General features: G+C 33.3%; 4 protein-coding genes and 1 non-coding gene across 5 annotated transcripts; 2 read left to right on the forward strand and 3 right to left on the reverse strand.

Annotated features, from left to right (window-relative positions):
* The first annotated feature begins 4,525 nt into the window (after nt 1-4,525).
* On the forward strand, nt 4,526-4,600 carry TRNAT-UGU (transfer RNA threonine (anticodon UGU)). Its single transcript has one exon. It is a non-coding gene; the product is annotated as a tRNA-Thr (tRNA).
* Nucleotides 4,601-13,990: 9,390 nt separating this feature from the next.
* Nucleotides 13,991-16,534, forward strand: LOC25480396 (uncharacterized). The gene is made up of 2 exons (XM_013587159.2): nt 13,991-14,142; nt 15,675-16,534. The coding sequence occupies exon 2, from the start codon at nt 15,711-15,713 to the stop codon at nt 16,338-16,340; it is 630 nt and encodes a 209-aa protein (XP_013442613.2). The 5' UTR covers nt 13,991-14,142; nt 15,675-15,710; the 3' UTR covers nt 16,341-16,534.
* Nucleotides 16,535-24,215: 7,681 nt separating this feature from the next.
* LOC25480392 (F-box/kelch-repeat protein At3g23880) lies at nt 24,216-26,134 on the reverse strand. Its single transcript, XM_013587155.2, has 2 exons — nt 25,939-26,134; nt 24,216-25,435 (listed from the first exon to the last, which is right to left on the reverse strand). Exons 1-2 carry the CDS (start codon nt 26,132-26,134, stop codon nt 24,216-24,218), a joined length of 1,416 nt encoding a protein of 471 aa, XP_013442609.2.
* A 15,128-nt stretch (nt 26,135-41,262) lies between these two features.
* On the reverse strand, nt 41,263-42,423 carry LOC25480388 (F-box/kelch-repeat protein At3g23880). The gene has a single exon (XM_013587151.2). The coding sequence runs from the start codon at nt 42,421-42,423 to the stop codon at nt 41,263-41,265; it is 1,161 nt and encodes a 386-aa protein (XP_013442605.2).
* A 2,008-nt stretch (nt 42,424-44,431) lies between these two features.
* Nucleotides 44,432-46,926, reverse strand: LOC25480387 (F-box/kelch-repeat protein At3g23880). The gene is made up of 2 exons (XM_013587150.2): nt 45,693-46,926; nt 44,432-44,604 (listed from the first exon to the last, which is right to left on the reverse strand). The coding sequence occupies exon 1, from the start codon at nt 46,892-46,894 to the stop codon at nt 45,695-45,697; it is 1,200 nt and encodes a 399-aa protein (XP_013442604.1). The 5' UTR covers nt 46,895-46,926; the 3' UTR covers nt 44,432-44,604; nt 45,693-45,694.
* Between the last annotated feature and the right edge of the window lie 25,163 nt (nt 46,927-72,089).

Raw genomic sequence — 72,089 nt, forward strand, 5'->3', positions numbered from 1 at the left:
GTAAGCCTCGAGGGTAGGAACCAACTGAAAATCCGGGAAAGTGAAGCAACGGAAGCTCGGATCATAAAATTGCACTAGAGTGTGCACTAGCTTCTCGTCCACATCGGTTCGGAGCAAAGTAAGCAATCCCCCATACCGGAGTCGGAACCCTGTTTGACTCTTGACCTTGAGTGCCAACTCTCTCAAACTAACCAAATCCACTTCCTTGAACTTGTAGCACTTAGTCTTCTTCATACCTGTGGTTATTTACAAAAATTTCCATTTGTTTAAGCCCTTCGATGAATGCATGAAAAAATGTTTATGCATGAATGCATGTATGCATGATTGTGTTGTTTAAAGAACAAAGTGGGTTGAGTTTCAAAGTAACGGGGCCACGGATGGACACGGCGTCCGGTGAACTAAGGCTTTGGATAGTAGTAACCAAGGTTCTAACACAGTTCCCAAACTGCAACCTCTCTCACATATATCATGGTAGTACAGGACGACACCCGTTCCATGATTATTTGTGAGAAGGTCTAGTTTGAGTGTAGTATCGCGTGACGACTAAAGTTTGAGACAACACTCAATTTAGCCACCGCACTACGTCCTAAAAAGGCTAGGATGGGTTTGGTAACTACGGTTCATAGCTTCGTCGAACAATTGAAAGTGAAGTGCCTAAGCATGACAACACACGCCGACAATATCACCTTCAAAATGCCTCAGCTATGTGAGATTGATCGCATAATCCAATACACGAGGCAACCCCCGGATCGAATTGTCGATTACATCTCTACCTAAACATAAGTTCACTCAGCCCGGGTTAGGACTTTTGATATTCTCACCCCACACGTCAAATGAAAGTAAACAAGTATTCACATATGTAAGCAATAAAACAAAGCGTAAATATAAACTAAGGAAAACTAGGCGCGACCCGCTAAAAAGAATCCCCAGTGAAGTCGCCATTTCTGTTATCATGGTTTTGGGGTGCCAAGCCATTAATTGGACTTGAACCTTTCGACCGTTGATATCTCTCTTTTTTCTTGGGAAGGGTAAAAGGAGAAAAACCCTTAAAAAGTTCTAGATTCGGGGGTCGTTTTCGCTACGGGAAGGTGTTAGGCACCCGGAGCGATTATGGTATTCCATAAGAACCGCTTTCCTAAGTTTATTTCTACGCTTTAATTTTATTGCTTATTTGTAAAAAAGGTGTGATTAGTTAAGAATGGGGGTGAGAAGAAGTAGAATTTGATTTTTTATTTCGGCTTGGATGAGTTTTGACTCATTGCCTACGTACCCTTTTAAGGGATCAAAACCGTTCGTAGTTCATTCTCAAAAAGGTTTTGTTTTTTTTTTGTTGGTTGATTTTAAGTTTTGAAAAGAGATTTTGAAGAAAGGAGATGAGAGGCCTCAAGAGCATAAGATTTGGAAAGTGTGAGGTGGGATTAGTCATTTTGCAAAAATAAAGTCCAAGGAGGATTAAGATTTATTGAAAATTTTACTTAAGAAAATAAAGGGGGAAATAAGGAGTTTTGACTCCATTTTATTTTCAAAAAAAAGTTTTCAAGTGTTGTTTGCATGTTTTTGGAAAAAAGTTGATTTTTATCTAAGTGTTTAAACCTAAGCGCTTATCTAACCATACAATCCTATGCATACATCTAAGGTGAGTGTGTGCGTGCCGGTGCGTCATAGTGTCCATAGTCCATATTACAAACATCCCTAAATACATTCTATGGCCCCTTTGCCAAGCTACAAACCAATGGTAAAATATTACATCACCGAATGAATTACAATTTTAAAAAAGAAAACCAAACTAATGGAGACAATAGTGAAGATGGTGAAGTGCTATGAAGTGATCAATATGAAAGGAAATGTTAGTAGAAAATGGTAAAAAAGGAAAGAATATGGCATGAAGCGATGGAAGAAAGTATGGCATAAAACAGTAAAGTGACGATGAAAATAAGCCGGAAACATGTAATGAATAATGCACATGATGTAAGAACAAAATTCAACACATCAAAATAGTGACATATGCATAGCAAGCAGTAGCAAAATTCATATGGAATAGTATGCAAATCAAACATAACGAACACGAACATTATGCACATGAAGTAACGGGTAAAAATGCGAGAAAAGTGACTTAAAATAGTAAAAAAACCCTTGACAAAACCACACTAAAATTTTTACCAACTTTTCCAAGCAAAATACCACTGAAAATTATCAAGAAAAATAGTAAAATGACATGGCAAATTTCTTGGAATTTATTGATGAAAATTAGCATGAACAAAGGGTGCAAACAGCAGGCAAGTATGGTGCAAGTAGCGAAAAGAAAGAGCAAAAAACGTAAAAACTTCCAGCCCAAACCAAAATCCAATACAGACTGGGCCTGGATCATCCAAAGGCTTCAGAGGCGTTGGATTGATCCAGATTCAGATCTGACGGTTTAAAACATACAGCGCATGGCAACGTAGATCAAGCATATGGTAACAACGCATCACAACCGTTTAAAGGAGAAAACCCTAGATCCTACGGTTCAAAATGAAAACGAAATAAACCGGACCGGTTCACGCGTCTATATAAGGACATGGATACCGGTCCAGTCCATTTCTCTCATTTCCTTCTCTCTCTAAGTTTCCCTCTCCTCTCACTTCTCTCTAACCTCGCCGCCGGCGAGGATGAAGCCACGGCGGAGACCTTGAAGGTCCGCCGGAAACTTCATCTTCTCCGGCGAGTTCATGAACTCCGGTGACCTAAAATTTCCAGAATTTGAAGATTTTTACATCTTTTGATTCGTCCTTTAACCCTAAACACGAATCCAGTAATCGTTTTTTCAAATTCGGTTTGAAACGACGTAGATCTTGGAAAACTTTATACGGTTTTGAAATGATTTTTGATTTTTGAACAAAAAACGTTTAGATCTTTAAAGATCTACATCGTTTCGTTGTTTGATTACTTTTCTGGTACTCGTTCTTGCTTTCAAACTTAGATCCTTGCGGATCTAGGTTTTGTGTTTACGGTTACGGCTTTATCTAGATTCTGGAAATTTTTGATATGCTTGCTTGCGTGATTTTTTTCAGGTTTAAACTATGATATTATTTTCTGAGAAAAGATTATGAGTTTTACCTAAGGTTTTGGTTGAAACCTTTAATGGAGGAAATCTTTGGAAATCTTGATTCTGTTCTTGATGATTTTGATTCTGTTTGCTTCACCGGTCCAGATTCTTCATCTTCTCTGACTCTTTCTCTGCTTCTCTGTGATTACGTGCTTGAGCTTGCTTCAATGTTTCTTAGATCCACGCGAGGAAACCCTGTGATCAGTGCTTGAGCTTGCTTCAATGTGAGCTCGCACTTGGAATTGCAGGAAAATCTTCAATCCGGTGATGAAGATTCACACGAATCTCTGAGGATTGATGTGAAAATCAATGAATTTGTGTATGAATTTGGTTCTGGAATTTTTAGGGTTCTTGTGTTCTTGATGGATTTGATGGTTTTGATCTGTAACTGAAAGGAGAGAGATTGTAATTTCTGTTTGTGATGTGGCGTGTGATTATTGCTTCTGAATCTGACTCACTGTTTATATAGTTGACATGTGTACTTGAGATCCAATAAAAAGGTGACACCTGGAATTGTATGAGAGTGGCACGGCCTTGGACAACAACATGAAATCTGGACTTTTCTGCAAAAAATAAGAACTCGAGGACTAAACTGCAATTAACAAAAAGGACTGAAATGTAAATTGGAAAAGAAACTGGACTGAAATGCAATTTTGGGACCTCAATTGAGGGACCAAAATGCAATTAAAAATAAAATTGAATAAAAAACGTAATTTGACCAAACGTAAAGCGAAACAAAAATAAAATTGACAAAACGGACTAAAACGAACCAATGACCTAAATGAGGTACTTCAAAGTAACCTCTCTATGCCAAAATTTTGTGTGAAATGGCCAAAATGCCCCTAGGGCTAAAATGACCTAAACAGAATCAAATTAACTCGACACTGACTCAGATGCAAGTTTGAAATGAAATTAGCAAGGTTTACTGATGGAATGTAAAAAAAACAATCTGAAAAGACTCAGAGACAGTCACAAGGATGAAAATGGGTCCCACTGCAGGAAATGACCAAAATACCCTTCTGTATGACTTTTTGCAAATTTTGAAATAAACTGTAGAAAAAGTAACGCAATGATTTAGAGACACTTTTGAATGACTTGTAAGACAAGTAAAGACATTTCAAAAGGTTTTATGCAAGAAAAACATAGGTAAAATTGTGATTGAAAATACTGCGAGGCAGAGACAATTTGAACTGTGCAGTTGAAATTTGATAATTGACAAAGTTTGAAATGAAATTGGGCCCAGTATTTTTAGGTCCAAAAACAGGGTATAACACCTTTGATGGCACCAATTTTCCAACAAAACAAATATATTTCTACAACTCTTCTTATGATCCCCAAAAAAACCTTCAAAATAAACACTTAATGACTAATCTAATTTGTTAAAGCTTAACCCATTTCCCATTTACTAAAAAAACGTTGTACAAAATAAGTTTCGAACTTGCTCATCTTATAGCTCAGTGGTAGAGCGCCAGTCCTGTAAACTGAAGGTCCGTAGTTCAATCCTTCGTGAGGGCATTTCTTTTTACAAATATTTGTTTGGTGGATTGGATCTGATTCTTGAAAATTAAAAAATAGGTGGGGATATTGCCTTTCATTATTACACACCTTATTGATTTCTTCCAAAACTTGTAAACTGAAAGTGTGTAGTTCGATCCTGTGTGAGGGCATTTCTTTTTGCAATTATTTATTTATTATTTTGATAAGTGTTTGATTAATTCCAATACAAATGTTTAAGGAATAAAAATAACTAACTTTCACATAGAAATATTGTATTTATTATTTTGATAATTGTTAGACTAATATTTCTAATACAAAATTTTCGGCTAAATTGCATTTTTAGTCCCTTAACTATTTAGGTATTATCGCTTTGCTCCCTTAATTAAAAATTGATTTATTGTGGTCCCTTAACTTCTCTTTGTTACACATTTTGGTCATTTTCGTTAGTTTTAATTCAAAAACGTTAGGTTTTCTTCATCTTCTTCTCCTCTTTTTAATTTTCATATCATCTCCATCAACCTTCAACAACAAGAATCCCAGAAAATTTTCAGAAGAAAATAAAGAAAACCTAATATTTTTTTAATTAAAACTAACAGAAAAGATCAAAATGTGTAACATAGAGAAATTAAGGGAAGAAAATAAATCAGATTTTTTCATCGTTCTTTTTAGATAATGCCCTTAGAAAATTTGTTTGAAAACCCTAATCTAACAAGAGATGTTTAGATAAGAAAAGAGCATACATAGGTATAGTTATAGATGGAAGGAATCTCATGTTAGAATCTCAAACTTCTAATAATCATTTATTCCCTCTGGTCTCAAATATAAGACTCTATTCACCTTTTAGATTCATTCAATAAATGATATATGTCGTCTATAATATGGACTACATACACCATTTATTAAATAAACCTGAAAAGTGAAAAAATACTTACATTTGAGACTAGAGGGAGTTCAAAACACTTCCAAAATCCAATGAAAAACTAAGTAAACGATAGTTTGGTAAACCAAATCTATTGATAAAGAAATCTATCCTAATGAAATGAAGCAAACACAAGTATAAAATTGTATCGGTTATAATTTGTACCCAAATTATGTGTCTAACATGTATAAAATTTCACATGTTAAAACAATTAAAAGTAGTAAATTTTTATTGAAAAAATAATTATTTATTAAATAAAAAATATACAAGTTTCAATGCAAAGTTGTTATTTTAAACTTTTTAATATGTGCAAATTTGCACATGATAGAAAAACCATATATAATATTCAACTTCACATGACCCTTGCTTTCAAAAAAGACAAATTTCACATGACTCTAAAAGTCATATTTAATATAAGAAGGATGATAGATAATGTACTCCATCATTATTATAAGCAAAAATTTCTTTTTTAGCTTCATTGAATAACTGATTTGTTTGGTCTATACTATCAATCAGATACATCAATTATTCATTAAACATTGAAACAAAAATTTTGCTTATATTTATGGTTGTGCATGTTTTTCTTAAACTATGGTAGTTGATGGTGTTTTTTGTTATTGTAATGCATGACTTTAATAATCATATTTAATACATGTGATGATGAACAATAAACATTGTGTATGTTTTTTAACGGAACAAATAGTGTATGCTTTATTTAATATTCATATTTTTAAAACTTAAAGTCATATTTAATACTCAAAAAATGCGATAATGTATTATTATACTAGACATATTGGTGGTTAGTGCATATGTTTTTTAACAGTGATGGTTGGTTTATTTAGTTCAGAGAGTTCTTGTTGAATGATTGATGATATTATTGTATTTTAAATGAGAGAGAATGATTGAAATAAATTATTTAAATGAGAGAAAATTTTTTATTAAGAAAGAGATAAGAACAATTTCATCAAAACCAATATCACCTACGTGATCCGTTCTTATTGATTGACATGTATGATTCCAATAACCATATTTAATAAAAGGGGTTGAGGAAAAACCAATAGTATATGTACCTAAAATTGATATTTTATTTTAATTTGAATTAAATGATATTTTAATTGTGTTTTATTGATTTATTTCTTTAATTATTATTCATAAGACTTAAATTTTAAATTAAATCTATATCTATACTATATATAAAGAAAATAGAATGTTTTGTCTCTTTTGCACTGACTTTTTCCCTTTCCAAAATTACCATAAACTTTCAATGCAAATAACGCATATAACAAATAAATAAGAGTAAATTCAAATATTAAAATAAAAGTGTAAAAACACGATATGAGTACATCTATACTTACTTTTTTCTTTCATCCTTTAAAAAGTGTAACAAACTAGATGAGTACATATATACTTACTTTTTCGTTATCCTAATTATACTCTTAAACAACTTTTTCTATGATTGTTATTGGCGTCATTAAAAAATAAGAATTTGAATTATATTTTTTTGTCATATTGTTGGTGTCAATGAAATAGATAATCATGATTAGTTTGCTTTGTTATAATTTGAAAGAAACAATCATTTATATTTTTACTTTTAATCAAAATCAAAATTTCATAAAAAATACCGTCCACAATTTTTAAACGTTAGCTAAATAAAAAGAGCTGAAAGATGTGTCCGTCTTTTCGTTAGTTATAAATAAAGAGTATCAAAGTTTTATCACTGATTATAATAATATTTGGTAGATTTTACTTACCTTTCGACTAAATTTCACCTTATCAAAGTCGCTTTCCCCTAAAAATTGAAAGGATAAGAAAGAGCTTTAACTTTTTATTTAATTATCAATATTTGAATTATTAACATCATAAGTAAAAGAATACATCATACCATTAAATAATTGGAAGTAAATATAAAAAGCATATGTAAATTCAAAAACAAGTATAATAAGAAAAAGTAATTAAAATTTTCAAACAAAATAACAAAAGTAGAATACCAATCATTTAAAAGAATAGTTGGAAAGTATTCAAACTAAATTTCAATTCTCAGTCAATTCAACATTAAAGCTTTCTTATTGTACAAGCCTCTATCAATAATTTTTCCTTTGTACAATTCTCTTGACATTATAGTTAACATATCTTTCTTTATTTTTATATTAATCGATTTTTTTTTTTTATAAAATATTGAGTTTGCTGAAGAGTCTTCTAGTAAAAAAATATATTATTTTTAGGAATTTTTTTTTTTTTTAAGAAATCAAAATGAAATATATTATTACCAGCTGGCTATCTTACCAGCATAAGATGTACCAGAGAAAAGAGCGAAAAAAAAAAATAACAAAGTGTCAACAGAACGAACCAATAGTAAGCTAATCCCCGCACATAAAAAAGGATTTTGGCACCGATTATAAAAAGTATAATGAAAAACAACAAATTTAGCTTTAAACTACCAAAAGGAAAGAAGTCAATATTCTCCAAAAGCATAATAGGAATTTTTTTTTTCCTTTGAATAGCCTATCATTTCTTTCCTTCCAAATCACTCAAGAACTTGCTAACCAGATCAAAATCATGAAGGAAAGCCTTGATGTTGCATAAATTGAAGAGGTACCAAATTGAAGAAAATGATCCACAACATTAGAAGGATCCGTTGAATGTATTCCAAGCCAGTTGCAAACAAGTTGTCAAATCTGACCAAATAGACCACATGTCAAGAATAAATTGTTCTCTAATTCCTACAAGCCACACCCACTAACACAAAACTAAGACTCGTGAGTAATAATAATCCCTCTTCGGAATACATTTGCCTTAGTTGGCAATCTATTCCGAAAAAAGTGTCAAGCAAACACCAAAACATTAAGAGGATCTCCCTCCTCCATAAGAGATCAGCAGGGACATAATCACGGGGAGGCATCCTATCTGTGAGGATGCGATAAGCCCCTTTGACTGAATAACAACGACTGGATCAGGGATCCACGCCCACACAACACCAATATCAACCTGCAGCACAACAGTCAGCAATAAAGTCCTACATTCATCTACCATTTCTTCCTCCCATGCCCATAATCTCCTTCTCCACTTCCAAGCCTCCCCCCACCCCAAATTAAACATTTGTGCCATAGTTAGAAATTTACTCTCTGATAAATCAAACAAACGCCGATACCTATCTCGAAGAGGAAGATCACCAACCCACCTATCAAACCAAAATAAAGTAGTTTATTCGTTACCTACTATAAGACGTAAATTGTCAGAAAACCAGGTACCCACTGCTGAAACAATACCGTCACATATTCTAGCTATCTCCCTCCACCACGTTGATCCCTTCCACCCCATGCCTATAACCGCCCCCAACTAGGCCATATATAGAAGCCAAGAGTCAAAACAAAGACCCTCTCTATCCACCTGCAACCTCCAACACCATTTATCCAACAACACCAAATTAAACTCCTTAAAATGATGAAAGTAGAATCATTGCAACCAAATTAAACTCCTTAAAATGACAAAGACCCTCTCTATCCACCTGCGACCAGACAGACAAGAATTTGTATGCTTTCCATGTTTCGTCTTAGGATCATTGCAACCACCCTTCTCGGGATGCTCAGTTGCTCTTCCGTACTAGATAAAGAACCATGAGAAGAGGTTTATTGATGTAACTATAAGTTGAAAGTAGAATAAAATGATGACATTTGTATTTATGGAACTATTGTTAGTGTTAAAAAAAGTATCCAGTTAAACGGAGATTGAATATATGTATTTAAAAAATAAATCAAATTCATAGAAGATAAAAGTTCATATAATTACACACGACAAACATTGAGTATGATGAGAAATCTTTTATAATTCATCAGTTTTTAAGTATCGTAGGTCAAACAACGGAATTACTTAATAGAAAAATTTGGATAGTATAACTAAAGCGTGTGAAAGGTTCATCTATTTATATGTTCCTTGCGGCTGTTTGGTGGCTTTGGCGCGCTAGAAATAAGCTGTGTGTGGAGAATGAATTGGTTTCACTTGTCTCTCTAAAGATCTGTACGGAGAATTATGCCCATTCGTTGATATATTGTTTATGGCAGTAGCAATCGGTTTCCCCAATAAGAGTGATTTGATGGAATGATCAGGGTGGCACCGATATGATATTGAATGTGGATGGTAGTAGTCTTGGTAATCACGGCGTTTCAGGCTTTGGAGGGTTGATCCGAAATTCTAATGGTGCTTGGATTCAGGGGTTTGCTGAAAATATTGGTTTCTCCAACATCCTTCATGCAGAATTGTTGGGTGTGTATTATGGTTTGGTCATGGCTTGGGAGGTCGGTTGTTCGGAATTGTGGTGCTATTTCGACTCAAAAACTAGCAATAAAATTAATTTCTTATCCAGTTAACACTTGGCATCATTATGCAGCTATCCTCCATAATATTCAAGAGCTTTTAGCTAGGGACTGACAAGTTCATTTATTGCATACTTTTCGGGAGGGCAACGCGTGTGCTGACTACCTTGCTAAGATGGAAGCTCGCAATCACGAAGCTTATAATCCAATCATTGTTCCACCAGTTGGGATTAGTCTCCTCATATTAGCTCACGCTTGTGGGGTTTCTTTTACTAGATAATTATTTTTTCTTTTCTCCTCATATTAGCTCACGCTTGTGGGGTTTCGACTGCCCTAAAAATTATGTTTTATTTGTACGAGTAAGTATATTAAATGTTTATAGCTACCCTAAAAATACATGGGTTAGATATTTTTTTTTTATTTTTTTTATAACAGATATATCAACTTTTTCTTTTAATTTCTTTGACAAGTTTCTTCGATTTTTAGTTTTCAAAAGTTTTTTAAGTTCACTTTTGATCCATGATTTTAAGTAAACTCATACGTATACTTCATACTTTTAAATAAAATATTGCAGAAAAATTTGTAACATTATTAGAATATCTCCCAAAAAAGTTAGAATTTTATAACAAAACATGAATTAAATATGAAAATTTATATTTTTGACCATTAAAAATTTATATTTAATTCATGTTTTGTTAAAAAAATTCTAATTTTTTGGAAAGATATTTTAATAATATTTTACACATTTTTGCACAATTTTATTAAAAAAATAAAACGATCAAACATGAGTTGACTTAAAACTATGAACCAAAAGTGGTGATTGAAAATTTAATAGATATCAAAAGTCGAAGCACAGTTTTAAAGAGACTTATACAAAAAGTTGATATATTTATATGGACCAAAGACATGTTTAACCTAAGATATATTTAACTACTTCAAATAAATTTATATTTCCAAAGTTAGGAGAAATAAGATAAAAAAAATTAGCACTTGGAAATATAGTTTACTATTATAAGGAAAAAAAAAGGTTGTTGTGGATAATACACTACTACAGTCCAAGACATGCAATAAAACATAAAAGGATATAACTAGGATTTTTGTTTGGATCGGGAAATAGGACCTGATTTTGGAACCGTAGTTAACTCTTGAACTATTTTAGAATTTGAATATGATATGTTACTGATGTGACACAGATAATAACCTCTAAATTTAAATGATCCAAAGTTAGCATCCAACAAAGGTATTTTAGAATTTTTAAGATGTCTGTAAACAATCTAAGATGTCTAAAAAACACAATTTCGAAACATTAGGTGTTGCAATAGACCCATTAATATTGTACCCATCTTACTCATTTACTCTTTTCTGATCCACAAGCTAAAAATAAAACATACAAAATGAAAAACTTAAAAAAATGAAATATTTTTATAAAAAAATGTTGAGTAAAAATATAGCTAAAAATAAAGAATCATCTTATAGAGCCTATATCTTACAATTGTATGTTTCTCTCATCCAACATGGGACTCTTAAAACCTCTTTGAGATTGGATATTTGGAGCGTGGTTTGAGCGATGACGAAAATATGATAGCACATGATCCACATATCATCGATAAATTCTGATACCCTCTTTAAACTTGGGTTGAACCTAACTCATCCTAAGAAAAATAAATTTTTAAGATAAGGATTGTTCTGTTCCTACTCATAAACACATGTTCGGATCAACCTTCATTCAATGTAAAACTCTTAACACCACTAGAAAATGAAAGATAAAAATATGAATTTTTAATAATGTTTTTGTTGAAGTTAGGCTAATGTAACATTTATACACTCGAAAGCAATTTTGATAATACAAACTATTCAAATAACATTAATTGATAAAATTAACTTTTTTTTATAAGTGTATCCAATCATAAATCAATTTACATTTAACTTAATTTTAACCAAAATTAATTTTCATCGATGTATAACCAAACATACACTTTTGAGGCTCGTTATGATCAACACAAACCTTAAAGGTCAAAAAAGGTTCTTACAAGTTACATATCACCCATACAAAAGTTCCCACATCGACAATAGAAGCTAAACTCACAAATTTATGGATAAGCCAACTTTTTATCACGAGAATCAAAGTTTCAGCCTTTCATATTAGGCTTAAATATGTTAGTAGTTGCTGCAAATAGGAGCCAATTGAGTTTTTGTCTCTGTGCTCACTTATCATTTCAAAAAATCATTGTAAAATTTAATCATTTAACCTTTGATTATAAACTCATTTGAGTACTGATGTGACATGTGATTAGACGTGTGGCATTGACATGACACCATCTAAGAGTAAATAATTAGGAGTGTATAGGCAATTACCCCATGAAATTGTAACATTCGTCAAAAACCCCCTGACTTTAACAAAACTTCAATTACCCTCCGAAATTACATAATGTTAATCAATTTACCCTTTCCATCAAATTCGTCTGTTAGTCAATATGACGTAACATTTGTCTGTCTACGTGGCACTGCCATGTGTTTGACCTGTCATGCCTTATCACAAGTGGTAAATTTTTTTTTTTCAAATATTTTTTTTGAAAAGAAATACTGAATTTCTTTTTACGGTTTTGAGCAAATGCCACATATATTTTTTTGAAAAATGAATTTCATACATCATACATAATACTTTTATTCTTTGCATTTATTTTTAGGAAAAACATACCTTTTCAAAAAGGTTGCTCAAATTGTTATCTCATCCCATTTATAAAATTACCTCCAAGCAGGACAAACTCAGGGAAAATAACTCATATACTCAATCATACTCTTTTCTAGGATACACATATTTATCTCCTAAAATCAGTAGGGTTGGTGATGGTCGGATTAGACAAATGTACTAAATTGTTTACCAAGTAATAAAGTGATATGTAGATAATATTAATCAAATGTCACGTTATGTTGACTAACAAAGAAATTTGATGGAGGGATAAATTGATTAACGTTATACAATTTCTTGAGGGTAATTGAAGTTTTGTTAAAATCATGAACTTTTTTTACGAAAGTTACAATTTTAGGAGGTAATTGCCTACTCTCTCAAATAACTACGGTGTATGAAGTTAGACCTTGCATTTATTTTACATTATCTTTTACTAAGTGAGCTAAGCTCCCATCGATTTTTGAAAGAATTAAATAGTCACTCATACATTTTTTTTTTTGACAAAAACAAAATAATATTCATTAAATCAAATTGATAGGGTACATCACATCAGATACACACATCGCTATAAACTTAAATGATCAATCTACGAACAAACTCACAACACCCCAAGTTAATAGCATAAAACATCAAAATACCTACAAATAATATGATAAAATCTAAATCACTGAAATACCCATGCTTCCAGATTAGCAACATTGACGCCCAAATCATTGATTGAATTTGTAATTAACTAATGTCAATATTTCGAACTAAAAAAACACCGAAATAAAACGCGAAATCAAACGCCGCACAAGACGACTACCAACACAACGCCACAATTAGACGACGGAATCACAAAAATACAAAAGGAAAGAACTTGATACTTGTGAAAACCACTTGTTTAGATGAAGAAAAAAAGAAAAAAAAAAAAAAAAAGGAAAAAAGATGTAGAGGAGCATCGGTGTTTCTCTCACTAAAAGAACTAGGGCTTCTGTGTTGTCTATCAATTAAATGAAAAGATAGTCACTGATACATCGTAATACTCCTCTTGTGTTTCCTGGATGAGTATACAACGCTCCTTATACACCGCCTAAGAAAGAGGGTTTGATCGACGATGATAGAAAAGAGAAAGAAAGGTGAATCTGTTTGTGAATCGTCAATGGAGGCAACGTCGTCTCCTCCGAATCTCCCTTCAGACCTCATCATGCAAATCCTGTCATGGCTTCCAGTAAAGTTTCTCATCAGATTCACTTCCGTTTCCAAACACTGGAAATCACTCATCCTCGACCCTAATTTCGCAAAACTTCACCTTCAAAAATCTCCCAAAAACACACACCATACTCACCGCACTCGATGACGAAGATGATACTATGGCCGTAACTTCATACCCAGTGCGTACTTTATTACTCGAACAATCGTCTTCTGAGGTAGAAGAGTGTTGCAGTTTTGACTATCACTCTTATTTTATAGTTGTTTCTACTAATGGCTTGGTTTGTTTGGTTGTTGAGAAATCACTAGAAATAAAATATATGAACTTCTTATCAAGTTTTGGAACCCTAGTTTAAGGTTAAGATCCAAAAAGGCACCCAGTTTGAATATTGGATTGTATGGTACGGCGCGGATTGGATTCGGCTACGATGATTTGAATGACACATATAAGGTCAGTGAAATTTCAATTACTAATCATTTCACGCAATTATTCTTGGTGAATTTTAATTTTGGTAAAATGTTCTGTTATTTTAAAAGGAAAAATCGTTATCATTATGATCTAACGATTATGATACATTAACAGTGTTCAAATATTTACAAGTCATGAATGAAATCATTTATTGGTTGTAATTGCGTAAAAAAAGATGCGTAAGTGTATATAATATTAACAAATAATAGAATGAATTATGATAGATTCTATGATAATGGAAGTACCAACCTTCAGTTTTTTCATGTTAAATATTAAACTGTAGAGATTAAAATCACAATGAATCAGGTATAAGAGATTAGCTTAGTAACAACTTGGCAGGGCAATATTATGCGACAACATTGGGCTCCATGTGTTGGCAAAACTGATTTATTTTCGAAGAGGGGAGGAGCGGGGGAAGGTAGTTTGATATGTAAGAAAGCAAAATTAATGTTAACTTGCTTAGCGTAATTTGAGCAAATTGCTATCGCTGAATTGCTATTGTTCAGCGATACCTTAGTTTAGTATAAAGTGTTGTCAAATTTCTATTGCTATAGTGTTGTCAAATTGCTATCGCTGAATTGCTATTGTTCAGCGATACCTTCAGTTTAGTAGCAACTTGGCAGGGCAATATTATGCCACAACAGTGGGCTCGATGTGTTGGCAAAACTGATTTATTTTCAAAGAGGGGAGGAGCGGAGAAAGGTAGTCTGCTATGTAAGAAAGCATTGTTAATGTTAACTTGCTTAGCATAATTTGAACAAACTGCTATTGTTCAGCGATAACACTATTGAGTAGCAGAATTTGTTCGAATCCCTATTGCATGGTATGATAGCCCCTTTGGCTTTGAAGTTCAAATTTACTAGTCATGTTGCACGACATAGGAAAACACTGTGGTCGATGATTCCTCATCAATATGTTAACCCAACATAACATTCCTCAGAAATTGCAATTGATTTTATGGATTTCTCTTCGAAACACCAGAATGATCATTATGGAGTACTTAATTGCACAAGTGAAGTATGATCTAATATAAAGTTGCAAATTTCATCCCAAATAATTCAAGGCTGGGTTAAATAATCAGTCATGGAAAGGTCATCTTTCTTAATATGTGTTGTCAATAAACAGAGTTAGTAACTTCATAATTAAATTCCTCTAACTAATCAATAATTAACTATGGAGACTAAACACTAATACAAATATAAAACTATGTAGTCAGTCATGTGTATAAGCTAAATACTTGTTGATTCTGGAGTATTGACTTGTCTGTTTTTATTGTTGTCTTGGTGATGATTTTGTGTATTGGTTAATGATGGATCTAGTTGTTTATTGCTTGGTTGCTATACTTGTACATTTGCTTGAGATTTTCCATGAATTATTGGACTTATAAAAAAATGGGACGCATAATAGAAAATACAAATAAAAAATTATTGCACATTGGTATTATGAAAAAGTGATACAAAGTTTAAGTGCTCACATTTAATCTCGGTTTAATTTTTCTATTTACGTCATGCAAGGTGGTAGCTGTCTTTTGGGATCATAAAACACATAAAATGGAGGGGAGAGTTCACTGTATGGGTGATAGTTGTTGGAGAAAGACTCTCGATTGCCCTACTTTTCCAATTCTACTACGAATTTCCAATGGACCATTCGTGAATGGCAGTGTTAACTGGTTAGCACTTCACAACTTAAACAGTGATGATTATAAATGGGAAAATGTTACCATCCAACAATTAGTGGTTTTTTCACTTGATCTGCGGAAGGAGACATGTAAGTATATTTTGTTGCCCATTGGTTTTGGTGAGCTGCCCGAAGATGAACCAGCTCTTGCTGTTTTGAGGGGTCGCCTCTGCCTTTATTATGATCAAATGAGAACACATTTTGTTTTGTGGGAAATGAGAGAGTATGGAGTTCAAGAATCTTGGACTCGGTTGGTGAATGTCAGTTATGTGCATCTAAAATTTTATGATATTGCGCCTAATTTTCTGTTGTTGCCTGTGTGTTTGTCCGAAAATGGAGATGTCCTGTTGCTGGCTACCAAAGAAAAAGATCTTTTAAATTTTGTTATTATGTATAATCGGAGAGATGATATAGTTCAATTTCTTCGACTTCCTAACAACCAAATTTGGGCGGCCGATGAACATATGCGTAGCTTGGTTTTGCCTCGTCCTCATCCACATTAAGCTCCTATACTTCAATTGTTTGTTTTCAAAACTTTTGCTAAACTATGAAAGTGGCGTGATGGCTATCGATGGGTTCTTAAATGTGTTTTCATTAGCTAGCTAGTTTGACTATTTTGTTGTATGATTTTGTCAGTACTTATAACTAGTTGTTGGATCGAAGTCTTTGGATTGGATGATGATGTTTTGATTTTATATTAATTATTATGAGTTAGTTATCAACATAATGCATAGATAATAGCATAGTTAATTTGTATTTCTTCACTTATAATTTAGTTCATTTGCTCCATACTTTCTTCTGCATCATATATATACTATGATGGTTGCATTAGATCTGTTTTATATACCACCGTTGGTTGTTGGCCATTTTTATACTGTAAGGTTCAAGGGTGACCTTTATACTAAGATTTGCATCTACAATCCAATACAGACCTTCAAGTGTATTTTAAAAACAAACTCATTAAATTTTAAAGATACTGTGGAAACTGATTTCTTTTTAACTTGACAGTCTAGACCTTCAAGTTGTAATTTACAATCAGTGCATTAAGCGGAAGTTGGTTGCAGTCACTGCTTTAGAAATGTCACTTGAAAGTTGTATATGAAAGTTTTCAGATATGTTAGAATGTCTCGATTTAGAATGTGGCATACTATTTACTTGTCTCGGTTATCTGTTAAGTATGGTTGCTTCCACATTTCAAGTGAGTGTTTTGGGTTTGCCATTTCTGATAATCTGAATTTGACCTAAATCGTAGTTTGTGGATCACAAGAAAATCGTGTTCTCTTGTTGACGCTTTTTTTTTGTGTTTTGCTTCAGCCTTCCCTATGCCAACTTTATTTTTACTGGGCTGTTATGCACTTTTGACCTGCTCTCAAGCTTTCACTTTTTCTTACCTTTGATGTTCTTATCTTTAATTGAAGTGGATTTGAATTGGGCTGCGATACTGAATGAAAAGTTATTTTATTGGGACTTATGAAGCACCGACACTCCTCGGATTATGTGTGTCCCGGTGTCGGACACATATAATTAGACTATGTGTCTGACACTGACACATATAGTTACACAAAATCATGATCTTCTCCAATAATTAATGGTGTTGCCTTGTCCGTGTCTGTGTCCGTATCCGTGCTTCATAGGGACTCACTTATAACTGAACCAGTTTTCTTTCCGTTTTTAATCTGTTTTGATAAGTGTTATGCAGTACAATTGGGTGATTGGATGATATGTTACAATGTAAAATCTGAATGCTTTTTTTCCACCTATTGAAAGAAGGTTCTGTATTATTTTTGCTTGGATAAGCTGGATTTAATGGTCTATTTAATTTCAATGCCTTTTTCAGTGTTTGTAATCTGTTTGGTTATATGCTCACTAGTGTGGTGATTTCTGAGTTTACATATGAAATAGAAAACCATATTTAGATTTATACAATATCATAATTTTTGGGAATAAAGAGCATAGAGAACAGATCAATGAAACACGGACACAGACACAGTTCATGACAGTCCACATCAACAATGGTAGTAATTTGAAAAAGTGACATAATTGAATGCATTGGTGTTGGTTCAGACACAAATGTCGGACACCAGACATACCTTCGATTAGAAGTGCTGGTGCTATAGAGATAATGATTTGCACTTGTTCTTACAAAAGAGCAGCTGATGACATTTTGATTGCGGAACAAAGTTTCCAAACTCAAGAAGCCCCCAAATTAATTTTTCATGTAAGTGTGTAAGCTATCAGTTAGAAAATTAGTTGTTGGACTAGATCTGAAATTGATTGCACTTTGCCATTATTGTGAATATATTTCCTATAATGTTTATCTGGTTTTAATATGTCATCAATCGAAGAAAATTTGACAAAAATAGACTGTTAATTTTTTTCTCTCAAAATGCATGAACAACCTGTAATTGCTTTGAGAGTGCTTGAATAGGATTCCTCTTCAAATACATCATAAGAGACTGCGAGTTTCATGTGATGTGTTTACACGCCATAAACAATCATTATCAATCTACACCCTAACTGCACTGAATATAGCCCTTTTCGATCATCAATCCAAATCAAATGATCCTCTTGGACTAATGCAAACAGCGGTGTATCTATGATAGTTTGCGCCACTTCAACTGAAAACAAAGAGGAAACTTTGTCAATATCACATCTTTATTCCCCAACAATCATTAAATCAGTGACAGTCAATTCATACACACTTTGATTTTTGAGGAGAAGATGTCTCACCCCGGATCCAAGGTTCATTCATAACATCTATGTTTGTTCTGTTACCAATCGCCATCTTTAACCACATAAGATAACCTGACCAATCACCATCTTTAACCACATAAGAAAACCTGACGAGAATACCAAATACTCCTCCAAGCAAAGTTAGGATCATAACCACGTTTAGCATCCGAAAAGGAAGTGCAGGGGAGAAATACTTTGCTTTAAAGATCTGGCCACTAGAGAATTTGGCTTAACAAGAAATAGGATTTAATCGGCGATGACAGAAAAGAGAAAGAAACTTGAATCAGTTTGTGAATCGTCTCCTCCGATTCTCCCTTCAGACCTCATCATCCAAATCTTTTTATGGCTTCCAGTAACGATTCTCATCAGATTCACTTCCGTTTCCAAACACTGGAAATCATCATTCTCGACCCTAATTTCGCAAAACTCCACATTCAAAAATCTCCCAAAAACACACACACCATACTCACCGCACTCAATGACGAGGATGATACTATGGTTGTAACTCCATACCCAGTGCGAAGTTTATTACTCGAACAATCGTGTTCTGAGGTAGAGTGTTGCTATCTTGACTATCACTCTTATTTTATAGTAGGTTCTACTAATGGCTTGGTTTGCTTGGCTGTTGGGAAATCACTAGAAGATCGAAAATATGAACTTTTTATCAAGTTTTGGAACCCTAGTTTAAGGTTAAGATCCAGAAAGGCACCCAGTATGAATATTGAATTGTATGGCACATCACGGCTTGGATTCGGCTATGATGATTTGAATGACACATATAAGGTCAGTGAAATTTCAATTACTAATCATTTTGCGCAATTTCTTGGTGATTTTTAATTTTGGTAATATGTTGTGTTATTTTAAAATGAAAAGTGTTATGATTATGATCTAACAATTTGAATGTAATCATTTATTGGTCGTGATTTGAATAGTAACAAATAATATAATCAATTATGCTGTGTTATTTTAAAAGGAAAAATGGTATGATTATGATCTAAGCATTATGATTAATTGAAAGTGTTCAAATATTTTACACGGTGATGGTGTATATGGATGAAATCATTTATTGGTTGTTATTGCCTAAAATTTGATGCGCAAGTGTTTAGTAACAACTTGAGGCAATATTATGCCACAACATTGGCAAAACTGATTTATTTTCAAAGAGGGGAGGAGCGCAGGAAGGTAATTTGTTTAGCATAATTTGAACAAATTGCTATTGTTCAGCGATACCTTAGTTAGTAAAATGTGTTGTCAACAATCATGATTGCGACACTATTGCTTTTATCTCATCTTGGATAACTTTAACCCTACAATCATGTTCAATAGCTTCAGTATAACATGTTGTTTCTGTATTAGAAAAAAATTGATATCAATGGGGTATGAGACTCAATGTTAAAAGTGCAGGCAACATGAAGGAAATTACCTTCAACTCGCGTGTTTTGGTCTTTGAATATACTGGTACTGATCATGTTACATGCCTGAGATATGTAGATGGGGTTGAAGCTCTACTATCTAGTTGTTGGACTAAAATTAGGGCTATGATAGTGCTATTCACTGTTGTTGCAGTCCCTTGATTATTATTGGAAAATTTATACCCAGAAGAAAAACCATTTCTGTGATAGCTCAATAAATTTAGGCCTTGGTGCCGCCCTTTGTGAGGCTTCCACCGTTGTACTCTTATTCATGATAGCCCTTTTGGCTTTGAAGTTCAAATTTCCTAGCCATGTTGCACAATATTTGATTCATCATTAAAGTGGTTATGTACATGTGTGTGTTTATAGCTGGTGCTAACTTGTCTGTTTTTATTGTTTAAAATATTTGTTGTCTTAGTGATGATTTTGTGTATTGGTTAATGATGGATCTGGTTGTTTATGGCTTGGTTGCACCGTTTTGGGGTTGGGTGTATAAGATATTTGTATTATGTACTATCTTAGTGATATACTTGTACACTTGCTTGAGCTTTTCAATGAATTATTGGACATAAAAAAATGGGACACATAATAGAAAATACAAATAAATAATTATTGCACATTGGTGTTATGAAAAAGTGATACGATTTTTAAGTTTAAGCGTGCACATTTAATCTCGGTTTAATTTTTCTATTTACGTCAGGCAAGGTGGTTGCTGTCTTTTAGGATCGACAACACATAAAATGGAGGGGAGAGTTCATTGTATGAGTGATAGTTGTTGGAGAAAGACTCCCGATTGCCCTACTTTTCCAATTCTACTACGAACTTGCAATGGACCATTCGTGAATGGTAGTGTTAACTGGTTAGCACTTCAAAACGTAAACTGTGATAATTATAAATGGGAAAATGTTACCCTAAACATATTATAATCCGTAGCTTATATAGTTATTACGTTAGCTTGTACAAACAAGTTCTCTAAGTTCGTTTTACGGAATGCACCGGGTGGAGTAACCCCAACAACATCCCACTACTAATCAGAAAAAATACCTATCTTCTCATGCTAACGTCAGACTCCTCTAACTACATGTGGTCTACCAACTAGGGTAAAACTCGTCCAGCCTAATATGGAGCCTGTGAGGGACACATATTATCTGATTGTTTTGTTCTATAACATATAGCTAATATGTTTCGATTATTTTGTGGTAACTAGATTCGATTATCTAAATCAAAGTCTCATAATTAAAACTCCTATTTATTAGGGTTAATAAACTATCCAAACGATAACAATTTAAAGTATGATTTACACGCTCTCATGATATGTCAAGTGTTAATCATATCCTTAACTTGGTTTACCTTTAATGGACTCATTTGGTGTTGATGACAAGTTTAGGGAAGGTTTGGGACAAGTTAGAAAGCAAATTCTGTACTCGGACATCAAATTACCATAAAGGGGTAATCGATTATCAAATGACTTGATATTGCATAATTCACACTGGTAATCGATTACCAGTAGTAGGTAATCGATTACCTCAACCCATATTTCAGTTTTTCAGCATTCTAAAAGCACTTTTCTTCCCCAAACATATCAAAATGACCAACCAACACTAGTAAGTCAAAAATCAACATTTTAAGCATGTAACTCAAGCCAATAACACCTTCAACACAACATATCATATGGTGAAAATCTAACTAACATGCACTAATCAAAATTCAGTTTTCTCACAATTCTATCAAGAATCTACCCATGGAGGGAACTAACTACTAGGTACTCACATGAAATTCATGCACATCTAGTGTATGCTTCATTATTTTACTAAAGTTTTGCATTTTCTTTTATTGAGTTGACATTGGGTGACTTGAAATATTCTTAAAAGATAAAAACATGTGCTTGTATCTTCTTATATATGTGAAATGTGTTTTTAGTTTTCCTGGTATTAATATGATTTTAAGATTAGTCATTGGGTTAGAACAAGTTTACATTGGACCAATTTTTTTTCTTCCAGGATCTATGACAGAAACTTATGTCACCCTCAGAGGCATATATGTTTCCAACATATGAAGCATACGAAACCGCATATATAGTAGGACGATGTAGACTATATACAGCAAAAAATATGATAAGATTGATTTCGTTCTACAAAAACCGACATTGATTTCTTTCAACCTATATTGGTAACTCTATGAGAGAAAGGTTTCACTTCAAAGATATACAAAATATAGAATATAAATTTATAAAAACGTTCATAATCAATTTGAGATAAGAAAAGATCTTTTGTAGCGTCAGTGTAGTTAATTAGCTTAGTATTAACTACAACAATTTTTTTTAGCTAGAATTAATAACAAAATGTAACATTTAATTTTAAAATGTTAACAAGGAACAATTTTTTTTCGCATAAAAAAACATTTCATTAATAGAGGTTGAAAACCAACATCACAGTAGAAAAGATCCATTCAGCTTCTATGAAGAGTTATGGGGAACTCACACAATCATTTGATTAAATACACACCAGGAAACAATATGACTCCAAGGACCATTTGTAGCAAGAATAATACTATCGCACCAATACAGCTTCGATTTAAATCAAATGAGACAGATCGAATAATCAAAACCAAAAGACTGGTCAGCTTGCAATGAAAACAGAAACTTGACGAAGAGTCGGACCACACCTGCAAACCAAAGCAAAATTGCACTACAATTAATTAAGTGCGGCACCAAAACGTAAAAAACAGTGTAAAATATACCAGGGAAACATATATTACTGTAAAAAAATTCAGATCCTTTTGTACAACTACAACAATATTTATATCATACTTAAATGTTCCTACGAAAAAAAGGACTCAAATTACTCAGATTTGGAGATTTTCACTTTCCTTTACACAAAAAGGAGTAGAAATGAAAAAACAGCATAATTATTAAGCAATAAGTTTCTACGAATGTTTCCAAACAAAACCCTAAATAGACACCAAGAAGGTCATTAATGTCTTCTATAAAACAAACACAATAACTTAAGTGAATTTAGATACAATCTTGACACGTATCATAAATTACAGTGAATTTGCTCAAAGTTAGGCAAGGAAGTGAAACAACAAACCACATGAAAAGAACAAAGACACATGAAAAGTGAAGGCCTTATTCGCAAAGTGCACTAGTCACATCCCTTTGTGAAAAAAGTCGAAGAAATTAGCTTCTACTGAGATAGAATAATGCAATTATGTAGCAAAAGTGACTCAAGCTTTTCATGTTACTAACAACTAGATTCAACATCGATATATCATTATCATCTATAGAACTAAACAATTCTCCCTTCTAAAATAGTGTAACTGAATTGGTGTAAATTTACCAAGAATATAAATATATATATATATATAGGGGCTGCTGATTTACACACACCTAAAAATACTACAGTGGTCCGCACAAATGTAGAAAAAAAACAAGTTCAAGATAATAGAGTATGAGTTTTTGGTAAAAAAACAAGTTGGTCTAGGTTGCTAATTTACTCCTTAAAGGCTTTGTTTGGGAGTTTGGAGGGGAAGGAAAGGAAAGGCTTTGAGGGGTGCAAAATATGAGAAAAAATAGAGAAATCTTCCAAAAAATTTAAAAGAGTAGTTTTTTTAGAGAATGATAAATTAATACATATGATTACTTTATTTTTAATTTTAAAAATATTATAACAACATAAATTAAATTTGAAGAATTCTTATTAACCCTCCAAAACCCCCCAAAACCCTCCTCCAAATACAATTTTTTAGTTCCTCCAAATGAGGAGGGTTTTGTATTATGAAGAAAAGTTATCCCCCCAAAGCCCTCCTCTCCCATTTTCCTCTATTTCTTCCACTTACTTATTCCTTTTTTCCCAAGCCTTCCCCTCCCTTCCCCTTCAAACTCGTAAACAAAGCCTAAAGTGTTTTTAGGAGGGTGTAAATTAGCAGCCATATGTATATATTTATTGATTTGAAAAAAAATTTATATGCTTAAAATATACATAGATAATTACACAATTGAAATTAGTATAGGACCAATCAATAGATTCTTCATTTATGTGAGATTTTTTTGATTTAAAAGACATAATCACACAATTGACACAAATTTATGAATTAACACAAATTTAAACCTGAAATAACATCAATATTGAATTGCAAATGAGTTTTAACATGGTAATAGGATATGTTAGTTCATTAAACATATTTATACATAACTTCACACAAGTATAGCTATGAGTGAAGAAAAACTTACTTTCAACAGATTAAAACCAAGCTTTCGACATAATCATGGATGGATAACCAAGATATGTTATTGTACATTCTAGTTTTCCTTGCTTTATTCGTTCTCCGGTTGTAGAGAATTGCTCGGTCATTTTGGTTGTTTGCCAAAACCAAAGTATCACCATTCTCAGATAGATGCAATGGTCTTATTCTAAAAAGTGCGCTACGATCAATTTCATGATAGAATTGAACATCTTGATAGGTAAATTTAAGGAATTGGGTCCAAGAATTTACATTTCCAAATTCCATCAATTTCCATATAACAAAATCAGTTTCCTTTAAATCGTGATAAACACATAGGGAGTTCATCAACACACAAACATTTCCCCATACATGTAACCCCTCATCAAAAGGAAGAAGCATCTCTGTGTATGTCTCCGTAGCTAGATCTAGTGAAATAACCACAAATTTCTTAACACCATTACGATCGCTACGATAGGCCAACCAATTAACATTGTTATCCAAATATACACCTTCACATAAACTGGAATTACGGAAGATTGGTCTAGCACCGAATGGAAATCTTCGAATATGTCTCCAAACATTATCACCCAAACTAAAGACTTTCACTTCGTTACCAGTTGAACTTAATGACACAACCTTATAAGTGTCAGTTAAACTCTCATAACCAAACACAAACACATAAAATCTCGAAATATGCATGTCATTAAAATAGACATCAGATCCTAATACATCAGATATTTTTCTGGTAGCAGGGTTCCAGAAACGGAACCACACTTTTTTATACTTAGTACTCTCGTTACAATAACCGGCCAAACAAATCATTCCATTGTAGGAACCAAGAACCACGCGACAGTTCTTGTCACTCAATCTGTAGTAGGGATCCTTGGGATGTCTGATCCAACGGTTTTCTAGTAAACAACTAACAGGGAAGTGTATGAAACTAGAACGATTTTCCAAGAAATAATAACCCCGTGTAGGGACTACTGATGAGAAGTACGGGTTTCGTGCAGATCTACTAAGGTGCATTTTAATGAATGAAGGATTAGAGATGAGAGTTTTCCATGACTTACTGACGCACTTCATCTGCATAAGAGATTTTACCGGAAGCCACAATAGTATTTCAGTGATAACCTCGTCAGGGAGATTTACGTCTGGCAACAGTGACTGATTGGATTGACGACGGAGACGCGTCATTGGTGGTGGCATGAAATTCATCAGAGCAACATAAACTACACATACAAATAAAAAACAAATCATTATGCAAGACAAATAATTATAATATCGTACGAAAATGATGTATAGAACACCAGAGAGGAATTGCAGTTAAGTGTTTTGTTGTAAATCTTTTTTTGACAAGAGGTGATATTTATAGATGTTATTGAAAACAAATAGTTTTTCCTTACCCTTCAAAAAGATAAATATCTTTTGATAAAAAATTATTATATTTTTTCATTTCACATTAAATTTTAAAATAAGTTTGACCAAGCATTTACTTCATTTCTTATCTTCCTTCTTCTATAAGTTTGACCAAGCATTTATTTCATTTCTTATTTAAATAAATAATATAATATTTTTACTATTTCCTAATTTTTATTTTTGACCAACGATTCTTTTAATAAATATCTAAATTATATATAAATAAATAAATTATATATAATTTATTAAAAATAAATAAATTGTATAAATGTTTTTATAGTTTTGATAAAACACATGTCATTTTTTTTATGATTACCGATCTGTTCGGTGAAGATCGAAGATGTGGAGTGATGGTTTACGGTGCTTCGGTGTGGATGAGGTTGAGCTTCCACTGTAGAGGAGAAGTGTTCTTGCAAATCTTGGCTTTCACAGGTCTTGGCGTGCACCCTCGACGTATTCTGCCTTGCACAAGATTTTGGAACGATTGATTTACTTCCAATTGTCTCCTTCATTTAAATTGTTATATTTTAAAATTTACCGCTTTTAAGTTATTATTAAAGTATTAATTAAAAAAAAATGATAACTACCATGAATAGCTCTTGTAATTTGGACGAGGTCTGAAAATGGTTCCCGTAAAGAAACACCACAATTCATCATTGTAATTTTGAATTCTTCATTTTTTTGTCCTTAAGTAACCTTGATTCCAGTAAGACAAGAGGCGGTGAAGCAACAAAGAATTTTACCAGGTGGCTATTTCCATGTGATTTTTCTATGAGATGTAAATTTCAATTTTTTTGCTAATGTTTAGCTAGAATCAGATTCACAGCTTGTCATTACGGCTTTCAAGTCAAAATTAGTGGTGCCTTGGGAACTTAGGAATAGATGGGAAAATTTCTTACAACTTACTTACAACATGAGATTCTGTGCTTCACATATTTACAGAGAAGGAAATACATGTGCAGACAGTCTTGCTAATTTTGGTTTAACTCTTTCCTCTTTTGTTATTTTTTGGTTTGACGTTATCCATGAGTTTGTCAGGGGAGAGTACATTAGGAATAGGTTGGGAATACCCAACTTTAGATTTACCACCTTTTGAAAAGGTTTTGGTCTAATCCCCTTTTTCTTTTTTGTACTTTCTTTTCTTTTTATATGATATGAGCTGATGCTCTTTATTTAAAAAAAAATTTTTTGCTAAAATTTATTGAATGGCTGAATTAAAGAAGAAAAAAATCTTATGGGTGGAAATCAAACTTTTCTCAAATGTTAGACATTAAAATCAAACTTTTCATTGTTTTAATGTGTTTTGAGGACTTACCAGATGTTTTCATTGTTTTAAGTTAAACCATTTAATAAATCCACAACAGTTAAGTTGAGCCCCAAATGTGTACAGTGTACCAACAACATCTAATTTTTTTCTTTCTTTCTTCATCTTCAACCTTATTAATCTTCATCATCTTCAAGTGAAGGTGAATGTAGGATACATTAAACTATAAAAGATTGGAAAGTTTTGTTAGTTCATTTGGTAAACTTCCAGAGTTCATTCCATAAATTAGATATTGCAGATTGGTTAAGTTTGCAATCTCCACATGGATTGTGCCAGTAAGCTTGTTGTGAGAAAGAACCTAGCAAACAAAAATTATTACAGAAGTTGATGTATTTGTTTGAAGAAATACTCTAATCTGTTGAAAAACACAATCCACACCAAAATCAAACAAATTCATCAATTACTGAATTTCACAAATTGGGGGAAAATGCAAACCCTAGAAATCAAAATAAAGAGAAATGAACTCAGAAAAATCCTCTCAACAAACCCAATCATCTCATCCACTCAACAACCTCACACTCCAAATCCTCCACACACGCCTTAGAATCTTCCACCACCGCTCTCAACCTCACGATCTCCTCCGACACAACGTCGATTCACCGTAAGAGACGCTTCTTCTCATCGCGCCATGAGCTTCGGTGTGAGGAGAATATCTCGACGACTCTGGCGTTTGCTTTGTAGAACACAGAGAAGCTTAAACATATATATGAAGAAAACAATTTCTTCATTTCTTCGTTTTCGTGATTTTCTTTTTGTTCTACCATTGATGGTGATAGTGTGAAAGAGAGAGAAGAGAGTGCGGGGGGGTCGGTTTTGTAATTTGTAATGTGTAACATTGAGGTGAATTTTCTCGGGTTTTTTTTTGGATTTTGTTATGAAGATTGTTGATGAAGGAAGAAAATGATGAAATGGGGGGAAAATATTGGCTATTGATGGTTTATTATAACATACAATGGACCTTCATGATCCAACGATCCACTTTTAAAAAAAATAAATCAAATGGTTTAAATTAAAGAAATTAATAGGGTCTATGGTGGACCACCTACAATGTTGGTCCACCATAGGCATTTTGGGTTAAACTTAAGATTTATTTGACTGAAGGAGGCAAACCTAAGGGACCAAAACATGAGTTTTATTAACTATGTGATCAATATAAAAACTGTAAATTAATTAGGGAATCAAAACACCTATTAAGCCTTGTTTTTAACGCATATAGTTGCAATAGATGTGCTTTAGTGTTTATATAAATACTCATGTTGTTTGCGTTGTAATCCATTCCTTGCATCCTATAAAAAGTTGTTAAAAGAATGAATGAATCTGCCAGTTCTTGTAAAACTGATAACAGTAAACATGCTATCATTTGTCAAGCCTTGGAATAGATACTAAAATATCATGAGTATATACAACTTCTCATTGTTTACCCAACTATGCACTTTTGAAATATTATGCACACTATTTTACCAACAATTTGACATCAAGTAAATAACTATTTAAAAAACAAAAGAAATTCAAGTGCAGAATTCCTAAAGGCCAAAAAAGATGAAAAATAACCTAAAGAGTTTCTCAACTTTCATAATATCTAAATGCTTTCACAGTTTCTTAATCGATATGAATCTCACGCATGGTTTTTTATTTTAACTTAATAGTACAAAGCAGCAATATTGAAAAAATAAGAGTAATTATATGCTTATCTATAGATCAAAAACTAACACAACAGCATAGTTAATTGAGTAAAACACACTAATACTGAATCAAGAAAATAAGGACCTGAATAGAAGTAAAACAAATAAGATACTGGTAAACGATTAAATCTTTGATTCTTTCAATAATTTCAACTAGATAGAGAAATAAATCCATAGGAAAGATAAGCAATATAATTGCAATGTGCAATCCTATGAAAAAAAAAGCTTGTTTTATTGCAAAGATATACCAATAGTTGAATATAAAAAACAAAAAAAAAGCTTGTTTTATTGCAACGATACAGGTCTGTACAACAGGTTATCTTCCTTGAAGTTTCTCATCAGTGTTTTTGCAATGTTTTTGACAATTGGCATGTAACTATGTCCCTGTTTTTGTCTCCGTCTCTTCAAATACATCTAATAGACTCTTCCAATTACTATCATATACATAATGTGTTCCTCAATTACTTCTCATATAAACTCTTCCAAATAAAAAAAAAATCAATAATACTAGATTAATTGATCCTAACATTCACAAAATACTTGTATTTCTGCACCATAACATAAGAAATTGAATTGTGAAATTAAAAAAAGAAAAGGCTTAAATGTGTATTTCGTCCTAAACCCTCCTCTTCTCTTCTCTTCCCTTCTCTGCAACTGATTCCCTTCTTCTTCATACTCTTCCCTTCTTCTTCTTCACGCTCTTCCATTCTTCTTCATGTTTCTTAATCGAAGCAAACTCATTCGGTATCACTTCTCCACCCGAAGAATCCGTCGCTAATTCAAATCCTTCTTTCACCGACAGCATCGCCACCAAAGATATTCACATCGATCCTTTCGCTTGGATTTAGCTTCTTGTTAATTATGTCATGTGTTCTTCTTTGCTATGAATTCAATTTCTTGTTGGGGTTCTGAAATTGAGAATGGGTATATTGCTGAATGGGTTTAGCTTGTCGGGATATTGCTGAATCAGAGTTTGTGTGTTTTCATTGGTGACAACAATCTCCACCACTGTTTTGCTGCTGTTTGTAGAGATAAAAGCAAGATGAATATGGCTTCTTCATTGTAGAGATGAAAGCAACAAAGTAATTAGTGTTGTATCATATCACGCTGTTGTTTTGTTTTTACTAGGTTTCTTCAAAAACTAGCTTCTAGGTAGCATTCAATTGTGAATTGTTTATTCTCTGTACAGAAAAAGTTTTTTATGTTTACTTGATTTGAATTGTTACGGGTATTGAAAAAAAAATTGGCTACTGAATCTATGCTAATCATGTTTTAATGCAATTTTGTGAATTTTAATGTAATGAGCATGTTCAATCGAAGGTTTTACTAGTTTGAGGGTCACCTTGGTTTTCTTGAGTAAGAGTAACAACACCTTCAACAGTGGTTGATGTTTTTGCTGCTGTTAAGGTGGTTGTTGATGATAAGAGGAAGGAGAGAAAGAGATGAAGCTGAAGGAAGAAGAGAGTATTTTTGTCCATTCCCATGCCATTTTGCTAATTTGATGACGTGACAGTCATTAATTAGGTTAATGAACGAAATTTTAAATGATTAAAGAATGCAAAGGTAATTTGCAAGGATTAGCGATCACAGGGACCAATTTTTAAACGACCCATAATTGCAAGGACGAAATACATATTTAAACCAAAAAATAATAATTATTGCAGTACATAACAAAGTCAATAAACTTGCATCACTACTTCTCCAAGTTGGTGCTAATACACTAAGTCATGAATTTAAGAACATGGAAAATTGTAATGTAGGGGAAATATAGCACTACACTAAAAACATAAACAAACAATCTTGTAATTATAGATTTAAGTGTGAAGTAACACAACTAGCATGACCAAAACAACCAAAAAAAGAAAGAAGAGGAAAGCCAACAGACAAATATTTGTTTACACAATTTGGACAAATTTATCCTGCATCGGGAAAGAGAGAGAGAGCATCTCACCAATCAATCTATTATGAAATTAGTCATATTTTTCATGTCCTTCAAACCCAAAAGGAATCCTAAAGAAAAACAATAAAGAAAGTTTCTTGATCCTTTCTATAAGGAGATCTCACAACCCAAAATGTTTCTGAAGTGTTTCCCAACCCAAGAAATTATATCTAATTCAAACGCATCACATTAGTATCGACATGTACTTTAATAACCCATTAGAAGAATAAGGATCTAAATATAGGAAAGAAACCAGCATGTTTGTGCAGCTACAGAAATATCATTCAGAGAATTTTGTGCAGCTACAGAAGATTTTCTATCATACTCGAATGGTCATGCAAAAAATGTACTCAAACTACAAAAAGATGTGGGGATTTTCACTTGCGTTTACACAAACAAGTTTATAATAGAAAATCAATACAGTTATTATGCAATAAGTTATTACAAAATACAAATGTTTTCAAAGAAAATATAAATAATAAACATCAAGAGAGCCATTAATGTCTTAACTAGAACAGATACGATGGCAACTATAACTATAACAATAATTCAGTGTCAGATTTGCTTCAAACCAGATTACAATGCAATCATTTGTTATGGTGCTTAATCTCTGTCAGGACCGTTTTTGATACTCAGTTCAATTCCCTCCTTCTTTGATCATCAATTCTTGGCTTTGCAGGTTTGGTTACCCTTTATCATGAAATATCATGAAAGGTTAAAAGACATTCTCAAACTTTGTAACATGCCATTGCGTGGAAAATATGGGCACCAAATCTTGGTGTCCAAGACTCTTGCTTGGGGTACAAAGCTTGTCTAAATCGGACGTGTGTGATTGGGCGTTCTCTTCCTTTGACTTAACTCTCATATTTTAAAATACATCAATTATTTCATTATCCACATAATTAATAACTTAACATTAAATATTTATTTTATAGAATTATTCAAAGCAAGTTAAAAAGAAATACATGTATATACCACTAACTAATAAGTAAAAATATTAATTTCAGCACCCTTTGAAAATATTGGGCACTGGGCAGCCACCCAGCTTGCGCATTCTCAAGGTCACCCCTGCATCCAATCTAGCCAAACAATCAGCAGCAAAGTTGCCTTCTTGAAGGTTTTGAAGCAACTCAATGTACTAATACCCACTCAATAATTTCGTAATCAATCTGATCAAGTTGACAAACACATTCAAAGGATCACAAACCAATTGAATTACATGAAGAGTGTATGAATAGCAAACGACATGATTATGACAGGTTGGAGTGACGACACATGATCAATCTATTGAATCGACAAACATGACCACGAGTCCAAATTGCAGTGACGACCCATATGTAAACCACTGGATTTCCAAAACCAAACTACATCTCTTCTCAAATAACTTTAACACATCTTTGAAATATTAAAACAAGACACTCAAACGAATCTTATGAAATAAATTCATATGACCATTTCAAACATTAAAACTTTAGAGAAAATATAATATAAACAAAAAATTCATTGAGTTTATAAGTCATCTAAAGCCAAAATAATTTGACAAAAGATAATGAAACTATAAAGTTCAAGACAAGTTTTTCCAGTTTATTCAGAGTATAATAAATTAAAAAGGAAATAGAAAGAACAAGATCTCAAAAATAAGAGAGTAACAAGCTGCATGCATGGTGCTAAATTAGCATATTATTGAACCAGAGAATAATCAACTTCATCGTATCGATTTTGAACACACCATTCCGGCCAATAAAGTTGTGATCTATGCGGAAGTCGACAACTATGAGCAGGAACAATGCATTTCATCATTTAATTTTTTTTTTTTGGTCAAGTAGCCTAGTGGCTAGAGCTCACACAATTTAATTGTGGAGAAGTGGAGTGTCCGGGGTTCGAACCCCAGCTCCTGCATATAATATGCAATATCCCTACCAACTGAGCTAAGCTCACGGGGATCATCATTTAATTATTACTCCATGAAAACACTTACACATTCTGTATGTATAGTATTAATATAGTACACATAGTCTCTTCATATCCCCACTTGCATGGTTTTTTTCAGCGCATGGCATTTGTGTTGTGAGAAAAACAATGCAAGGTCACACAAAGTTTATAGCTTGACATAACTCATCGTTGAAAAGTCTATCCTGTTGACATCCAATAATTTATTCTGTTTAAAGAAAACCACAAGAAGCTTCCCATCACAACTAAGTACCATAGGCAAAAAGGATGGTCCATTAGGCGAATTTTTCAGTTCTAGAAATTTCAAATCGTAGAGTTCAGACTAAGTACACCTATCTCAACCTTGTTAGTAAGAACATAAATAGTATTATGCAAAACAACAAAGTCCAGAACAGTCCATGGATTTCCGCTTTTGGAATAAGTAACTCAACTAGAATATCGAGACTGATAAACATGCAAACTACTTGAGCTTATGCAATAATCCTCTATGAAAAATTCATTTGAACCTTTGACAAAAGTAAGTAATACTCGAGAACCGTAATGAAACAAATACTCTTCAATAGCTGAGGTGTCAATGATCATTTGTTTTCTTATAAATGGATTCATTAATTGTAGTTTATTGGCACCTTTCATGATGAGATATCCACTACACGAACTCAGATAGGATAATCCCAAAAAATAACTCATTTTAGCGCGGTAAGCTCGTTTTTCAGGTATGCTATAAAAAGAACAAAATTTATTTGCATATGAAGTTGTTTGAACAAGTAGTCGTGATTGTGATACCATGAAAATTCTCCAATAATTTTTTTGAACTCTGCTCCACTCCTTGCAAACCACCATATTGAAATAGATCGTAAAAATATTTTCTATCATATAATTGTTAACTTCGAAGCAAAACCACATTACTCTCATAACATAGATGGCACCATTGTTACACTCAATGAGAAAAGTGTTGTTGACTTCAGCCAACTTTCAGATAATATGCTTGATACCGTATCCCGAAAACTAGATTTTGATGATTTATTTCAATTTTCTAGTGTTTGTAAAGAGTGGAGGAGAGTTCAAAAAATTTATTGGAGAATTTTCATGGTATCACAATAACCACTATTTGTTCAAAAAACTTCATATGTAAATAAATATTGTTCTTTTTATAGCATACTTGAAAAACGAGCTTACCGCGCTAAGATGAGTTATTTTTGGGGATTATCCTATTTGAGTTCGTGTAGTGGCTATCTCAACATGAAAGGTACCAATAAACTACAATTAATGAATCCATTTATAAGAAAACAAATTATCATTGACACCTCAGCTATTGAAGATTATTTGTTTCGTTACGATTCTCGAGTATTACATACTTTTGTGAAAGGTTGAAATGAATTTGTCATAGACACTTATTGCATAAACTCAAGTAGTTTGCATGTTTATCAGTCTCGATATTCTAATTGGGTTACTTATCCAAATGCGGAAATCTGTGGATTGTTTTGGATTTTGTTGTTTTGCATAATACTATTTATGTTGTCACTTACAAGGTTGAGATAGGTGTACTTAATTTAAATTCTACAAGTTTAAAATTTCTAGAGCTAAAAAATTCGCCCAATGGACCATCCTTTTTGCCTAATTACTTAGTTGTGATGGGAAGCTTCTTGTGGTTTTCTTTAAACAAAATAAATTATTGGATGTCTATATGATAGACTTCTCAACGATGAGTTATGTCAAGCTAGAAACTTTGGGTGACCTTGCATTGTTTTTATCACAACACAAATGCAATGTGCTGAGCAATCCAGGCAAGTGGCGATATAAAAGAAAATGTGTGTACTGTATTAATAATGTACATGCAAAATGTGAAGTGTATTCATGGAGTAGTAATTAAATAAGGAAATGCATCTGTTTATATTTTTCGACTTCCCCATGATCACAACTTTATTGGCTAGATTGGTGTTATCAAAATCAACAAGACGAAGTTGATTATTCTTTGGTTCAATAATATGCTAATTTAGCACCATGCATGCAGCTTGTTACTCTCTTATGTTTGAATCTTGTTCCTTATGTTTCATTTTTAATTTCTTATGGTCTGGTTAAACTGGAAAAACTTTTCACCTATTCAAATAATTAAAAATCAATTTTTTATAAGGGAAAATTAATCATTTCAATATTTTTCCTTTTTATTCTTTTTTAACCAATTTTTTTTTTGTTCTTAATCATTTCTCTTTTCTTTTATACTTTTAAAATTATTATTATTTTCTATGTTTCTACTGCTATTCTCTTTTTTACTTTTAAAATTTATTTATTCATTATTCTTACTCTCATTCTCTCTCTAACTTTTCAGTTTTTTTTTCTTTTCATTATATTATTTTCCTTTCACATTTTAGATTTAAAATTTTCTCTCTTTTTATCATTTGGAGTTGATTGTTGTCGTTCTTGATGGTGAATAAAAAAATTTGAGAATGAAAAGATGACAATGAAGTTAATGATTCTGGGTTGTTTTTAATTTCATTTTCTCCATTTTTTTACAGGTATATGTTTGAATTTTATGATGAAAGTATGATGTTGATGATGAAGATGATGAAAAAAAGAAGTAGACATTTAAGATCTTCTTTCTTCTTTTTTTTTTGACAAAAAATTTAAGATATTTTTATCACTTATTCAAATCATGAAAAATCATTTTCTTATAAGGACAAATTAATCATTTCAATATTTTTACATTTTTCCTTTTTAGCTTAATAACCCGTTTTTCTCCCAGCATTCCTCAATGAAACCCTTTGATCCAAATAAGAATTTCTAATCAATCTATCTCACAACAACAACTTCATTAATCCTCACAAAATCATCAAAATCATAATGCACCTCTTTTTACCCATTTTCACAAAATCTCACAAAACACAACAATGAAACACATACCCAATAACATTTAGAGCACATAGGTCATAAAATCAACAATAATCATCAACATCATCACGAGTTTCACCAATTTAAGTTAAATTCTCAAAGTAAACAAGTTAGCATATATCAACAATGAATGTCATGCATCAACAACAATTTTTCAACACTTTTCACATACCCAAAATTATCACATGAAAAAGAGCACGAAAATTAATTTAGCAAAACATCAAATTCACAAAATTCATCAAAACAAACATGACCCAAATGTCATAAAAGTGATTATAGCTTATTATGAAAACAAACCAATCCCCCTTACCTCAATCTCCGAAAATCTTAAACTAGGGCTTCAATTTGCTCTTCTATTTTTCTTCCTAAGCTTTGCTCCTCTTGAATCTCCTTCTTCTTTCTTTCTCTGCTCTCTATCTCTCTATTTTCTCTCTCCATCAACCTTTTGGTAAAACTTATGAAACGAATGCACAACCCTAATTCACCACTACTGTTATCCTTATATAGTCTCACTAATGGGTTATGTTTCTGTCTTACTCAATGGGCTTAGTAATTAACTTATCTCTGCTCATTAAAATGTTACTACAAAATTACTTCATTAAAACCTCCCATTAATTACTCATATATCACCGTCCAAAATAATTACCCAAAGTTACTACTAACTCTACTAAAATAACTCACCCCATCAAAATTATTAAAATACCCTTCAATTCTAAAATTACTAAAATGTCATCACTCATCAAATGACCAAACTATCCTTCTTGTCTAAAAATCCACTAATCCCAAATTAAAAATAAAAACAAATAATTAAACACATATAATAAATAAACAATTCTAGAGAAAAATTGTGTGTTACACCTGCCACATAAGCATTGACCAAAATAAAATTCGACTTTTGTTAAAGGGGCTAAAGTTAAGGGTTAAATTATATATTTTTTTGTAATGGGGGCAAAATCGCAATGTTTTGAAACATCATGGGGGGGGGGGGGGGGGTAGGCCAATTAAGAATGGTCTTAAGAGCATACCACCTTTCATAAAAGGTTTCCCTTCGAATAGAGTATTTTTAAGATCATAGTCCCTTTTTGATAAAATAATGTCCCGTCAGAATTAAGAATGATCTTAACACAATGTGTGTGTGTGTGTGAACACACACAGACACACACATATATATATTCGATATTTTTTTACTATTTTAGAAGTTAAAAAGTTAGAATGGTGATAACACCATATTTAAGTGGTCACATGACCATAATAGAGTGCTTCAAGTATTAAAAGTGGTCTTAGTACCATATTAGAGGTGTAAATTGCGAACCATTTTCTACAGTGAAGTAGTTAACCGCACAGTTGTAGTTGAACTTGTTGTATCTTGGAGGCACCATGGTTGATAGTCTACCTTGAACAATTTTGGGCAGTGTCACCAAACGTCTTAAAGAAAGTGACTTGATCGGGACTCCACCTAGAAAATATGAAAGAGGGTTGCCTTGTATAAGTCCTCATTCAAACTTGAACTCGTTGGTTAGACTCGCATTAATCAGAATAGAAGTTGAAGCAATAGTAAGACATTCCATGATCTATTTCTGCCAAAGGGTAGAAAAATTCATTTTCACCATTATTGTTTCAAGAGATTTCCAATTTACCGAATCAAAAGCTTTCTCAAAATCAACTTTGAACAACAACTCTTTTTTAACTTTCTAGAAGAATACCATCCAGGATTTATCTTCCACGGACAAAAGTTGATTGTGATTCAGAAATTACACATCCTATAACTTCCTTAATATGTTAGATAAAACTCTTGATAAAAATTTATACATGTTGTTTACCATAGAAATCGGCCTAAAATCGCCAGCCATTGAGGACTCTCAAATTTAGGAATAAGAGTTATAAAACTGTTATTGATACCTCGTTATAGTTCTCCGTTACAATGAAATTGGAAACATGAATCTCATGAAATCATCCTTTAATTCAACCCAAAATTCCGTGATGAAACCAAAATGAATACTATCTATCCCTAGGCTCTTAAAATTGCCTTCTTAATTCCACACTGCCTTCTTAACCTCGTCATGGATGAAAGGTTTACATCCACCCCTCAAGTGCGAAGAGCAGGTATGTTCTCTTTGGCCTCACTAATATGACCTTCCAAGTTTTGAGAATGTTGTTGATGCCAAATATTAAGACTGCATTTGATTTTTTTTTTTTTTTAAGTTTTTCCCTTAAGCATAAAGCCTCCCAATACTTCTATATTAAAAGAGTTAAAAAGATGGGGGCAGTGATCAGACAAACCTTTTGGTAAAGTAGTTTGAACATAGCTAGGCCATTGCTCGCATCACTCCTCTCATAAAAGAAATCTATCGAGATGACTCATATAAAGGTTGTCTCCTCGATACCAAGTGAAAAACCTACCATAGAATGGTTTTCATGCATGTAGACATATATTCTACTAATTATCTCTTAAGTAGAACAAATTACATTAAAATCAACACACACACACACCACTTATCTCCATATTAATTAAAATTAGTCAAATCCCCCACTATAACCCACAAGTCTTACCACCTTCATCACACGGAGCATAGACATTCGCAATATAAAGAAGTCATCACCACTTTTAAAATATTTGCATTAATATTCAACACATTAAGCATAGTCTTAATAAGCTAAACGTCAATTTCCGAGGCATCCCATAAGGTCATGATACCACCAGAAGCGCCCATTGAAGGCCGAAAAGAAAATCCAAACTCTTTAGAACCCCACAAAGAAAAATCACAAACAGAATCGTCAATAAACTCCCGCTTAGTATCTTGAAAACACACAACCATACGAAAATGTTGCCTAACCAACTTCAAAATATCACATCTCTTCTCCCTTCCTCCCAAACCACGGACATTATAAGTAGTAATCTTCATAATAACAACTTACACCCCACACACACCACATTTCGATTAACAACCAACATCCAAACTATTACCTGCCCCATGTTACCTTTTCTCCCTCTCCCGGTTTGTCATTTTTTTCTTCTACGCGAAGAAGAGCTACATTATCCTTACATATATCTGCCTCACCCTTCAAAATCCCATTAACCTTAATTTTTTTTCCCTCACCAAGCATCTCTCCCATGAGCTTACTTTGAATTCCCTACTCATGATGAACACCCCCACCACCTCTACCCCCTTGACTATTGCACTGACACCTAAAAAAGACTGCATCGGTTTGAATTATCATCCTGAAAGATCAAACCAATTGATTTTCCAATATTCTCAACGTTCTTTGCGGGTCCCTCCTTTTTATCATGAATAATTAACCAATTTTTCCAGTCCCCCATGGCATCCAAGACCAAGTTTCAAAAATCCAAAGAAACTCCTTTAACAAAAGAATGAGTGTCATAAGAAGAATTGTTTTTAGCTAAGATTTTATTTTTTGAGTTCCTCTTAAGTAAACACAACATGGCTTGTCGATCCTTAAACGATATTCTTGCTACCCACCTTAAATTAACCAAAGGTGGAGCTAAAGGGTGAGATTTTGGTTTTCAGGATTTTTTGACATTATCGACACAATGATGTTAGAACCACTCGTAACTTCAAGGCCCATAGAAGCTCGATTTTTTATTAGAGCAATGTTATTTGAACAACCCTTTCTTTTGAAAACCTTTTCGACAACTAAATTATACAAAGAAATTTAGTTAGTGGCACAAAAATCAAAGCAATAGAGAGAGAGTAAAATGATAATGTGAGTATGAGAGAGAAAGTTGTCACAAAAGTTGTCAAAAAGTGGTTGTTCAATTATCATTTCTCTTTTTATTAATAGGAGTGCATGAATTAGATGTACTTACTTCAGTATGAGGAGGTGGCTCGATTATTTATTGATAGGTGTCATATTTTACCAACATATGAAGCATACTAAACCGCATAGTAGGACTATCACTACTAAAAAAACTAAATTTAGTGAGGGAAAACGTAAAATTCCTCTCTAATTCCGTCACTAAATTTTGCGACTAAGGAATTTGTGAGGAATTTCATTTTTTCCGTCACTAATTTCCCTCGCTAATTTTGCTTTTTCTAGCAGTGTATGTAGACTATGTACAGCAAAAAATATGATCACATTGATTTTTTTCAAAAAAAAACGGACCATCAAGATATTGATTTCTTTCAACCTAGCTTGCTAATTCTAATAGAGAAGGTTTCACTTCAAAGGTAAACTAAATATAGAATATAAATTTATAAAAACATCCATAATCAATTTGAGATAAGAAAAGATCTTTGTCGCTTCAGTGTATTTAATTAGCTTTGTATTAACTACAACTATTAACAAAATGTAGCATTTAATGTTAAAATGTTATCAAGGCACAATTTTTTTTGGATAATTTTTTTTTTCATTAATAGCGGTTGAAAACCAACATCATAGTAGGAAAGCTCCATCCACCTTCTATAAAGAGTTATGGGGGAACTGACGCTATCATTTGCTTAAAAGTTTGGACAAAAAACAAATGCGGTCGAAGACCTTCGATTTGAATACAACACTACTAACACAACAAACCAAAATACAAAACAACATCCCAAGAAAGAACAGGTTCCTTGTAATTATACAACACCATATCAACCAAATGACTCCAAGGACCATTTTTAGCAAGAATAATACAATCGCGCACACCTTCAATTTAAATCAAATAAGACAGATCGAATAACCAAAACCATAAGACTGATCAGCTTGCAATGAAAACAAAAACTTGACGAAGAGTCGGACAACACCTGCAAAACAAAGCAAAATTGCACTACAATTTATTAATTGCGGCACTAAAACGTAAAAAACAGTCACACACCATACATAAGAGGTTAGCCAGACTTATAGAAACTACAAAACTGATAATTACAAGTTAAACAACTGAGGTCAACCACTCTACTCTATGACCTTCTATGAGTGATCGCTCTAGTTTTGTGATAGAAATTGGTATCATTTAAAAAAGTAGAGCTATTCATGTCATACTCAAATCATCCTACAAAAAACAAGGACACTCAAATTACTCATATAATTGGAGATTTTCACTTTCCTTTACACTAAAAGGAGTAGAAATGAAAAAACAGCACAATTATTAAGCAATAAGTTTCTACGAATGTTTCCCAAAAAAACCCTAACACTACTAGAAAATCCCATGTTTGCTACCATATTTGTGCTACAAAATGTAAGGGTAGTAAATAACCAAATGATTAACTACCATTTCATTGAAATAGACACCAAGAAGGTCATTAATGTCTTCTATAGAACAAACACAATAACTTAAGTGAATTTCGTTACAATAAGCCTCTTTCATCCTACCATCTTAGCATGTATTATTAATTACATTGAATTTTCACAAAGTTAGGCAATGAAGTGAAACAACAAACTACATGAAAAGAACAAAGACACATGAAAAGTGAAGGTCTTATTCTCAAAGTGCAGTCATATCCATTTGTGAAAAAAGTCGAAGAAATTAGCTTCTACTGAGATACAATAATGCAAGTATGTATACCAAAAGTGAGTCAAGGGTTTCATGTATTATTAACAACTAGATTCAACATCAATTTTCCCTTCCAAAAATAGTGTAATTTAATTGGTGTAAATTTACCAAGAATACTCAATATGTATCGATTTGAAAAAACATTATATGCTAACAATATACATAGATAATCACACAATTGAAACCAAGTTCATGAGTTAACATAAATTTAAACATGAAATAACATCAATATTGAATTGCAAATGCATTATATGCTTAAACTATACATAGATGATTGAGTTTTAAACATGGTAATAGAATATGTCGGTTCATTAAACGTATTAATCTAGAAATTCATACAAGTATATCTAGAAGTGAAGAAAAACTTACGTTCAACGGATTAAAACCAAGCTTTCGACATAATCGTGGATGGATAACCAAGATATGTTATTGAACATTATAGTTTTCCTTGCTTTGTTCGTTCTCCGGTTGTAGAGAATTGCTCGGTCATTTTGGTTGTTTGCCAAAACCAAAGTATCACCATTCTCAGATAGATGCAATGGTCTTATTCTGAAAAGTGTGCTAGGACCAATTTCATGATACAATTGAACATCGTGATAGCTAAATCGAAGGAATTGGATCCAAGAATTTTCATTTCCAAATTCCATCAATTTCCATATAACAAAATCAGTTTCCTTTAAATCTTGATAAACACATAGGGAGTTCATTAACACACAAACATTTCCCCATACATGTAACCCCTCATCAAAAGGCAGAAGCATCTCTGTGTATGTCTCTGTAGCTAGATCTAGAGAAATAATCACAAATTTCTTAACACAGTTACGATCGCTACGATAGGCCAACCAATTAACAGTGCCATCCAAATATACACCATCACACAAACTGGAATTGCGGAAGACTGGTCTAGCACCGAATGGAAATCTTTGAATATATCTCCAAACATTATCACCCAAACTAAAGACTCTCATTTCGTTACCAGTTGAACTTAAGGCCACAACTTTATAAGTGTCGGTTGAACTATCATAACCAAACACGAACACAGTAAATCTTGAAATATGCATGTCATTAAAATAGACATCAGATCCTAATACTTGAGAAATGTTTCTGGTAGCGGGGTTCCAGAAACGGAACCAAACTGTTTTATACTTAGCACACTCGTTAATAGAATAACCGGCCAAGCAGATCAATCCATTGCAGGAACCAAGAACCACGCGACAATTCTTGTCGCTCAATCGGTAGTATGGATCCTTAGGATGTTTAATCCAACGGTTTTCTAGTAAACAACTAACAGGGAAGTGTACGAAACTATATCGGTTTTCCAAGAAATAATAACCTCGTGTAGGGACTATTGATGAGAAGTATGGATTTCGTGCAGATCGACTAAGGTGCATTTTGATGAATGGAGGATGAGAGATAAGAGTTTTCCATGACTTACTGACGCACTTCATTTGCATAAGAGATTTGACCGGAAGCCACGATAGTATTTCAGTGATAACCTCGTTAGGGAGGATTACTTCTGGCAACTGTGACATATTGGATTGACGACGACGACGCGTCATTGGTGGTGGCATGAAATTCATTAGAGCAACGGAGACTATGCATACAAATAAAAAAGAAATCATTATGAGAGACAAATAATTATAATATCGTACGAAAATGATGTATAGAGCACCAGAGAGGAATTGCAGTTAAGTGTTTTGTTGTAAATCTTTTTTCACAAGCGGTGATGTTTATAGATGTTGTTGAAACCAAATAATTTTTCCTTACCCTTCAAAAAAAAAAAAAATATCGTTTGATAAAAAGTTATTATATTTTTTTCCTTTCACATTTATTTACATTAAATTTTAAAATAAGTTTGACCAAGTATTTACTTCATTTCATATTTAAATAACAAATATAATATTTTTACTATTTCCTAATTTTTAGTTTTGACCATGTATTCTTTTAATAATTAAAAAAAGTATTAAAGTTTATTTCCAAATTTTTATTTTTGACCAACTATTCTTTCAATAAATATCAAAATTATATTATATATAAAAAAATAAATTATATATAATGGTTTTTTAGTTTTGATAATACTCATGTCTTTTTTTATGATTACTGGTCTATTCGGTGAAGATCAAAGATGTGGAGTGGTGGTTTACGGTGCTCTTGTGTAGGGAGGTTGAGCTTTCACAGGTCTTGGCGTGCACCCTCAACGTATTATGCCTTGCACAAGATTTTGGAACGATTAATTTTCTTCCAATTGTCTCCTTCATCTAAACTATTATATTTGCAAATTTACTACTTTTACGTTATTATTAAAATATTAATTAAAAAAATGATTACTCCCATGAATAGCTTTTGTAATTTGGGAGAGGTCTGAAAATAGTTCCCGTAAAGAAACACCAGATTTCATAATTGTAATTTTGAATTCTTTATTGTTTGGTCCTTAAGTAAACTTGAGTCCAGTAAGACAAGTAGGGGTGAAGCAGCAGGGAATCTTGCCACGTGGCTGCTTCCACGTGGATTTTTCTATGAGATATCAATTTCAATTTTGTTTTGCTAACATTTTATTGTAGGGCTGAATTAAAGAAGAAATACAATTTTATGGGTTGAAATCAATGTTTTCTCAAATTTTAGGCATTAAAATCAGGAAAGAAACAAATTTTGCTGCTATAGATCATTCATCATAATGTTTTCATAGTTGCAATAGATGTGCTTTAGTGTTTATATAAATACTCATGTTGTATTTTCCATGTGATCAAATACGAGATGACCAAAATATCATGCAGGTACAATCTTTGAAAGAAAGTACATCAATGGATCATGTGACTGGACCTGAATAGAAGTAAACCACATATAAGATACTGATAAACAATTAAATCTTTGATTCTTTTAATAATTTCAACTAGATAGAGAAAAATAAATCATTAGGAAAGATAAGCAGTATAATTGCAATGTGCAAACCTATGAAGAAAAAAAAACTTGTTTTATTGCAAAGATATACCAATAGTTAAATATAAAAAAAGAATACATAAATGTTCAATTTTGATAATAAAAGATCTATTGTAGCTCTAAGGTACATTCAGTAAACTAAAAGGACATGACACTCTTAAAGGCCAAACTAGAGGAAGATAGAAAACATTTAGGGAGAGAGAGAGCAGCTCACCAATCAATCTAATATGAAATTATTAAAGCTTCTTGATCCTTTCTAGAATTAATGAGATCTCACAACTCGAAGTGTTTGTGAAGTGTTTCCCAACCCAATAACTTTTATCTAATTCAAACACATCACATTGGTACCATCATGTACTTTACTAACCCGTTAGAAGAATAAGGATCGAAATATAGGAAAGAAACAAGCAATTTTGTGCAGCTACAGAAATATCATTCAAAGAATTTTGTGCAGCTACAAAAAAATATTTTATATCATACTCAAAATGGTCCTGTAAAAATTGTACTCAAACTAAACAAAGATGTGGGGATTTCCACCTGCCTTTACACAAACAGGTTTAGAATTGAAAAACAACACAGTTATTATGCAATAAGTTACTACAAAATACAAATGTTTCCAAAGAAAGTCTAAATAAACATCAAGAGGGACATTAATGTCTTAACTAGAACAGATACTATGGCTGAAGTGAATGTAGCTCCAATAAGCCTCTTTCATCTCACCATGATGACATGTACCATCAATAACACTGGATTTGCTCGGAGTTAATGTTGAAGATCTACAATTCGAAAAGGTTTCCCATTAGTCAGGAGAGTGCAACAATAGAACACATCAAAAGAACAAAGAGACAACACAAGAAAGAAAATGCCTACTTCTCAATAGCAGTACATCTTTGTCAGGTATTGAAATAAAATAAGTTTCACTTCCAAGAAGAAATTCAATATTTATTGATTTGCAAAAACATTACTATACACAAAATATACATAGATAACTTAGTTCTAAACATTGATAGGATAAGTCGATTAATTCAGCATATCTCTGACAAAGTTTAGGAATAAATTTAAGTTCATTGCATTGAAAGCAAATTTATCAGCAAGACTAATCTCTTCTAGGATGTTGTTATCATTTGCTACTATAATATCACAATGCAATCATTTGCTATTATATCACAACAGTGGACCACAACAACTTGATCAGAGTTATGGAATCTACAAAAGTTATAGTTATGGTGCTTAATCTCTAGATATTGTTTAAACTAGTTTACCCTTTCAGTTTTTGGAATACACAGACCTTTTTATTCTCCAAATAAATGAGTCCAGATGTTTTCCATTATATCATCACTATTCTGACATAATACTAACTAATTAAAAATTTAAAAGGCTAATAGATTTCATCAGTAACAAAGCTTTGGCTACACTAATTTTTACTCTTACACTATCCCATCACTGGGAAAAACATGCATTTATGAGAAGATAAATAGACTTCTGTGTGGCCTCAAGCAAGACCAAAGAGCATGGTTTGAAAGATTCCAATTTTTAGTTACTCAATTTTGTTTAAACAGAAATTTTATGTATCAATTAATTTTCATTTCAGAAGAAAGATACATAGTTTCATAACTCACTGACCTTAACCTCATAAAACTAAACCCTTAACCAGAATGTTCTAATCGCATGAAATAAATTAGTCTAACTTAAAGCTATTAGCAAACACATTATATGCTTTAAATATACATACATATTACATAACTAAGATCTGAATATAATAATAGGGTTTTGAAGTAAAGAAAATTATAACACCTACACCATTATAACTAAGTACATGAAGTAATATAAATTCAAAAAAAAGTAAAAAGCCAGAAGAACTTACTTTCAAGAAGTTGAAACCAAGCTTTCGACATAATCTTTCATTGGGAACCAACGTATCTTTTTGTTGAATGTAGTTTTCTTTGCTTTGTTTGTTCTCAGGTTATAAAGAATCGCTCGGTTTTGAACAATGTCCGCCAATACCATTGTTTCACCATTCTCAGAAAGATGCAATGGTTTTAATATTAAAAGCCGGCTACCAGCATATTCGTAATTCGTATGAATATTGTGATAGCTAACTTTGTGGAATTGAGTCCAAGAATTTTCATTTCCAAATTCTGTCATCTTCCATATAACCAAATCGGTCTTCTTGAAATCATGATACAAACACAAGGAGTCTTTCAATACACAAATACTCGGCGCTGCTCCACCATTATCGTAACCTTGAGGGGGCAGAAGCTGTGTGTATTTCTCCCTGCCAATATCAAATGAAAGAATCACAAATTCGCCACTAGTGTCATTCCACCATTCACTCTTATTGGCCAACCAATTAACAGTACAATTCAAATGTACACCATCATACCCTTTCCGTTTCCACACTTCAAGAGGAACTACCGGAAAACTTGGAATAGTTCTCCAAACATTATTCGCCAAACTAAAAACTCTCACTGTGGTTTTCGTATGAGGATCGCTATCACCACTGAGACTTAATTCCAGAACCTTATAAATGTCGGTTGAATTATCATAAACAAACACGAACTTACAGAACATCACACTAGATTTATAGTTATACCCTAATTTATCAGATATTTTTCTGGTGGCGGGGTTCCAGAAACGTAACCAAATATTTTTATAATCAAGAGTTTCGTCATAAGAAAAACCTAGCAAGCAAACCAATCCATTACACGAACCAACAATTTCCACACAATCCTTGTCCTTCAAATAGTAGTAAGGATCCTTAGGAACTGTGATCCAATTGTTTTGCAGTACACGACTAACAGGGAAGTGTAAGAAATTGTAATTGAAATCAGCATGCGGCTCACCACGGTACCAGAAGTAAGGGTTTCGTTTAGAACGATGAAGGTGCATTTTGACGAATTTAGGATCGGAGATGAGAGTGTTCCAAGTATGACTTACAGACTTCATCTGCATCAATGATTTGACTGGAAGCCATGATAGGATTTCGGGGAAAAGCTCATCGGAGAGGACCGGCGATGGATTGGATCGAGGTCGGAGACGGCGTGAGTTGGGTGGATTGGTATTCATCAGTTCAGGGCGGTGGCTGGCTACAGAATTGAAAGATGTGTGCGAATGAATTAGGGGTTTTAGTAATTTTTAAGACATAATACAAGAATCTTTCAAAAAACAAGAAATTTAAGACATTCTTTTTTTTTTACAAAAAATTTATGACATTTTTTTATTCTTTTTGACAAAAAATTTAAGACAAATTTTTTTTGGTACAAATTTAAGACATTCTTATCACCTAATCAATTTCTTATAAGGAAAAATTAATCATTTCAATACTTGTCCTTTTTATTCTTTTTTGACCAATTTTTATTTTTTTTCTTTATCATTTCTCTCTCTATTTTACTATTAAAATTATTATTATTGTCTCAGTTTCTACTACTCTTCCCTTTCTTACTTTTTAAATTTTTTATTCATTATTTTTACTCTATCATACTCTCTCCCCAACTTTTCAAATTTTTTTCTTTTTATTATATTATATTCCTTTCTCATTTTAGATTTAAAGTATATCTCTTCTAGTTTAAAGGTTAAATGTTTGAGGTTTGTAAGAAAATGGTTCTTTACGTTATTTTGGTTACATATAAGACCTTTAAGTTTGAGGTTTATAACAGATTGTTATTTAAGTTACTTTTATAACACATAAGTTCTTTAAGTTTGTAAACGTTTTCAATTTATTCGTTATACCATATCATCGTTTTTGTAATGTTTGGTTAATAGAAGGACTAGATAGGAAACGTTTACAAACTTAAAGAACTTATGTGTGACTAAAATAAATTAAATGTCTAATCTTTTGTAAACTTCAAACTTAAAGGACCCCTGATGTAATTTAACTTATAATCTTAACAAGAATAATACTCTTGCATTAACGAGTCAACTGATTTTAGTTTTATAATAAATTTTGAAATTAATTGAGTAAAGAATTCAAAGATGTGTATGAATGAATCTGACTCAAAATCGAGTCTCTCACAAAAAAGTTTCTTATTTATTTTTTATTAATATGAATACGGGTTTTATTAAATAATAATTAAAATATGATTTATATAATTAAAAGGATTTAGTGATGTGGAAATTCAGTGTTCATGTGTATAATTTGGTTGCAACAAATGGAAACATGCTAGGTCATCCAAAAAGGGTCTATGATTTAGTCTATTTAAAGTCTACTCGACACACTTCGTTTAATAAGGTCGGGTTTAAGTTTTTTATAAAACATATTTAATTAAAGACTATTCCTTTTTCTACCTTATGGTATTCTCCCACGTCCTATTTTTTCTTTTGAAAATACCCTTCTTGGATTGTGGTTTTTCTGATTATAAAATACAAATAGAGTAAAAAAAAAACTAAATGTCATCTTGTCTCAGACTCATCCTTGCCTAGAGTTGGTGAAAAAATTATTCGGAAAGTATAATCTGAAACATAATTTGTAAACCTACTTTTTAAAAATCATGAAATTATTCGGATTGTAGAATCCAATCCTTCGAATATATAAGGCTTGCCTATAACATAGCAGAAATTCACTACTTTATCATCAAACACTCCTTGCACCTTCAACAACACACTAGTTTGGGCGAAAACATTATTTGGAGTAGCAATCAGGTCATCCAAGAGAGATATTTAAGGATTTTATTTTTATGGGTACGTAAGCAGATGACCCGACAAATTTTGGATAAACTCATATACTCACTTAAAACCTTAGTTGGAACTAACTCATCCTATCAAAACAAATTTGTAAGGTGAGAATTGTTCCCACTTACAAACACGTGTCGAGTCAACTTTCATTCAATATAAAACTTTTAACATCATTAAAAAATAAAAGATAAAAATATAATTGTTTTAAGGGTTAATAGGGTTTTACACCCTGCCATTTGGGCAATATTTTGTATACCCCCTGTAAAAAATTGTTTTGGAGATTTCCCTTTATCATTAGAAGATTCTTTGGGTTTAAACGACATCTGACTGAGTATACATGATGAGGTGGCACGCTGATTGTATAACAATGGGTGACTTGTCATTGACACGTCAGATTTAGTATTGTTTTTTATTTAAACATGTCAGGATAATATAAATAACATTTTTTTTCAAAAAAATAAAAATAATGGTTAAAGTGTGAAAACCCTAAAATACCTTTAAGGCTTAACTAAATTTCTCAATTGTTGTTCTTGAGCTTCCCTCTCTTCCAAACTGAGATTGTTTTAACACTGCCAAAACCTAATTCAACACAGAAAATTCTAAATCAAAGGTAACACAAAATTCTCGATATCAGAAACAAAAAGGGGAGAGTGGAAACATCGTGGATTGAAATGGGTTGTTGGAGAGGGGGAGGGTTTGATTCGGAAAAGACCAACCGTCGCTTCCTTCTCCATAAATATGGGTTTATAGGTTTGGGAAGAAAAGAGAAGGTGGGACAGAAGAGAAGAGTGAAGAGAAGGCGGGAGAGAAGAGAAACAGAGAGGATAAGATAGGAGAACATATATGGAGATAAGAAGGTGAGATATAAGAGAGGACAGGAGATAAAAAAATTTTAATTTTTTTTAAAGACATTTTGATGTTTTTTTTAGGGAAAAGACATTTTGATGTTGTTGATCTTGTCGTTGATAAAGTGAAAAGTAGAGTATTGTATCCACATTGATTCTAGTTTTGTCTAAATAATTCACGTTACTTATTTGGGAAAAAAAATAATAAATAAAGAGATAAGGGTTTAGTTTTTCAATTTAATTTATTTGCAGCAAAGCAAGATTACCTGTTTAATCGCAGAATGTTAGCGGCACTTAGGATTCTTTGAATCCCCTCTATTCCTTTGTTGGAATTAATTAACAGTTAAATCAAATTCAATTATTCTACGTATACAATTTAAGTGACAAGTTCGTCGGGACGTGATAACCTAATCAGCTATCAAGTTGCAACTGTTGGTCGCACGGTGATCCTGACGTGTGGGGTCTTGCTTACTTATTTATTTCGGTCTATCCCACATCCTGTAGAGTTGCACCTACTGGTCACATGGTGATCCTTACGTGTAGGGTCTTACTCACTCAGTGGTAATTGAAACATAAACATAAATTACAATTCCTAAATTTTCATAGGTATGACTTCCCAGTGTTCCTAAAGTTTCCCTCATCTATGAATCTTAGAAGTACATAGCACACTCCCCCTCTCGGTAGTTCTACAAACGGGAAGCCCTATTAGTGTCTACCTTACCAAGGTGTGAGGAGAATGTGTTGGAACAAAATGTGTTTCACAATGAACCTTATTAAGTTTTGATGATAACAAGGTATTAAAAATTGTCAATTGGTTATTACTAATAATTGTTCAAGTGTACAGGACCAAAGGCTACTCAAGTTATTTCAATAGGTCTTGGAAGAACAATGGAAAGAAAAAGAAATTCTGAGCATCTGAAGAAAACTGCTCCTGAAGCTGAAGTGCTTCTGAAGAGATGACGTCATCAGAAGCAGAAGGTCATCAGAAGCAAAAGTTTTCATCAGAAGCAATATCTTCACCAGAAGCTATGTTTGATCCTTTAATCAAACTGAAGATTCAAAGTAGCTGATTCTCAATTCAGTCTTATCAACGAAGAACGAAGAATTGAAAGGGAGGTATCAACGGATATATGGATAGCACTGAGCACTTGTCTCTCATTAATAGAGTTGACAAAGTACAAGTGTACAACCACTACCTCCACTACTCTGTTTTCTGTCTACGCTACAAGACAAAACAACAGCCATGCCTGCAGAATTTGTTCACTCAAGATGGGAATGAATTTGAAGCTTATTCTTCAAAGGACTACACCCAAATCAGGAAAAGGATCACTGGTGGATAATCAAAGGATTTCAAACGACTCCTTAGACGTGCTGATTATCTCAACGTCTCTTTCACGCCTCTATATAAAGGAGTGAAGACTTGAAGATTGTAGATAGAGATACATAAGTTCAAAAGCGCCAAAACTCTGTCAATTTGATTCTAAAAAGCACACTGAATTTCTGCACTGATTTGATACATCTTAGAAATTCAAAGTCTAGAGTCTTTTCTGTATTGTATTGTGAACACCACTGATTGTATATCAAGTGTTCAATTCAAACTCAATTCTCTGTATTTTTGTTTGATTAGAAGTCTCTTGCCTGCGTGCTTGAGCATTAGAAGTCTCTTGCTTAGTGCTTGAGCATTGGAAGACTCTTGCGTGTGTGCTTGAGCATTTTTGTGAAGTCTCATACTTAGAAAGTATTGAGCAGTTGTAATCTTTGTGATTATAGTGAAATCTCCTTGGAAGTGCAAGGGGGACTGGACTACTTCCGTGTTGTGGAAGGAACCAGGATAACTGCTTGTGTCTTTGTCTTTCTTTTCTCTGCTCTGTTCTTTTCCGCTGCAATCTGACTCTGATCATTTCATCAGAAGCAATCAAACTGCTTCTGAAGTTTTATCAGAAGAAGTATTTTTTAAGAGAAAAAGAAAACACAATTTAACCCCCCCCCCTTCTTGTGTTTTTCACCTTCAATTGGTATCAGAGCTTGCTCTGTTATCACAGCACTTAACCGTGTTACAGTTCAAGATCTATTAGAAAAACATGTCTGGAGATGAGGAATTAGTTACTACAAAATACACAAGTGTCAAGCATGACTATGATACTGCTGACAAGAAAACAGATTCTGGAAAAGCTCCAAAGTTTAATGGAGATCCAGAAGAGTTTTCATGGTGGAAAACTAATATGTACAGCTTTATCATGGGATTGGATGAAGAGCTATGGGATATACTGGAAGATGGAGTTGATGATCTGGATTTGGATGAAGAAGGAGCTGCTATAGACAGAAGAATACATACTCCTGCTCAGAAGAAGCTTTATAAGAAACATCACAAGATAAGAGGAATCATTGTGGCTTCTATACCTCGCACCGAATACATGAAAATGAGTGACAAATCTACTGCGAAGGCTATGTTTGCTTCTCTATGTGCAAACTTTGAAGGCAGCAAGAAAGTAAAAGAGGCTAAAGCTTTGATGCTAGTTCATCAGTATGAACTTTTCAGAATGAAGGATGATGAGAGTATAGAAGAAATGTACTCAAGATTTCAAACTTTAGTTTCTGGATTGCAAATACTGAAGAAAAGCTATGTTGCTTCTGATCATGTTAGTAAGATTTTGAGAAGCTTACCTTCAAGATGGAGACCCAAAGTAACTGCTATTGAGGAAGCTAAGGATCTAAATACTTTAAGTGTTGAAGATCTTGTTAGCTCACTCAAAGTGCATGAAATGAGTTTAAATGAGCATGAAACCTCTAAGAAGAGTAAATCCATTGCTTTACCATCTAAAGGAAAGATCTCAAAATCTTCCAAAGCCTACAAAGCCAGTGAATCTGAAGAAGAATCACCTGATGGAGATTCTGATGAAGATCAATCTGTAAAAATGGCTATGCTGTCCAACAAGCTTGAGTATCTGGCAAGGAAGCAGAAGAAATTTTTGAGCAAGAGAGGTAGCTACAAGAACTCCAAGAAAGAAGATCAGAAGGGATGCTTCAATTGTAAGAAGCCTGGTCATTTCATTGCTGATTGCCCTGATCTTCAGAAGGAGAAGTTTAAAGGCAAATCCAAGAAATCAAGCTTCAATTCCAGTAAATTCAGAAAGCAAATCAAAAAGAGCTTGATGGCGACCTGGGAAGATTTGGATAGTGAATCTGGTTCTGATAAAGAAGAAGCTGATGATGATGCTAAGGCAGCCGTGGGGTTAGTGGCAACAGTATCATCAGAAGCAGTATCAGAAGCTGAATCAGATTCAGAAGATGAAAATGAGGTATATTCCAAAATCCCTAGACAAGAACTTGTTGATTCTCTAAAAGAACTTTTATCACTGTTTGAACACAGAACCAATGAGTTGACAGATTTAAAAGAAAAATATGTTGATTTGATGAAACAACAAAAGTCAACTCTATTGGAACTGAAAGCTTCTGAAGAAGAACTCAAAGGGTTTAACCTCATATCAACAACATATGAAGATAGACTCAAGAGTCTTTGTCAGAAGCTACAAGAAAAATGTGATAAAGGTTCAGGCAATAAACATGAGATTGCCTTGGATGATTTTATTATGGCTGGAATAGACAGAAGCAAAGTTGCTTCTATGATCTACAGCACATACAAGAACAAAGGCAAAGGGATTGGATATTCTGAGGAGAAATCCAAAGAATACAGTCTCAAGAGCTACTGTGATTGTATCAAGGATGGATTGAAATCCACCTTTGTGCCTGAAGGTACAAATGCTATAACTGCTGTTCAGTCAAAACCTGAAGCTTCAGGTTCACAGGCTAAGATCACATCAAAGCCAGAGAATCTTAAGATCAAGGTAATGACAAAATCTGATCCTAAGAGTCAAAAGATTAAAATTCTGAAAAGATCAGAACCTGTTCATCAGAATCTGATTAAACCAGAATCTAAAATTCCAAAACAAAAGGATCAGAAGAACAAAGCAGCTACTGCTTCTGAGAAAACAATACCAAAAGGTGTCAAACCTAAAGTATTGAATGATCAGAAGCCACTCAGCATTCACCCTAAGGTACAAGGGAGGAAAAGTAAAACCTTCAAAACTAACCCAAAAGGACCCATGAAGATATGGGTACCTAAATCTGAATTGGCCAAAAATGCAGGTGTGCTTAAGGGCAAGAGAGAAACAAAGGTCATGGTACCTAGACAGCGGATGTTCAAGGCACATGACTGGAGAGAAAGCTTTGTTCCTTACCCTTACAATGAAAGATGGAGGAGAAGTGAAGTTTGGTGGCAACCAAACTGGAAAGATCATTGGTACAGGTACTATTGGTAATTCCTCCATCTCAATTAATAATGTGTGGCTAGTAGATGGTCTGAAGCATAACCTATTGAGCATTAGTCAATTTTGTGACAATGGGTATGATGTAACGTTCAGTAAGACCAACTGCACACTAGTCAACAAGGATGACAAATCCATTACATTCAAGGGAAAGAGAGTTGAGAATGTCTATAAAATAAATTTCTCTGATCTGGCTGATCAGAAGGTAGTTTGCCTTCTGTCAATGAATGATAAAAAATGGGTATGGCATAAAAGGTTGGGACATGCTAATTGGAGATTAATTTCTAAAATTAGCAAGTTACAACTGGTCAAAGGATTGCCTAACATTGATTATCATTCAGATGCACTTTGTGGTGCATGTCAGAAAGGGAAAATTGTGAAAAGTTCTTTCAAATCTAAAGACATTGTATCAACCTCCAGACCCTTAGAATTACTCCATATTGATCTTTTTGGTCCAGTTAACACTGCATCTTTATATGGAAGTAAATATGGATTAGTCATTGTTGATGATTACAGCAGATGGACTTGGGTAAAATTCATTAAAAGTAAAGACTATGCATGTGAAGTGTTTAGCAGCTTCTGCACTCAAATACAATCTGAAAAAGAATTGAAAATTTTGAAAGTCAGAAGTGATCATGGTGGAGAATTTGAAAATGAGCCATTTGAACTTTTTTGTGAAAAACATGGGATTCTCCATGAGTTTTCCTCTCCTAGAACTCCACAACAAAATGGAGTTGTAGAGAGAAAGAACAGAACTTTACAAGAAATGGCCAGAACCATGATCCATGAAAACAACTTAGCTAAACATTTTTGGGCAGAAGCAGTCAATACTTCATGTTATATTCAAAATAGGATCTATATCAGACCTATGTTGGAGAAAACAGCATATGAACTCTTTAAAGGAAGAAGACCCAATATCTCTTACTTTCATCAGTTTGGATGTACCTGTTACATCTTAAACACTAAAGACTATCTGAAGAAATTTGATGCCAAGGCTCAAAGAGGAATCTTTTTAGGTTACTCTGAAAGGTCAAAGGCATACAGAGTGTATAATTCAGAAACACAATGTGTTGAAGAATCTATGCATGTAAAATTTGATGATAGAGAGCCTGGAAGTAAAACTTCAGAGCAAAGTGAAAGTAATGCAGGAACAACTGATTCTGAAGATGCATCAGAATCTGATCAACCTTCTGATTCTGAAAAGTATACAGAAGTTGAATCTTGTCCAGAAGCTGAAATCACTCCAGAAGCTGAGTCTAATTCAGAAGCAGAACCTAGCCCAAAAGTACAGAATGAAAGTGCTTCTGAGGACTTTCAAGATAACACTCAGCAGGTTATACAACCTAAATTCAAGCACAAATCTTCACATCCTGAGGAGCTAATCATTGGAAGCAAAGATAGTCCTAGAAGAACAAGATCACATTTTAGACAAGAAGAGTCATTAATAGGACTGCTTTCAATAATTGAGCCTAAAACTGTTGAAGAAGCTCTCTCAGATGATGGATGGATATTAGCTATGCAAGAAGAGCTAAATCAATTCCAAAGGAATGATGTGTGGGATCTGGTACCCAAACCTTCTCAGAAGAACATTATTGGAACAAAATGGGTATTCAGAAACAAGCTGAATGAACAAGGAGAAGTAACCAGAAACAAAGCCAGACTTGTTGCTCAAGGCTACAGTCAACAAGAAGGCATTGATTACACTGAAACATTTGCTCCAGTTGCAAGATTGGAAGCAATCAGGTTACTTCTATCCTACGCAATTAATCATGGCATAATATTATATCAAATGGATGTCAAAAGTGCCTTTCTTAATGGTGTCATTGAAGAAGAAGTGTATGTTAAACAACCTCCTGGGTTTGAGGATCTTAAGCATCCTGACCATGTTTATAAACTTAAGAAATCACTATATGGCTTGAAACAAGCTCCCAGAGCTTGGTATGATAGACTAAGTAATTTCTTAATTAAAAATGATTTTGAAAGAGGACAAGTTGACACAACACTCTTCAGAAGGACTCTTAAGAAAGATATTTTGATTGTGCAAATATATGTTGATGATATAATATTTGGTTCTACTAATGCATCTCTTTGCAAAGAATTTTCTAAGCTAATGCAGGATGAATTTGAAATGAGTATGATGGGAGAACTGAAATTCTTTCTTGGAATTCAAATCAACCAAAGTAAAGAAGGAGTATATGTTCATCAAACAAAATATACAAAGGAGCTTCTGAAGAAGTTCAAGCTAGAAGATTGTAAAGTGATGAACACTCCAATGCATCCAACCTGCACCTTAAGCAAAGAAGATACTGGAACAGTAGTAGACCAGAAGCTATACAGAGGTATGATTGGTTCTCTGTTATACCTCACTGCATCTAGACCTGATATTTTATTCAGTGTATGCTTGTGTGCAAGATTTCAATCAGATCCTAGAGAATCTCATTTAACTGCAGTTAAGAGAATCTTCAGGTATCTGAAAGGAACAACTAATCTTGGACTCCTGTATAGGAAATCCCTAGATTATAAGTTGATTGGATTCTGTGATGCTGTTTATGCTGGTGATAGGATTGAAAGAAAATCAACCAGTGAAAATTGTCAATTCCTGGGAGAGAATCTGATATCCTGGGCAAGCAAAAGACAAGCAACTATTGCTATGTCTACAGCAGAAGCAGAATACATTTCAGCTGCAAGTTGTTGCACACAACTACTTTGGATGAAACATCAGTTGGAAGACTATCAGATTAATGCTAACAGTATTCCCATTTACTGTGATAATACTGCTGCTATTTGTTTGTCAAAGAATCCAATTCTACATTCAAGAGCCAAGCATATTGAAATCAAACACCATTTTATCAGAGACTATGTTCAAAAAGGGATTTTAGATATACAATTCATTGATACTAAACATCAATGGGCTGATATATTTACAAAACCTTTGTCTGTTGAAAGATTTGATTTTATTAAGAAAAATTTGAACATGCATTTTGTGTCTGATTGAAAAATTGCTTGCCTCTGAATAAGAAGTTTGGTTCTGAAGTTTATTCAGAAGCATTTTGGTTCATCAGAAGCTCTTAACTGAGGTTCTGAGGAAAATGTGCTTCTGAAGATGACGTCAGCACTAAAACTTCAGAAGTGTTATTCTTTGCTTCTGAATAGCTTGGTTAGTGGGAACGTTGGCAGTTACTTTATGTAACAGCTGTCCCATTACCCAAAAGGTAGTTTTCTGAAGAGTCTCTGACGTGGTCTATTTGTATTGGAGTATAACAAAAAGGGCAATGATGTTTTATTCGCTTTTTAACATACTTACACGCGCCCCCAATTTGTCATTAATGCTGTGTTTGTTTGTCCCTTCTGAATTACAAACGTTTTAATAAAAACACTAAGTCAATTCACACACTTCTCACTTCACAAAAAACACTTTCTATTTTTTCTTCTCAACCCTCTGCGAAAGTAAGCGCATCCACTCATCCTCTCAAAACACCTTAGAACCCTAAATCTACTTCAAATCAATGGCATCTTCAAGTTCTGCTGGTGGTTCTTCATCAAATATGGATATAGATACTCCAGCATATGAAATCAAAGGAAGAACTATGTCTATTGAGGAATGGGAGTTAATCATTCAAGCGGAAAATCCAGTGGATTTCACTTCTCTAACTCACCATGGGTGCGACTTGGTAAGATTCTACAAGAAGCAGAAGCTGATGAGTTACTTCAGTCTTCTCAATGGTCCTACTTACGAAGTGCTGGTCAGACAATTCTGGGTAAGAGCTTCAGTGTTTGACAAAGTTGCTGCTAAACAGGAAGAAGCTCAGATGATTCTGATTGATCCTTCTTTGGAGGGAAAAACCAGAGAAGAAATGGGTCTACTCGCCTTCACTGGGACTGAGATTAGATCAAACGTCATGGGCATTCCTGTAACAATCAATGAGCATGTGATTGCTCAAGCCATGAGAAGGGATGCTGCTGGGACATACGATGGAGAAGAAATTCCTAACCCCAGAACAAGTCCTTGGAAGGAAATTGTAAACAACACTATTTACGGATCAAAGGATGCTAAACCTTACAGCACCTTAAGCATGGAAAAGAAAATGCTGCTGAAGATCCAGAATGAGAACATCTTTCCCAAAGGTGGAGGAAATGATCAACCTTCACTTGGTCACAAAGTCTTTCTGCATCACACCATCTCTCAGGAAACAACAATGAACGTTCCCAAGTATATGTTTAAATACATGATCAAGGAACTCAAGAAGAGCCAGATGGAGAACAGGAAGTTTGTTCCCTATGGAAGGCTGCTCTCCATAATCTTTCAAGAAGGAGGACTCCTAAGTGCCCTGAAAGACGTGGGCATTTATGATAATCAGAAGCTGGGAGCAGTCACAGGAAAAATAATCAATGGGGCAACTCTGGTCAAGATGAGGCTGATTTCAACTTGCAAGAAACTAGATACAGATATGCATGAATCTGATGTCATATCTGATCTAGTCACTCATCACATCCCCATCTGCAAGAAGGATCCTCTGGATGTGCAGAGAGCATACATCTTGGACTTCTACAAAACTTACAACAAGAAGATCAGCTTGAAAGATGTCCCTGAGGAAATGTATGGTGGTGATCTGCCTGTGGCCAAAGGCAGAAAATCTAAGAAGAAGCAGATCACCAAGGAAAAATACCTTGCTGAAGATGCTACTGAGGAGGGTGCTCAGAAGCATAAGAAAGCCAAGAAGGAAAAATCTGCTATGTCCACCATTCTTGAGGAAGTGGAGGATTTGGATGATATCCCTCTTATCTCAAAAAGGACAAGGAATGCTCAAGAAACAGCAGAACAGCCTGCCTCTGAACAAACAGGTTCTAAGCAAGCTGCTTCTGAAGAGCCTCTAAGTCCCAAGAAGAAAAGAGAAGCTGCTCTTAAGACCATCAAAAGGAAGAGATCTTCAAGGAATCTGAAGACAGCTGAAGGACGAAGGGCAGAAATGTTGGAAGAACTGGAAGAAAACTGGGATGAAGACTCAAGCCCCAAGAAGGCAAAAAGGACTATAACTTCAGAGCCTATAGTCATGCCCAGTTTTGAAATGACTGAAGAAATAAAGCAGTATGCTAAGGAGTACTCTACATCCAAGATAGCAGAGAAGAAAAGGTTGAAGGAACTGTTTGAAAAAGATAGGGATGAGCGTCTCAAGGCTGCAGGGTATGTGCCTACTCCTGACATTGCTGCTTTAGTGTCTGAGTTAGAAACTGTTCAGTATGGAGCAACTCTGCTTTCTCAAGCCTTGAAGAATAAGCAAGCTTCAGGAGCAACTTCATCAGAACCTGTTTCAAAAGCTCCAGAAGCAGTTCATCCAGAAGCTCAATCTTCAGGTAATTCATCCAAACCTGACATCTATACTCAGATTCCATCTCTACCCTCTTCACCCTCTTCATCATCCACAGAATCAGATGACCAACCTCTTAGCCAACACATAGACAAACTTCTAAAAACCAAACCTACCAAACTAACAGAATATGGAACACTTGACTATGAGAGCACTCAAATAGAATTTTCTAAAAATAGGATTAAACTGTGTGAGAAATTCAATTTGCCTACTACTCATCCACTATATCCAGATATTCCAGAGCCTGTTAGTGTACAACAACCTGAACCCAACCAAGAACCTAACCAAACTCCACAAAGAGCCTCTGAAGTAGTTTCAGAAGCAACTACTTCAGAAATCCCCCAACAACAAGAATCCTCAACCATTCACAATTTAGAAAAACACTTAGGTGGTGAAATGCAACCTACACCTACAAAGGCCTCTAAGACAGTCCCTGGAAAGACTGTGTTAGAAAACCAACAAACAGAAACCATCCCTGAGCAAAATGTTCCTGAGCAAACTGTTCCTGAACAAGATGCTTCTGAACAAGTTGCTCCTGACCTTCAAACAACTTCTGACCAAACAACAGAACCAGAACAACAACCAGAACCACCAATAATTGACCTAACTTCTTCTGACCAACAAACAGCCTCTGACCAACCCTCCACATCTCATACAACTCAATCTGAACCTTCAACCATCCCTGACTATATCCTTGAATCTGAGTATATTGATGAACAGTTAATCAAGCTTAGTGATGAGATTCAGACACTGATTCTTCGCAGAACAGTTCCTGTACCTCCTATTCACTATCTTGATCAATGGATGGATCTGAAAAAGAGTTTTGATGACCTGCTGGATAAGCTTAGTTCAAAGTGTGTCTCATCTCACTCTGCCATGCTGCAAAAGATGTTGGATGATATGCATGAAGCAGCTAAAGTGAAAGAGCTGAATTACGTGCCTCTGCTGGACATCACTCCTTTCTATCCAGAAGAAGAGTACATCTCAAGGGCAACAAGAATTCATGCTGGGTACAAAAGAAGATTGAGGGAAAAGGATGAGTTACTCAAAAAGAAGGATGAGCAAATCAAGTATCTATTGGAACAGATGTACAAGCAAACCCAACCTTAGTTGCATATTTTTTTTTTTTTTTTGCTTGTTTTAATTTTTTGTTCTAAGTACTTTAGTTGCACTGCATTTGTATCTCAACTTTAACTCTGATGATATTTACTGTTTTCAATGCTGCTTGCTCTGAAATACTATTTTTAAAGGTTATATGTTTATTCTTTTGTTTTGTTTTGGCTCTGATACTCTTTCTTTTGTTTCTATTCTTTTTGTTGATGACAAAAGGGGGAGTAAATGTATAGTATTTTTAAGGCACTGAGCCCCACTACAACCACTTCTAAATTTCTTTTAAATACTTCTGATTTGATTTTATGAGTATTTTATTGAAATTTAATTAATAAGAATAGAACTTAGGGGGAGCTTACAAACCTCACCTTAAAGATCTATTAGACTCAGGGGGAGCTTACAAACCTCTATCCCAGTAGTCAACTTATTAATTAGATCAACAACAATTGAACATTTTAAATACTATTGTTTGTCATCATCAAAAAGGGGGAGATTGTTGGAACAAAATGTGTTTCACAATGAACCTTATTAAGTTTTGATGATAACAAGGTATTAAAAATTGTCAATTGGTTATTACTAATAATTGTTCAAGTGTACAGGACCAAAGGCTACTCAAGTTATTTCAATAGGTCTTGGAAGAACAATGGAAAGAAAAAGAAATTCTGAGCATCTGAAGAAAACTGCTCCTGAAGCTGAAGTGCTTCTGAAGAGATGACGTCATCAGAAGCAGAAGGTCATCAGAAGCAAAAGTTTTCATCAGAAGCAATATCTTCACCAGAAGCTATGTTTGATCCTTTAATCAAACTGAAGATTCAAAGTAGCTGATTCTCAATTCAGTCTTATCAACGAAGAACGAAGAATTGAAAGGGAGGTATCAACGGATATATGGATAGCACTGAGCACTTGTCTCTCATTAATAGAGTTGTCAAAGTACAAGTGTACAACCACTACCTCCACTACTCTGTTTTCTGTCTACGCTACAAGACAAAACAACAGCCATGCCTGCAGAATTTGTACACTCAAGATGGGAATGAATTTGAAGCTTATTCTTCAAAGGACTACACCCAAATCAGGCAAAGGATCACTGGTGGATAATCAAAGGATTTCAAACGACTCTTTAGACGTGCTGATTATCTCAACGTCTCTTTCACGCCTCTATATAAAGGAGTGAAGACTTGAAGATTGTAGATAGAGATACATAAGTTCAAAAGCGCCAAAACTCTGTCAATTTGATTCTACAAAGCACACTGAATTTCTGCACTGATTTGATACATCTTAGAAATTCAAAGTCTAGAGTCTTTTCTGTATTGTATTGTGAACACCACTGATTGTATATCAAGTGTTCAATTCAAACTCAATTCTCTGTATTTTTGTTTGATTAGAAGTCTCTTGCCTGCGTGCTTGAGCATTAGAAGTCTCTTGCTTAGTGCTTGAGCATTGGAAGACTCTTGCGTGTGTGCTTGAGCATTTTTGTGAAGTCTCATACTTAGAAAGTATTGAGCAGTTGTAATCTTTGTGATTATAGTGAAATCTCCTTGGAAGTGCAAGGGGGACTGGACTACTTCCGTGTTGTGGAAGGAACCAGGATAACTGCTTGTGTCTTTGTCTTTCTTTTCTCTGCTCTGTTCTTTTCCGCTGCAATCTGACTCTGATCATTTCATCAGAAGCAATCAAACTGCTTCTGAAGTTTTATCAGAAGAAGTATTTTTTAAGAGAAAAAGAAAACACAATTCAACCCCCCCCCTTCTTGTGTTTTTCACCTTCAGAATGGAATTACTAGGCTAATTTAAATCGTGAAGTTACTTGTTTCCTAAATTACTAACAAGTTGCTAGTTGATTTCAGCGTATGTTCATCGTTATAAGGTTTGTCATCTCCTTAAGTACTTACTATCATAGTACAATCACTTTCGGTTTGTTTTTCTAATTACTAATTAATTACTTCCTGGTTAGACGTATATAAATATCAAGATGTGCATATCAGTATTAGGCTTTTCCACCACCTAAGTGCCTAAATCAGAGTTATACTTCAGAGGAGACAAATCTTACGCACTATAGTAAAACTAAATAGCGAACAGAAGATAACAAAATAAAAGACTTTAAATTAAATAATTATTCAACAAACAAAATAGAGGTTCATCTTAGAACCCTATCCTAAAAAGATTTAGTTACCCTTGGTAACTAAAAACAAATTACAAAAGAAATAAAACATACCTTAGAAAAACCTTAAGTGAGGAAAGAGACTCCTCTCTAGATCCTAGTTCTTTCATTTCTCTTGCGCCAGGCGCCAGGCGCATGTGAGTGCGACATGTGCTGAAAATGCCTTTTTTTTTTTTTTTTTTTTTTGCCTTTTCATGTGTTTGCTGAGGCCTCTTAAATCTTAATTCTTCCCAAGGGATTCAAAAATATTCAGATGTCTTGTTTTGCCGATATGCATGATTTCTTCGTGATTTTACAACAAAATCACCTAAAATTGTTATGTTTCAAGAAAAATAGAAATACAGACTCATATATATAAAACATTACAAATTTTTCGAAATCATAATAAATTGTTCTAATACTGCTCTCTTCTGCTTGTAAAACCTACAGACAGTGATAGAAAAACATGCTAGAAATAACGTCTGATAACCTGCCATCATATAGCCAAGGTTAAAAAATAAGTATTTATATACCACCCATAAAAATGTTCTCAAATCGACAATAGAAGTTTTTTTTAATAAGGACAATAGAAGATAAACCCACAATTCCTAAAAAAAAAAAAAAAAAGAAGGTAAACCCACAAATTTACGGATGAGCCAACTTTTATCAAGCGATACAATGTTTGAGCCTTTCTAATTATGCTTAAATATGTAAATAATTCATGCAAATAAGGTCCCTTGATTTTTTGTCCTTGAACTTGCTAATCATTTCAATAAACCGCGGAAAAATTTAATCATTTAACTTTCGACCCTAAATTTATTTGATTACTGACAAAACATGTGATTAGATGTGTGACATTGACATGGCACCAGCTGACATGACTACGAGCAATTAACTCAGCAATTCAAACACATCAAACAAATAAATAAATAATAAATAATTAATAATAATAATAATATCCTTAAAATCGGGATGTTACACTGCTTACCTTGAAAATCGGCCTAAATTTCGCAAGCTCTCTACTTTAGGAATATGAGAGCTTTAAAATTTTTCTTGATGCCTATGTTTACTAGTATTCAATTTGGATAGAGTAAACAAATTAGAAGTTAAGGAATGCAGCTCTTCTATCTCTTCAGACTCAAGGTTGACATCCACCCCTCGAGTGTCAAGAGCAGAGATGTTCTCTTTCACCTCACTAATACGGCCTTTCGAATTTGAGAATGTTGTTGATGCCAAATCTTTACACTGCATTTGATTTTTTTTAAGTTTCTCCTTAAGAACCTACCACACAGGGGGAAGATCAATTAAAAACTGGTCACTTATGAACTGATTGAAAAAAATAATGGTCTTCATGCCTGGACAAAGATATTCTACTAATGATCTCTCCAATAGATTCAACAGAAAAAATTGCATTAAAATCAACACACGCACCATTTATCTCCTGTATTAAAATTAATCAATCTCCCAATCTAATCAACAAGTCTTGCCTACGATTTTGAGCAGACGGAGCACATACATTAGCAATAAAGAACTCATCACCACTTTTCATAAATCTTCCTTTAATAATCAGCTCATTAAACATACTCTTAGTAAACTAAACCTCTACATTTGAGGCATTCCATAAGGTTAGGATACCACCAGAAGCCCCCACCGAAGGCCAAAAAGAAAATCCAAACTCCTTAGAACCCCACAAAGAAGCACAAAAAAATTTCCATAAACTCCAACTTAGTCTCATGAAAACAAACTACCATAGGACAGTGTTGCCTAACTAGGTTCAAAATATCATGTCTCTTCTCCCTTCCTCCCAAACCACAAACATTATAAGTAATAATCTTCATAATAACAACTTACACCCCACACACACCACAACCCGATTAACAACCAACATCCAAACTATTACATGCTACATTAATTTTTTCTCCCTGTCCCGATTTGTCAATTTTTTCTCCCATGCCAAAAAGAGCTACATTATCCTTACATATATCTCCCTCGCCCTTTAAAATCCCATTAACCTTAATTTTTCTCCCTCACCAAGCATCTCTCCCATGAACTTACTTTGAACTCTCTTCTCATGATGAACACCCCTACCACCTGTACCCCCTTAACTATTGCACGAACCCCTAGAAAGAAGACTGAATCGATTTGAAGTATCACGGAATAAAAGATCAAACTAATTTACTTTCCAATATTTTCAACGTTCTTTTCGGCTTCGTTCTTTTTTATCATGAATAATTAACCAATTTTTCTAGTACCGCTTGGTATCCAAGACCGAGTTGAAAAAATCCAAAGAAACATCCTTTAACAAAAGAATGAGTGTCTGAAGAAGGAGTTTTTTTAGCTAACCTTTTCTTTTTTGAATGTCTCTTAAGTAAACGCAACATGGCTTGTCGATCCTTAACGACATTATTGCTACCCGCCTTAAATTAACCAGAGATGGAGCTAAAGGGTGAGATTTTGGTATTGAAGATTTTTTGACATTATTGGCACAATGATGTTGGAACCACTCGTAACTTTAAGGTCATGATAAGCTCGATTTTTTATTAATAGGAGTGCATGAATTAGATTTAGTTACTTCAGTTCAATATGAGCAGGTAGCTGAATCATGTGAGAGCCGTTGTTGGCCAAGACAAATATTTTCTTTGCTAGCATTTTATCCTATAAAGCGTTTTGCTCGGGACGAAGTGCATTCATTGTTACCACTGTGGTCATTGTTATTAACCTTATCAACACTAACTCAATTGGACACCACACCAACATATGAAGTTAGCCCTAAATGGTAAAAACAACACATCACAACATTCATTCAAAGTGGAAAATAAAGTTGCACGCAAGCAAAATACTAACGATGTTAAAAGATCTCGCAAGGATATTGTCCGGAGTTCAGATTGCCTCTATTTTGCTACGAAATATTAAATAGCATCAAAATTACTTTAACAAAGCCTCGTATATGTGATTCTTACTACTACTATATATTTCTCAAAAATGTTTAAAAACTTAGGTTACCCTGTAATATAGTTTATTTTCAATTTCCCCACTGTATGTTTTTTTTTAATTTACCCCTCTGTAAAATTTGTTTTCGAATACCCTCTAATAGGTTATTTAAAAACGAAAATTAATTCTGAAAAAAAAAAAATTTGTTTTTTGAATGACTTATTAGGGGGTATTCAAAAACAATTTTTTTTACAAGGGGTAAATAAAAAAAAATAAATTACAGAGGAGAAAACAAAAAATAACATATATTACAAGGTACTATGAACCCAAAAACTTATATATACTTGTTGATTGCTGAGATAAGGCCATAAGAGTCATCTTTGACCATTAACATAATTCTCTTTTAATATATTGATTTCTTTCGACCAAAGTGGAACTATCAAGAAATTGATTTCTTTCGACCTAGATATATTACAATGCGAGGGCATGTTCACTTCAAAGATATACAAAATATATAAAATATAAATTTATTAAAACGTCCATAATCTTTTGTAACAACCATGTCTTAATTAGCTTAGTATTAACTACAACAATTATTTGCAGCTAGAATTAATAACAAAATGTAGCATTTAATTTTTGAACAGTAACAAGGCTAAAAAAATTTCCAAAAAAAAAACATTTATTAATAGCGGTCGAACCCAATCATTTGCTTAAAAGTTTGGACATAAGAGAAAGGTACCAATTGACGAAGAGTCGGACCACGCCTGCAAACAAAGAAAAATTGCAACATTAGAGAGATTTAGTGCGGCACCAAAATTTATAAAACAGTAAAACACCAAACATTAGAGTCTAGAAATAAAGAATGACTCAAATTACTGATAGATTTGGAGATTTTCACCAGTCTTTACACAACCAAGAGTAGAAATGAAAAAACATCACGATTATTAAGCAATAAGTTGCTACGAATGTTTCCAAAAGACCCCTAATTAAATAGAAATCATAAAGGCCATTAATGTCTTCTATACAACAAATACTATAGCTGAAGAGAATTTAGCTACAATAAGCCTCTTTCATCCAACCATCTTGACATGTATCACCAATTACATTGAATTTTCTCAAAGTTAGGAAATGAAGTGAAATAACAAACTACATGAAAAGTACAAAGACACAAGAAAAGTGAAGAAATAATAATGTAGAAGAAATTAGCTTCTACTGAGATATAATAATGCAAGTATGTAGCAAAAGTGACTCAACGGTTTCATGCAATTAAAAATAATGAATTCTCCCTTCCAAAATAGTGTAATTGAATTGGTGAAAATTTACCAAGAATATTCAATATGTATCGATTTGAAAAAACATTATATGCTAAAAATATACATAGATAATCACAGTATCACACAATTGAAAGTTGAATAGGATCAATTAATAGATTATTCATTTTTATGAGAATGTTTTGAAGTAAAAGAAATAATCACACAATAAACCAAGTTGATGAATTAATATAAATTTAAACAGGAAATAACATCAATATTGCATTGCAAATGTATTATATGCTTAACTATATATAGATGATTGAGTTTTAAACATGGTAATAGAATATTCCGGTTCATTAAACATATTCATCCATAATTTCATACAAGTATATCTATAAGTGAAGATAAACTTACTTTCAACAGATTAAAACCAATCTTTAATTTCGACATAATCTTGGATGGATAACCAAGATATGTTATTGTACATTCTTGTTTTCCTTGCTTTGTTAGTTCACCGATTGTAGAGAATTGCTCGGTTATTTTGGTTGTTTGCCAACACCAAAGTATCACCGTTCTCAGATAGATGCAATGGTCTTATTCTATAAATTGCGCTATGACCAATTTCATGATACAATTGAACATCCTGATACCTTATTTTAAGAAATTGGGTCCAAGAATTTTCATTTCCCAATTCCATCAATTTCCATATAACAAAATCAGTTTCTTTTAAATCATGATAAACACACAGGGAGTTCATCAATACACAAACATTTCCCCATTGACGTAATCCCTCGTCAGAAGGGAGAAGCATTTGTTTGTATGTCTCTGTACCTAGATCAAGAGATATAATCATAAATTTCTTAACGCCGTTATAATCCGTACGAGAGGCCAACCAATTAACAGTGCTATCCAAATATACGCCATCACACAAACTGGATTTACTTACCACTGGAATATGACCCAATGGAAATCTTTGAAGTTTTCTCCAAACATTATCACCCAAACTGAAGACTCTCACTTGGTTGCCAGTTGAACTTAAGGACACCACCTTATAAGTCTCAGTTGAACTATCATAAACAAACACAGTCAATCTGAAATAATTTATGTTATTATAATAGACATTAGATCCTAATACATCAGATATTTTTCTAGTAGCTGGGTTCCAGAAACGGAACCACACTTTTTTACAATTAGTGTTCTCGTTAATAGAATAACAAAGCAAGCAGATCAATCCATTGCAGGAACCAAGAAGCACGCAACAATTCTTATCAGTCAATCAATAGTAAGGATCCTTAGGATGTCTGATCCAATGGTTTTCCAGTAAATGACTAAAAGGAAATTGTACAAAACTATAATGCAGATAATAACCCTGTGTAAGGACTATGGATGAGAAGTATGGGTTTCGTGCAGATCGACTAAGGTGCATTTTTATGAATAGAGGACGAGAGATAAGACTTTTCCATGACTTACTGACTTCATGGATTCAAGATTCTGAGCCTCATTATGATAAAAGTACTTCTTCTTGCACCAACAAAGGTACCGAGTTTAACTTCTCTTGTGTTACCTTGCAAATTTGTAGCTATAGCCGACTCATTCATGTGAGTTAAATTCTCTTGTTTTTCTACTTTAGGAAACATGTTAGGTCTCTTCCTTGAATTTGAGAATGCTTGAGTAACTGGAATATGTGTAATTTTGGCAGCTGCCTTAATTATGTTCCTATGACCTCTCTTTGTGGAAAGGGTGGATTCGGAACATGAGTAATTAGAATATGTGTTGGTTGGGAAACTTTAACTGGACACACATTGATATTCCTTGCAGTTGGTTTAGGGAAATCATCACTCCAAGTAGGCCGTTGATGAGTTGGTGAGAACATCAGTGATGTTCGTGGTGGTGGTGCATATGGAATACCATTTTCATCACAACCACGAACGTCACGGATGTTCTCACCAACTCATCAAGGGCCTACTTGGAGTCATGATTTCCCTAAACCATCTGCAAGGAATACCTATGTGTGTTGAGTTAAAGTTTCTCAACCGACACATATTCCAATTACTCATGTTCCAAATCCACCTTCTGCCACAAAGAATGGTAATAGGAACATAATTAAGGCAGCTACTAAAATTACACATATTCCAGTTACTCAAGCATTCTCAAATTAAAGGAAGAAACCTAAAAAGTTTTCTAAAGTAGAAAAACAAGAGAATTTAACTCACATGAATGAGTCAGCTATAGCTACAAATTTGCAGGGTAACACAAGAGAAGTTGAACTTGGTACCTTTGTTCGTGCAAGAAGAAGTAACTACTTTTATCATAATGAGGTTCAGAATATGAATCCAATAAGTCATTTAGAGGTTGAATTTGACACTTCCACCTGCATTTGAACGGAAATTATTATGTAGCAGTTGTAAGTTCAAATATAAATATTTAAAGTTAGAATCATAGTTCAAAAGCTAACTTTTAAAATTCCAGTATATAGCTCAAAAGCCTAAAAATCATATAACAGCCTCAATTTAAATAAGACATGTTAAACTTCATCTAACAAAAATGTATGTCTAAAGTAATTTCACTGATGTATAAATGTACATAACCAATCTATTGTTCTTATCATTGCAATTGAAACGAAACTAAAATCTATGTAAAATAGGACTTCTCAAGTAAAATGATATCATACATGGAAGGCTAATTGTTTCCACGAGTATTTTTCCTTCCTATAGATAAATTGAAAGATAAAACCGCAAGACTTGAATATCGCCACCTAGTTGAGTAATAATTAAGGGAACAATATCAAGAGACACTCACAATAAAGTAGAATCAATCAATTAAAGAAGAAAAAAAGTCACGAACGAAGACTGAATGAGAAGGAAAAAAAAAACGAGAAAAGAGAATTGTCTCTTGCAAGAAATCATATTAATACAATCTGCCACAACATTTTGAAGAATTACAATTGAAATTATTATATTTACATTTCCATTCAAATCGGTAATCTCATCAATCTTGTAGTGGACGAGTGGTAATTGCAAGATAGTTCATGCATTTATGGTATGTCATCAACGGCATATAGCATGATGTGTGAAATTCTACCATCATCCTGATCAAAAACGACAATTAAAAAAACAAATTATGAGGACAATTATGGTTGGTAAACCATGGTATTGTGGCAAGATTTATCAATCATAGTTGTTCTCCTAATTTGTTTGGTTATAATGTTATTTTTGATCATGATGATGGTAGGATTTCTCACATCATTCTGTTTGCAGCTGAGGACATCCATAAATGCCAAAACCGATTTACAATTACAATTACAAGATAGATGAAGATATTTATTCGAAAGGAAATGTAAATAAGATTATCAATTTTTGTGCTTTTGAATTTTGTGGCAGATTGTATTAATAATGATTACTAGTATGAGGTGATTTTCATTTCTAGTTTCTTTTTTACCTTCTCATTCAATCTTTGTTGATAAATTAGTTTTTTTCTTTAACCTATTGATTCTACTTTGTTATGAATGACTCTTGATATTGTCTACTTTATTATTACTCTGAAAGCTGGCAACAGTCAAGTATTGTAGCTTCATTCTGTTGCTCTATAGGAGGGAAAAATACCTATATCATACATTTCATATAAAAATTGAAACACTTGAAATTGGAGTAGTAGATCATGCCCATTAAAAGGAAAAGGAGTAGAGAATAAACAGAGATCATAATAAAAATAGAGATGAAAAAAGATGACTTTGGAGAACAAAAATAAGGAAGTAGTAGTATTTGAGATGTAGATCAGGAAGACATATTATAATTGTAGAAAGCATTAAAGATGACAAATTTACAAATATTTTGAGGAATAATATACAAATTGCAGAAAAAATTGTCGATTGATGAAACTGAATAATGACAAATTCAATACCTGTTAGTGAATTGAACGCAGAATCTTGATCTGGGATTGGAGATGCATAGTATGTTAAAAATGACATGATAAAGTTTTTTCCTGAAAAGAAAGAATTAAAATTCATGATTATAAAGTGACACCTTACATATAATGGTGAATGAAATCAATGAGAGGATAGAGGAACTTTGCCATTGAATTGCAGTGTTCAAAATGTTTGCCATTTCCCCTATCAATAGGTTTATATTTATAGCCCCAACTATAAATTATTCTTTTGACTTAATTGAATACCATTTAACTCTTTTTTGACCACAATAAATACTATTTGATTGAAATATGTTTTATACAGATTAAATCTAAAAAGAAATATGACCAGTTTTATTAAAAAATATAAAACTTTGACCAAGTATTTGCTTTCTTTCTTATTTGAATCAATAAATTAATATTTTCATTATTTTAAAAAAAAAAAATCATGTATTCTCCTAAAAAAATATTGAAATAATCGAAAGTGCTAAGAAATTGATCCAAAGTATTGCAAGATATTGTAAAATATAGAAGAAAAGCGAGAAAGAAATATAAAGAGAACATAAGATTATATTGCATCCACAAGTCTATCTTTACACTAAAACTTGAGTAATAGGATACAAATACAAATATTAATTGAATGGTCAAATGTAATTAAACATCCTTGACAGTTCATTCACTAATGGAAGTTATAAGAATATGGAAGATCAAGGATAGACATCCACTAATACTCATAACACTCCCCCCTTAGATGCTCATCCGAGATATGTCTCATTAAAATCTTATTAGAGAAAAATCTGATTGAAAAAAATTCTAGTGAAAGAAAAAGAGTACAACATCCTTTTGTGTCATAATCTGCCTCGTTAAAAACCTTATAAGGAAAACCCAATGGAATAAAATCATGGTTTAGAGAAAAAGAGTGCAAAATACATTTAAGTCTCCCCCACATAAATACATTATATGTGAGTTGAAGAAGGACGTCAAATAATCTTTTATGCTAGTTACAAAAATCTTTACTTGACGGTGACTATATAGAACGATATCATATATCTCCATGCTTTTCTCCAAAATCTTTCATATGAAATTGTAGAAAGAGTCTCCGTATAAAATTAGAAAATCACAAGTTTCTTGTATGTGTGAAATCATAATCCTTAACAAATAGCATTGTCCACTTGCTAACATTTTCAAATGATACTGTTGTTTCTTTAAGATACAAATTGTATGTTTGAGTTTGTTTGTCCAATTCAAATTGTTCATAATTTTCTTGAAGATGTGATCTTTACTCACGTCAAGCGACATCACAATCATTCTGTTACATAATCAACTAGATTTGTTCATATCGACCTTTATATAACAAATTTTAGACTCTCATCAGGAGTTCTAATAATATTTATACGATTATCATAAAATAGGTAAGAAGAAATTCATTTCCATATCCTTAAAATGGAGAAATATGTCATCTTTTCAATAATCTTGATAGTATGTCTTACACAAATGAAATCCTTCAGATAGTTTAATATAATCAACACTATCAAGTGAGCCAAATAAATTGTACCACATCTTTCATATAATTTGAGTCTTTCATGTTCTACTAAACTTAATCAAGTATGAAAAAGTTCTTGAATTCACTTCAGGTGAGTATTTCTCTAAACAATATACGTCTCTTAAGAATAAATCGTAGATATTTGTCAATTCACTTGAGGTGAACATATCAAACTATA

The sequence above is a fragment of the Medicago truncatula genome, chromosome 7 (genome assembly GCF_003473485.1).
Source record: "Medicago truncatula cultivar Jemalong A17 chromosome 7, MtrunA17r5.0-ANR, whole genome shotgun sequence".
NCBI lineage: Eukaryota > Viridiplantae > Streptophyta > Magnoliopsida > Fabales > Fabaceae > Medicago > Medicago truncatula.

Excerpts from the sequence above, each read along its gene's own strand:
- LOC25480388 (XM_013587151.2), bottom strand. The coding sequence starts at position 42,423 with ATGTCACAGTTGCCAGAAGTAATCCTCCCTAACGAGGTTATCACTGAA.
- LOC25480396 (XM_013587159.2), top strand. The coding sequence starts at position 15,711 with ATGGAGGGGAGAGTTCACTGTATGGGTGATAGTTGTTGGAGAAAGACT.
- LOC25480392 (XM_013587155.2), bottom strand. The coding sequence starts at position 26,134 with ATGAAGGAGACAATTGGAAGTAAATCAATCGTTCCAAAATCTTGTGCA. Across the intron at positions 25,436-25,938 it reads GATCTTCACCGAACAGATCG|TTTATGTTGCTCTGATGAAT; the intron begins GTAATCATAAAA and ends TTGTATGTGTAG.
- LOC25480387 (XM_013587150.2), bottom strand. The coding sequence starts at position 46,894 with ATGAATACCAATCCACCCAACTCACGCCGTCTCCGACCTCGATCCAAT.